This window comes from Cornus florida, unplaced genomic scaffold (genome assembly GCF_030987335.1).
Source record: "Cornus florida cultivar Cherokee Brave unplaced genomic scaffold, ASM3098733v1 CherokeeBrave_3.0.0_Hap2_Chr10, whole genome shotgun sequence".
NCBI classification, from domain to species: Eukaryota; Viridiplantae; Streptophyta; class Magnoliopsida; order Cornales; family Cornaceae; genus Cornus; species Cornus florida.
Window position 1 is genome coordinate 82,303,535 of NW_026775580.1, and position 72,089 is coordinate 82,375,623.

The 72,089-nt window shown below is 35.7% G+C and overlaps 6 protein-coding genes across 6 annotated transcripts; 4 read left to right on the forward strand and 2 right to left on the reverse strand.

Annotated features, from left to right (window-relative positions):
• Positions 1-15,548: 15,548 nt before the first annotated feature.
• On the forward strand, positions 15,549-26,736 carry LOC132279234 (ADP-ribosylation factor 1). Its single transcript, XM_059781163.1, has 9 exons — positions 15,549-15,750; positions 15,850-16,036; positions 16,142-16,180; positions 16,469-16,531; positions 18,557-18,575; positions 23,274-23,385; positions 23,965-24,012; positions 25,458-25,588; positions 26,242-26,736. The coding sequence occupies exons 2-9, from the start codon at positions 15,934-15,936 to the stop codon at positions 26,273-26,275; spliced, it is 549 nt and encodes a 182-aa protein (XP_059637146.1). The 5' UTR covers positions 15,549-15,750; positions 15,850-15,933; the 3' UTR covers positions 26,276-26,736.
• A 722-nt stretch (positions 26,737-27,458) lies between these two features.
• Positions 27,459-29,191, forward strand: LOC132278817 (putative fasciclin-like arabinogalactan protein 20). Its single transcript, XM_059780716.1, has one exon. The coding sequence runs from the start codon at positions 27,498-27,500 to the stop codon at positions 28,575-28,577; it is 1,080 nt and encodes a 359-aa protein (XP_059636699.1). The 5' UTR covers positions 27,459-27,497; the 3' UTR covers positions 28,578-29,191.
• Positions 29,192-30,556: 1,365 nt separating this feature from the next.
• Positions 30,557-31,508, reverse strand: LOC132278868 (pathogenesis-related protein PR-1-like). The gene has a single exon (XM_059780764.1). The coding sequence runs from the start codon at positions 31,344-31,346 to the stop codon at positions 30,846-30,848; it is 501 nt and encodes a 166-aa protein (XP_059636747.1). The 5' UTR covers positions 31,347-31,508; the 3' UTR covers positions 30,557-30,845.
• A 2,611-nt stretch (positions 31,509-34,119) lies between these two features.
• LOC132279295 (pathogenesis-related protein PR-1-like) lies at positions 34,120-34,638 on the reverse strand. Its single transcript, XM_059781224.1, has one exon. It carries the CDS (start codon positions 34,618-34,620, stop codon positions 34,120-34,122), a length of 501 nt encoding a protein of 166 aa, XP_059637207.1. The 5' UTR covers positions 34,621-34,638.
• Positions 34,639-46,636: 11,998 nt separating this feature from the next.
• On the forward strand, positions 46,637-48,754 carry LOC132275940 (flavonol 3-O-glucosyltransferase F3GT2-like). Its single transcript, XM_059777151.1, has 2 exons — positions 46,637-47,120; positions 47,556-48,754. The coding sequence occupies exons 1-2, from the start codon at positions 46,637-46,639 to the stop codon at positions 48,428-48,430; spliced, it is 1,359 nt and encodes a 452-aa protein (XP_059633134.1). The 3' UTR covers positions 48,431-48,754.
• Positions 48,755-52,415: 3,661 nt separating this feature from the next.
• LOC132279243 (anthocyanidin 3-O-galactosyltransferase F3GT1-like) lies at positions 52,416-58,012 on the forward strand. The gene is made up of 2 exons (XM_059781175.1): positions 52,416-53,038; positions 56,969-58,012. The coding sequence occupies exons 1-2, from the start codon at positions 52,555-52,557 to the stop codon at positions 57,847-57,849; spliced, it is 1,365 nt and encodes a 454-aa protein (XP_059637158.1). The 5' UTR covers positions 52,416-52,554; the 3' UTR covers positions 57,850-58,012.
• The last annotated feature ends 14,077 nt before the right edge of the window (positions 58,013-72,089 follow it).

Genomic DNA, 72,089 nt, shown 5'->3' on the forward strand with positions numbered 1-72,089 from the left:
GTGAAATGAGTCCATAGGAGGCTCAAAACACAAACGAAAGGGGTTTTCATGAAAACAATCATTCACGCAAATGTAAATGGTGATTTTAAGCTCGCGGGAATGGTCTACGACTCCCGAAAATGGCCGAGTCAAAATTCGACCCCCCGACGGCCAAAAAGGCGAAAATGAACTTAAAATGGAACTTTGAAAACCAAAATCAACAAATGACTTCAAATGACCGTTTGGCCCTTGGCCACATTTCGTACATGATTAATGAGATCCTACGGAAGAATCAAAATGGAATTCCCACACCCGATGCAAACATAGGGAGACAATAACTTAACATTTTTCAATATTTTCACAAAATCTCATGAAGTCAAAAATTTCATAGGATACAAAATATATGTTATTGGCCTCCGGCCCCATCTCATACATGTTAAATACATTGTAAAGGGTGTACTTACGTACATATTACATATATTGAATTAAAAATACACATTTTGACAATTAAGGCTACAAATGGCATTTCAAGCCAACTTTTACAAGAACTAAAGCCTTCAAGTCAACTACCATCCAAGCAATGATGAACATCACGCACCAAGTCTTCGTACCTGAAATAGCCCCCCGGTAACTTCAAAGTGAGTAAACAAGTTTACTCGTAGAGAATGAGCATGCATGACTCGATTTCTTTAGAAATTTTTACATTGACTTGAAACAATTCAAAAAGGTCATGCCACTTAACGTCTGTGTCAAATGTTAGACTCAGGAAGCATCCAAAGCTACTCATGTAATTGAAATAAATTACGGCATACAAGTATACATGTTCAAGTATACTAATCAATGTTAAAACATGTTATACAACGTACAAGCATACATTTCCAAGTATACTAAACCATATTAAGACAAGTCATGCAATGTCTAAGCATATTTACACAAGTATGCATTTTATATGAAAATCTGGTAAATCAAGTATACTGACATAAGTATACTAAGCTAATAGGATTGCACATATGACAAGTATACTAAATGCAATTTAAACTCGTGGAGCAAGTATACAAGTTCAAGTATACTGAATAGGATTCAAATATCCAAGTAAGCATTAATTCTCAAGTTACAAGTAATTTATGATTAACAACTTGAAATTAAATGCGAAATCAAATAGTGGAAAGACTAGGACATGCGGTCGCTAGACCAAGCAAGTATTTTCAGGTAATTACGACTCATAAGGTACTACCTAGTGCGCACTTATGATTTAGAAGACTCTTGTCTCCGTACTAGAGCCAAACCCTAGCCATCACATAATTTATGTCCTCACAAGCTTTCCAAAATCAACAAGTTCAAAATTTATACAAAATCAAATGCAAGTTACCACATTCCATGCACAAGTAAGGTTAAATTCACACAATTTATATCTTAGAATTCAAGTCTAAGTAGCATATGACAAGTCGTGTCCTCAATATGCAATTTATACACTAAGCAAGAATATTTTTATAACAATTAAACCACATTACCATCATAAGTCACAAGTACTAAATAAGCTTCAATTTAGTAACTAGTTTCCAAGGTAAACAATTGTAATATTCTAACAAGTTATATACCTACACAAGATATATGTAAACAAGCCATTCGAGTCAATGATATTCCATATCATGCTAAGTCCAATTACCATGTTAAGGAGCCATAAGTACTAATTCTACATCAAGTTAGTAGCATACTCACAAGGTAATTAAAATGTTACACTTTAAGAGATTTTCAACCTAATCATGGAAAGTTTCTAGATTTCAAATCTATTCCAAATAATCTCAAATTAATATATGTTAAGTAACATATCATGGTTTTTACATATATCAAATCAAAAGTGCAAGATGAACAAGATATCATCAAATAGAATTTAATTAATTTAAATTAATTAAATCTCTAGATTTCAAAAGTTATTCAAATAATCTCAAATTAATATATATCAAGCACTAAGTCATGGTCATACCATATATCAAGTCTAAAATGGAATACAAGCCAAACACAATTTACTAGAATTTAAATCAAATTAAATCCATTTAATCTCTAGATTTGAAAACTCATCTAAATCATTTCAAATTAATATATATCAAATATCAACTCATGGTCATGCCATTTACCAAGTCTAAAATGAGTTATATGCACGCTATGATAAATCTCTAATTTCTCAAATTAACAAAAGTCATGCATACAATTTATATTTCATACAAGAGTAAGAAAAACAACTTAGAAAATAAATTATAACACCCCCTACCTCACTAGCGAAGCGTCTCTCTAGAATCTAAGGCTAATCAACACAAAATGGTAAACCCTTTGAAGGTTATGAAGAGGAAGATGAGGGGAACAAAAAGTATTCCCAAGTTCAAGCTTGGAAATCAATGGAAGGCTCTCAAAAATCAAGGTCAAAGCTTAAGGCTTCAAGCTCCATCCATGGAGGCTAGGGTTTTTGGTGAGAAAGGAAATGAAATAATGAAATGAGTGTGAGTGGAGGAATTAGAAATCCTCCACTCACTATGTGATCTTACACCATGGTCAACACACACTAGTTTGGTCAATTGCTTAAAAACCCTTCTTTAAAACCAAAATCCTAAAGTGACCCAAAAGTAATTTGCAAGACTTAATCCCAAGCCTACACTTGTCAACCATTCAAGCCAACAAGTGCACCAATCTTAGGCCAATAAGTGGGTGAATCTCCACCCTCCAAATGTCACAAGATGATGCATTCAAGTCCCTCCACCTCAATGCCAACAAGTGGTTCCATGAGAGTGTGACACTTGTCACACTTTCAAAAAATTACAAAAAGGTCTTTTTTGAAAATATCTTCTAAATTAAATTGCAAAATGGTCCCTAAGACGAAAAATAATTACTTTACAGTAGTTACACAAAACCCCAAAAGTTTATAATATTACAAAAAGGTTATGCGTCTATACCCTTTACAAAAAAAGTAAGCACTTAGTATGCTTTTCTACAAAGGTGAAAATACACATAGTATGGAATTTAAATATCGTGGATGCATGCAAAACCGGAATCAAATTCGAATACGAAAAGTGAGGTTATGCTAACAAAGTGACAACCGAGAAAAAGACAAAAAGTGAATAGTGTCACAAAAGTGAAAATGTGAAAATAACTTGGTCTTCAAAGGAAGTCGTTAATCCAAGGAAAAGAGTCTCGGAAACCATCCCCTAGCACTCAAGATGACACTAAGTGACGAGAAATCGAATTCAGAAGGAAAAGATCAACGGAAAAAAAATATCCGTTAAAATCTAAGAAAATGAAAGGAAAGAAAATGACCGGGTCATTACATTAGAGATGGGATTAGATTAGTATTTATGAAATTAACTTAGTAATGTTATCAAGTTTATCTTGCTGCTATTGCTACTATGATTGAAGAACTTATTTGTTATTTTGTTCATTGCAACACTATGGTTGTTAAGTGCTGTGTTATGTGATCTTAAAAATGTTATTTAAGTATGATAAGTGTTGTGGCTATTGCACTATATCTCTATCAATTTGTTTTCTTCCTCCTATTCTTCTTACAAATGGCAAAAAGGTTGTTAAGTGGAACTGCACTTATTTGATGCCCAAATAATAATAATAATAATAAATAAATAAAATAAAAAATAAAAAATAAAAAAGAGAAAGGAACTTGTGCACTGCATTGCATTCATTCAACAACCAACTTTTGTCCAAGCCGACTTTTTTGTCCAAGCCAACTTTTTTGTCCATTCCATAAACAAAAGAAAAGGGAAGTAATTTGTAGCCATATACATCAAAGGAAATTAATAACATAACACCCAATAAAGAACAAAAGGAAAATAATTTTCATTATGCATCAAAATATTACAAGATTGAAGACCCTAAACAAAAGTTACAACACAATTGTAATACCCCTAATGTTAGAAATGATAGTCTTGGTATTTTAATTAATGATTTTAGATTTTATTGCATTTTTATTTAATTATGTGACTAATGTGTTTATTTGCTTAATTGACTAATTGTGTATTTGTTTTAAATTAGTTATTTATTTGTTTCCTTTAATTGTTTAATTGTGATGTAATTTAATTATTTGTTTAATTGGTGTTTTAAATGACTTGTATTTTATATGGCTTGTATGACTTAATTGGTTTATATTTTATGGGGTCGTATGTATAGTTTAGGTTTAGGGTTTTTCTTTTATGAAGATAGATGAGCCGACTTATAATTTAGTTGGAATTAGAAGTGGGTTTAATAAAGGCCTATTTATATAGAACAGTATACATCTGCTAGGGTTGAAAACCCTATTCACGTAATAGTTCTTCAGAGGAAACACAGAGGCACGTAATGGTTCTTGAGGGGAAAAACAGAGGGGAGCTTGAAAGGAAACTGTGAGAACCATCAGTTAGGATGTTAGCCATGGACTGAAGGTCGTACCAAGGAGGAAGGAGGGGATGGCTTGTGGGATTGAAATCGAGCAGTAGGAGGTTTACCGGTAGTCGGCAGTCGTCGGAGAATTTAGAGACGACGTTGAAAGGTTTCAAACTGAAACCTAAAGGCAAGTTTCATTCTATCTATTTCCTGTAAACTTGTGTTCTGTGCATTCTATATAGTCTCCAGGAATCTAATTTAAATTTTAAAACGGATGTTGATACATAATGAATCGAGCTGCAAACTGTTTTTACGTTTTGTGTAACTGTAATTGTTTTCTTGCATAAACCGTTTCGATTCTATTTTAATTTTTGTCAATTAATTTATAATGGAATTTGAGGAGTTTCTAGGATTGTTGGGACTTGGATTGAACCCTAAAATCTTTTAAAAAATTAGGACAGACAACTAGAACTTCGCCGGACACGAAGAAGAAGAGTAGAGGCGGAGAATCTGAGCTCTTAGGGAGAGAGCTGGCTCCCTAGGTGAGAGAGCCAGCTCTCCATGAGGGAGAGCCAGCTCTGGAAGTTTGAGAGCCGGCTCCCATGATGGGGGAGCCGGCTCCCTTGGTTGGTGCACACCTACGGGTGTTTTCTAAAGGTTTTTGGGTTCCAGGGGCTTGAAAATGATTTTTGGAAAGTGAAAGGGGGTTTTAAATGTTTAAAATTAACCTGTTAAACCCTTAAAATAGTTAGTATATGATAGTGTGCTAATCTTAAGAGACATTATGAAATATAAACATATGATTGGCATGCTGTCAAGGAAGGAGGAAGATTTAATTGGCTAGTTTGTTTTAGCAACTTAAACGGACTGGTAAAAAATTATTTATGGGATGTGATATAAATGATATATATAATTTAATGAAGGCCAGGAAGGTTGGTTTAGGATATGGTTATAGACATCATGAGCTTTAGATACTAAGTTACATGCTGTCAGGAGTTGAGGAAGTTTTACTCACTGGTTTTGGTTTAACCAATTTAAATGGATTAGTATAAAATACTATTGGGGTTTCATATAATGTGCAGTTTAGACTTCTGAGTGTCATTATATCATGCACAAGTTTTATAATTGAGGATTAAATGGACATCATGAGATTTAAATATTAATTTACATGTCGTCAAGGATTGAGGAGGATTTAATTAGTAGTCTTTATTTTAGTAATTTAAACGAACTTGTATGTAAGTATCGTTTGGGAATTTTAGTATAATGTGCTTAGTTTATAATTCTGATAATCATTATATCACGCTATGGATGTTAATTGATGAACTGTTATAATTTCTGTTTTGTCAATTGGGTGGTAACGGATGGTTTAAATTATTTATCATTACTTTAGCAATTTAAACGGAGGTTCTATGATTATAATCATATACTGGATGCATAATATGATCTTGTCTATATTTGATTTATATTATGTTTGTCTCTGGATGTATTTGATGTTCATTTGAGTGTGCATCAGTTATGGATCATATGCATTATATGCACCAGTATGGGACGATGGCATATTGGGGCTGGATTAGATCAAAACACTAAGTCCTACCTATTCATACATGCGGAATGGATTAACTAAAACAGTTAAATCCTACATGGATGCATGTCCTGTCAACTAAAACAGTTGAACGACATAACGGATGTTTGTTTTATTTTTTCTGTATTAGGGAGGATTTATATATATACTTATGGTACTGTGATATGAGCTTGAGTCTCAAGATCATGGTTAGGGTGCGTATATCGCAAATGATGGGTAACTGGATATTGCTGATATTTCCTGATAGGTCTAGGTGTACATAGTCACTGGAAAGTGTGATTTACATGTTACCTTCTATGCATGCTGAACTACACTATAGGCTAGTGAGCATCCTATAGTGTGTATCTATATCTATATGAACTATTTTAGTTATTGCCGAGCTGTCTAGGATGTATTTGCGTATCGGGTTTATGTATGGATTATAGTAAGATGGAATTTACATGTGGGCCTGACACATTCTTGTTTTTCAGGTATTCGTCAGTACCAGACTTAGAGCTTGATCGTGATGAAGCAGATACAGTCACTCACTCTTCCGATTACGTAGGACTTCCTTTCATATTTTAGTTTTGGATTTTGGTTTTGTAATTATTTTCATTTAGAATTATTAGGGGTCCACTGGATGGATTCCCGAGTTGTACGGATTGGAAAGATTGAATTATATTAATCTATTATTTGGAGGATTTTTATATTTAGAATTCTTTTCAGCATGTTATTTTATTTTTAATTCTTTTGTACTCTTGCTTGTTTACATATTAAGTGTTTGGTATCCCTCGGATCTGTGCTCGGACTTGATCACCCGTGGCTCTAGAATCGAGGGGTATCGTAACAATCGAGTTCCCAAAACAGACCCTTCAATACACAACCTTAACTTCCACAGCACCTCCTTTAACACACAAGCTGAACTCCCAAAACATAAAATTCACTTTAACAAAAGGGAAACAATTAGAATTATAACTGATAACCCAAAGAAATACAAGCTTGCAACAAACATTAACTTGGTAATTGAATTGATGTCAGTCATAGGTGCTAGATGAGGAACTGGATGTGTTGCTTCATCTTCATCTGCTGTAGTAGTTATTGTTGGATTATTCCACCATACAAAAGAATTACAGACTGCATCATTGCACTTAAAATAAAGCTTTCCAAGATTGTCTCTTGACTCGAAAATGAATACGCTTGCCCTTTGGTCACAAAAACATTTTCTGTTCCGAAAGGGACCCCTTCGGTGGGAAGTACGGGTCGATGATACATGACTCATTCTCTACAAATAATATCACATAAACATAAAATTCGTGCCTCAATACATACATATATATATATATATATATATATATATATATATATAGACAATCACAAACACACACACACACACACACATATACTGAACATTCATAGCCTAAGCAATTTTCCGAAGACGAAGGCCATGAACATTCACAGAAATAAAAAGATGAATACAACCCTAACCAAGAACTTAATCGATGTTTCCAAAGATGAGGCCAGAGATGAAGCTTGACTGATTTTAGGAAGACAGATTTAGTCAATCTAGGGCAAACAAATTTCTCGATTTTGAAGATGAAGGCCACAGATGAACATTCACAGAAATAAAAAGATGAATACAAACCCTTACCAAGAACTTAATCGATGTTTCCGAAGACGAAGGCCACAGATGAAGCTTGACTGATTTTGGGAAGAAATTTCTCGATTTTTATTAGAAGGCTGTGTTTGGTTATAATGGTATACACTGATATAGGCTGATATATAACCGTTTTGTTATAACGGTAACAAGTAAGGGCATTTTTGTCCTTTTATGAGAATAAGGGTATTCTGTTCTTTTATTTTACAAATCTGCATCACGTAATGGCACATGCCATTTTTAACGGTCAAAGCTGCCGGATAGAGTCATCTGCAACAAAATTGAATACTTCAGGGGGTTAGTTGCAACTTTGGTATTTCAGGGGGGTTAGTTGCAGATATGGCAATAGTTCAGGGGTTTTTTTTTTTGCATTTAACCCTAAAAATAATAATAAAAATACTTTAAGCGATATTGTTACCAAACAAATTTAAAAGTATTTCAGTATAAAAAGAGCTTTATACAATCTATCAACATACACGTAACTAAACACCACTAAACGCGGTTTTGTCATTTTATTAACAATCCCAAATGAACTCTTAATCAAATGAAGAAACATGCAAAAATAAATGAATAAATTACACTGGGTTTATTAGAGTTTATTGCGTTGGAAACGGGGGCATTAAAAATATAAACTTTGGATGAGATTTGGAATAGATTCCGCTAAGAATTTTTTGCGGGTCTCTAGACGAGCGTGTTTCTCTCTGCAAGGAAATGAACGTGGTATATTTACTTTCTTAAATCCGTTTCCGGGTGAATGAGAAATTAGCTCCAAAGTATGGTGTTTTGATAAGCCTAAATGGGTATGTAAAATGTGGGAAGTGTTTGTCCCATATAGAAAAAATATTGAAACCAATTGAAATTTAAATAAGCCAAATATGGGCTTGAGCTTGGGCCTAATTGTAAAGTCCAATTATTCTTTTTTACTAAATGGAATCTTGGATTGGGCCTTTAATTTTGGGCTGGGCTTATTTAAATGAGTGGTTGGTTTTTGAATTTAAATTAAAAGTTAGTTTTTTTCTCCAAATGGTTGTATCTATTTCCAAAGGGTTGCATCTATTTTCCAAAGAGTTGCATCTGTTTCTAAAGGGTTACAACATATTGGAATGGATGTGTCTATTGGTGAACATACACTATGTGAACCATTGCAACCTATTGGAATGGATGTATCTATTAGTGAACAGACACCAAGTGAATCATTGCAACCAATTGGAGTGGGTGTATCCAGTGTGAAAAAACACGTATAAATGGTTGTGTCCAATGATGAAGAGACACACCCAATCCGAAAAGGCACCTTATTTAAAAACTACTTTTTAGTTTTTTTTTTTTCCAAAGGGTTACACCCAATCCGAAAAGGCGCCTTACTTAAAAACTACTTTTTAGTTTTTTTCCAAAGGGTTGCACCCACCCGAAAAGGCACTTTGTTGCCTATAAATACCCCCCTTTAGATCATTTGCAAATCATTTCATTTTCATTTTTCTTTTATCTCCCTCTCTAGACTTGAACCCAACCCAAGTGGGTTCAAACCATAGGTCAAGTGGTCCGAGCCACTTTGACCCTAATCCAATTTTATCGAGCCATATTAAGATTGGTCCGAACCATTTGATTCAGATTGCATTCAATTCGGCATTTATATAGTATAGATGCATTTTTGAGTCAGAGAGAGTATAACACAGAGGAGGTTCGCCGTATCCACGAGTTTGTAGTACTGCTACTGGTGGATGTAGACCGTTGTATCCTGGGAGATAGACGCCACTGAGTTCGTTAGCACCATAACGGGGCGAATCTGTCTTAAGGACACAATATTCAATACTAGCCTCGGTCCAAGTTCTTTATTTATTATTTATTAATTTATTACTTTATTTGCATATTTAATTAATTATTTTTAGCATATTACAAATACCTTATTGCATATTAGTATAAAGTTAGTTATATCTTAAATATCACTTGAATCATATATTTTACCAACAATCTTAAGACAAATTCTATCCTTACGTTGATATTATTATATGTTTATATTTAAGATATAACCAAATAGAGATTATACTAATAATTGAGATATAATAAAATATTGTTATATACATTATTATATGATAATATGCTCAATATTGATGTGTTCAATATTATGTGAAATTGAAGCATGTAATATAAGTAGATTATTGAATTATTTATTATAATTCAATATTGGTTGAATTATTTTAATTTTGTAATATGATTTAGTATATTATATTATCTTAAATGTGTATCAACAAGTGGTCGGAAAATGGTACTTCGTTAGTTTTATCAATGATTATATAAGATAATGTTATGTATATTTGCTACAAGCAAATATAAAACCTTAGAAATGTTTTAAACATTACAAAAATGAGGTTAAGAATCAACTTAGCAAAAAGATCAAAACACTTGTGCTAATATTTGTTCAGAACATGATATCATTCTTGAAGACATGATAAATACTATATTGATAAATTCTGATTTAAATCAGAATTTGTGGGGGGAAGTTTGCTTTCCGCAAATTATATTCTCAATAAAATACCTTAAATTAATGTGCACAATCCCACATCGCTTAGGGAAAGGAAATGTGAAGTGTTTTTATGTGGTGACGTTATCTCCAATTGGTATGAGGGTCTTCTGGGATAAAAAAACCCAAGAATAAAATCATATGGGGTCGGGCCCAAAGCGCACAATATAATACCATGTGGTGGAGTGGATCGTTACATAAAACCTTTGATAGATTATGCTTAAAACAGTATTGCATATCATTTTGTTGTGCATAAATCATACAATGAAAATAAGGATGAGCTTAGACATAGCAAGAGGGCTAGAACATTTAAATCTTTTAGGACATGATTTTCTAGCATGTTTATTGGAGAATGAGTCACAAAGTTTTAAGGAAGCAAAGTTTTCTCCTAGATATTATTATTTCTTAGATTAATTATATTAAACTATATTGTTATATTAACACTATAATATTGAGCTATGAAGTTGAATTACTTAGTGTGCATTATAATTTATCTAATGTGTGATATTATTATATTTGTATGAGTTCATGACTGGTTTGTATATTTAATACAACAGACAAAAATTGACTAGTCTAGTTATGTCAATTCTCCTAATAGTTAAGGGAAAAAGATCTATACTAGTGTTTAAGACACGTATAGTTGTGAATAGGCTAAATAAGAAAAGATTTTCTGATAACTCTAAAGAGTTTAATGGAAAATGTTATGGATACACTATGCTAGTACACTGAGACAAGCTAAATCGAGCTAATTAGCTCAATGTACAATTTAGCTAAAAGTTAAAATGTTATTGAGTTGCAAACTAGTTAACTTAGTTATAAGCTAAAATGATTAATGAGGTGCACAGAACCTAAGAGGAAGATGAAAATCTGTTAGTTGGTTCTAACTCTCAACTTGGTAATAAAAAACACGAGGGTGATGAGTAGCTATTTTAGCCAACTATACATCATATCTGCTCATGTAGGAGGTAATAATACTACTTGTAAAGTAGTAGTTTTTGAAGACTATTCTTTAAAATAAATTACTCTACTACCAAGGTAGACTACTTAGATAAGTGTGTACTAAAGCTGTGAGCTACTAGAATTGATAGTTAAATAAACTTAACTTCAAGCTAGCAATGATAGCTGAGAAGTGAGTGCTCACTCTGTGGTGATTGTATCCAAAGCTTAAATAATATGAGAATCATTTGCTTAAATGATTGAGTTATGTGATATGTGACACATGAAAGGTTATGATGTGTTAATATGACTGACTTAACATGAACCTAAATATGAATAACTCAATTCATAAATACAAGAGATGTAGAAGTAAATATTAATTAGAGCCCATTGTAATTAATATCTCTAGCATTAATTCATAGTAACATCTCTGACATATTATAAGAATAAACTAGAGATAAAGTTAATACATATGCATTAGAAACTGGTATACATGTATGTTGAGAAACGAATATAGAACCTTGAAAAGGTAGATGAGGTAAAATATTTAATTTTTGGTATTTCAAGAGTTGGAAAACCATAAAAATATATCATATATAAAATTTCAGGATTATTCCAAAGTTATGGGGGGATACTGTCCATAGATGAAATTTGCTATGAGTTACCTCACTAGATAAGAAATACTTATAAATGTATGGTTCTTAATCATAAGAGATTTTGGATAGAACCAAAAATCATTTATAGTATTATAACAATAGTACATGTTGTTTCCTACCGGAAAAATATTATGGAACAACTAGAAGAGTTCTTATTCCAGCGGAAAAGCTGAGTTATTTGTTCCAGTTGAAAAGTCAAGTGTGCAAGCTTATAAGTCCTTGAAGGGATTAAAGCTACTATTGAGACAATGATGTGATGCATAAGTCATTGTATGCCTTAAAAAATAAATGATATACTAATTGATATATTTGATATGAAAGATTTAACATCTGATAACATAATATATTTCCAATAAAGTGAGATTGAGATAACACTAGTTATTAAAACAAAAGTCTAACTAACTTTTGTAGATGTAAATCTCAAATATAAATACTAGTCAAAGTATATCATTGGTTAAGATTGCAAGGCATCTTAATTGCACATTTTCAATCTAGGATAGAATCACTGAAAAACAACAAATTGGGTAGTTGAGAAACACCTTAAGTCCAATATTGTATAGATCAAGGTATCTAGCTAAATTGAAGGTGTAACAGTGATGGAATCTGGATGTGGGATATTAAAAAATTCAAATCCAAAAGTGATATGTCTTTAATATTAAAGGTGTAGTTATATGTTCTTAATATAACTCAAAGTTAGAAACTTTGAATAAATTAAATAGGCTAGTTAATAGACTTCACCTAGAGGACATTTCAAAGTAAGTCTACACCTGTGCCACTAAAGAAAATAATATTGCTAACAATAAGCAATTTAGGGCACAAAGTATACAATTGCTCTCACCTAGAGAAATCTTTGCAGAGTGTAATATTTCTAAACACAACCTTGTGGCCACTTATAAAATTGAGGGTTGTACTATAGAGCAATTGTACAGTTCATCGAGGGGAATGGGATTAAAAACCGAAAGCTAATGAGTCACCTTAATGGAAACCCAACCTAGTTGACTGGAGATCCTAAGATCTAGGTTCAAAGGGACAATAGAAATTCTGAGTGACTCACCGAAAGCACTGGGAAGATATAAATCTTCTACCCATTTCTATAATGAGACATTGCTACCTACAGCGATGATTAGGATAAGTTACGCTTTTAATGACTATTATACCTTGAAAATTCAAATGGGGTATGGTAGGATACTCTTAATAAGAAGTCACTTGTATGAGTGTGAAGTGGGGCTGCTTTATGAGAACTATAAAGGCTAAGTTTTCTAGAGCACTCATGAATACCAGGAGTTGTTCAGGGTCAAAATGAACACAACAATGAGAACCAACTTCGTGAGGAAGGGTACTGTGTGTTTGTTATTGTCTTGGTTTACACAAACGGCTGAACATTTCAAGACATTATGTTCATTGGTTAGTCAGTAAATCCGATAACAATACACTAGGGAAGGTTCAAAGCCAAAAGCTACCTATCCTGATGCAGTAAATTTCCGACTATACTCTCTCTAGTGTCTGCATGATCATCTGTTACATTTTACGCAAATTTTCATTCATGTGGGGGATTGTTGGAAACGGGGGCATTAAAAACATAAACTTTGGATGAGATTTGGAATAGATTCCATTAAGAATTTTTTGCGGATCTCTAGACGAGCTTGTTTCTCTCCGCGAGGAGATGAACGTGGTATATTTACTTTCTTAAATCTGTTTCCGGGTAAATGAGAAATTAACTCCAAAGTATGGTGTTTTGATAAGCCTAAATGGGTATGCAAACTGTGGGAAGTGTTTGTCCCACATGGAAAAAATGTTGAAACCAATTGAAATTTAAATAAGCCAAATTTGGGCTTGGGCTTGGGCTTGGGCCTAATTGTAAAGTCCAATTATTCTTTTTTACTAAATGGAATCTTGGATTGAGTCTTTAATTTTGGGCTGGGCTTATTTAAATGGGTGGTTGGTTTTTGAATTTAAATTAAAAGTTAGTTTTTTTTTTTCCAAATTGTTGTATCTATTTCCAAAGGGTTGCATCTATTTTCCAAAGAGTTGCATCTGTTTCTAAAGTGTTGCAACATATTGGAATTGATGTGTCTATTGGTGAACATACACCATGTGAACCATTGCAACCTATTGGAATGGATGTGTCTATTGGTGAACAGACAAGAAGTGAACCATTGCAACCAATTGGAGTCGGTGTGTCCAGTGTGAAAAGACACGTATAAATGGTTGTGTCCAATGATGAAGAGACGCACCCAATCTGAAAAGACACCTTATTTAAAAACTACTTTTTAGTTTTTTTTTTTCCAAAGGGTTACACCCAATTCGAAAAGGCATCTTACTTAAAAATTACTTTTTAGTTTTTTTCCAAAGGGTTCCACCCACCCGAAAAGGCACTTTGTTACCTATAAATACCCCTATTTGGATCATTTGCAAATCATTTCATTTTCATTTTTCTTCTCTCTCCCTCTCTAGACTTGAACCCAAACCAAGTGGGTTCAAACTATAGGTCAAGTGGTCCGAGCCACTTAGACCCTGATCCAATTTTATTGAGCCATATTAAGATTGGTCCGAACCATTTGATTTAGATTGCATCCAATTCGGTATTTATATAGTATAGATGCATTTTTGAGTCAGAAAAAGTATTACACGAAGGAGGTTCGCCGTATCCACGAGTTTGTAGTGCTGCTACTGGTGGATGTAGACCGTTGTATCCTAGGAGATAGACGCCACTGAGTCCGTTAGCAACATAGCGGGGCGAATCTGTCTTAAAGACATAGTATTCAATACTAGCCTCGGTCCAAATTCTTTATTTATTATTTATTAATTTATTACTTTATTTTACATATTTAATTAAATATATATTTGCATATTTAATTAATTATTTTTAGCATATTACAAATATCTTATTGCATATTAATATAGAGTTAGTTATATCTTAAATATCACTTGAAGTATATATTTTACCAACATATTGCACTTACCTATTATGTGTTTTGGATAAATGCAATTACCTCCCATCTAATTACATGTGTATAACAACTTATCTATCTAAAAATTAAAATTGGTCTAAGTTTCTTAGCTTCATATGACAAATATATAAAATATTTGTTTTCAATACTTATTGTGAAAAAAGATGAATTGAAGAATGATAGTTGTTTCACATAATAAATATTTGATAAAAGTATTTACCACAACAACATTCACCACATCAACTATAACTGAAGAGTAATTTATTACGTATATGTAATTGGACATGAGGTAATTGTAATTCTTTAAAACATAATACAGAAGCGTAATAAACCTAACTATAGGGCAGTTTATTAGAACCTACATATATTTATTATTTACTTCATATATAAATAAATGTATCAATTTTAATAATGTGTTGATTTCTAATTGACCGAGCTAATCCCCAGCTGTTATGGGACTCAGTTGTCCCACATAATGAGAAAGATATAAATAGGTGGGTATGCAACATTATCTAACAAATTGAGTTCTTGGATAAATAGGCAAGTGCCTACCCGTTACATTTGGTATCAGATTCAGACCTAATCCTTAATCTGGTGTCACGCCAAGCGCCGGGCCCGAATGACGTCCAAGTGACTCACCCGAGTAAGCAGGGTGACCCGATCACAACGAGGGCATTGCAAGTTCGGGTAAGGGAGAATGTTAAAAGGGGTCATTCGTCGTATATGAGATCTGAATGGAAAAATAATTGATTATAAATAAGTGGGTATGCAACACTACCCAACGTTCTTGTGGATATACAGTACCACCCGTTTCAACATTTAGATAAATGGACAAGCCTGCCCGTTATACAGGCCATCTAACAATTTCTCTGTATTTAGAAGAAGTTTATTATTTACTGTATTTTTATTTTATTTTTTAAAAACCTGGTATTAGAAACTCCACCAAAGACTGAACGTTATTGGTTTTCTGCTTTTGGGTCTACAATCTCCGCTTGGGATTCTGAGAAAGCCAAGAGGGTCGTGAGCTATTCATCGTTCTCAGTCGCGATTCGGAGCTTTTACTCACTTTTTGATATCTCGAATTGATCCCGGAGCAGTAGATCACAACTCTCATGCAGGCCCTCTTCTTTTCCTAGGTACGTTATTCCATTTTCAACACCTTCAGATCTCTCTCTCCTCTATCTCTCTATATTTAATGTATTATATGAAGTCATTGGTTGCGTTGCGTTTTGCAGAGAGGAATAGGGTTCTGCTCTACAGATCTGATCGGAATTCTATTGAAGAAAAATTGATATCTCTCTCTAAAAGTAAATACACAAATGGGTATTATGTTTACTAAATTGTTCTCTACACTATTTGGTAACAAAGAAGCTCGGATCCTTGTTCTCGGCCTCGACAATGCTGGAAAAACCACAATTCTCTGTATGTTTATTTGATTTGACCCTTTTTCTCTTTTTATTATTCCTTTTGTATTGTGGGTTTTACCAGTCTACGATAAATTCAATGTGTCAATTGGGTTTTGTCCAGATCGGCTCCAGATGGGTGAAGTTGTCTCCACCATTCCAAGTTGGTACTCTTTCTCAGTTCTTGTTCTTCTGTTATCAACTTCAATTTTTCGTTTGCTTGATTATATTCTAAAACTGACAGAAAAGGAAAAAAAATGAATTGTATGCTTTTAGTATTAGCCAGTTATTCTATGAAGTTCAGTTGAATGGAAGTTATTGTTTTCTGGAGTCCCAAATATAAGAACATCTTCTCACCACCCAAATGGAGCATAATTTCTTTTATTCTCATATTGATCTCACCCGATTTTCTGGAGGTTTAGACTTATCCTTTTGTATACTTCTGATGCAGCAATTGGGTTTAATGTGGAAACAGTGCAATACAACAACATAAAGTTTCAAGTTTGGGATCTGGGTATGCCAATTATTTACTCAAATCATCTTTTTATATATTTTTTTTGGCAGAAAATTGAAGTAAATCTTATCATGGATATTTCTTTAATGGTGGCAAACACTTTACGGAACATGAAGTTTTGGTTACTGTGTACCAGGTATTAACATTAACCGGAAATGTCAACTCAAATGCTGTTCTGCAACCACTATGTCGATAGATATTGGTCTGGAATTGATATATGCTAGTTCTTGGGATTTGGGATGGAAGAATAAGCAGATTTAGAGTATATGCTTGTGGCATTGGGTGTTTGGTTATTGGTAATTATCTGGGCTAGTAACTTATCAAAAAATAATAATTATCTGGACAAGTCAATGATGCTAACTCATTGGAATCTTATTAATTGAATAAATCATATTGAAGAATCAACACATGATGAATAGCATTACTGAAAGACCATAGTGTTGGAGATGCTACTCATCACTCATGTGCTATAGGAATGGCTTCTCCTAAGAAAATACCATAGGAATGGTTTCAAGGTTATGCATTTACTTTGGAGTTTTGATCTCAAATGTGCTGAGCATTGATTGCATGAAGAGATCACCCATTGATGCTATTATTGAAAAATGTAGTCTCTTCTGCTACAAAATTTACTACCCAATTTTTTTTCAGAATGTTTTTTAGGTTCAGATATTGGTTGTTGAAGGATGTTCACCATATAGGAATATGATTATGACTGGAATTTTGAGCAATTTTATATTGTTTTCCATGTAAGTGTCATGGACTCATGTCGTTAGTCGGGGAGTGATCTAGTGTATTGTCAGTGGGGGCAATTGCCCCCACTTATTTTGTTTTTTTAATATATTTTTTAGTATTAATACTATTGAATTTTCCTTTTTTGAATTATATACCTATGAAATTTTCATATTGTCCCCCTGAAATTACAAAAAAATCCCACTATTGCCTCCCCTACACAAATTCTTGGGTCCATCCCTGTTGTTAGCAAAGCTTCAACCATAACCTCAAAATGGCATACCCAGCTTACTGTTGTTTTCATTCAATTATATATAAAAATCTTTTTTGTTTTTGCTTTTTAACTGAAGGAATTAAAAATATAAAGTTAAACTCTAGCCATTCTTAATTAGATTTGTTTATGCTAAGTTTTATTATTGAGTTTAAAAAAAAAAAGTTTGATGAATTTCATCTGCTTTAGTTTGGGCGATGAGGGCAAACTTTTCTAGGTGGTTTTCTTTATTTCATTGAGAGCTGGTATTTTTGGTGCACTGCTTTAGAATATTACATGTGTTATTCAGGAACACGTCTTTAGCTGCAAGTCAGTTAAAAGCTTCCTAAGGAAGCTAGTAGTTTTTGTTGTACCCACTAGCAAAAAGAAAATTTTGATTTGAAATCCAGTCAATGCAGCTCATTTAGAACTTTAGAATTTGAAGCAAGCCAACAAGGAGACCCACCACATCAAATGTTCATCACTTAAGGTCTGCTTTTGTAAGATCTTATTTTGGTTTTGGTGGTAAATTGAAATTTGGGCTATATTTTTGGGGAGAATATTTTCATTTTATCGTTTCCTTATATATGGGTAAAGGTCTAGTCTAGAGAAGTACATTTGCGAGTTCTTTACCCGGGTCTATTAGCTTGTCCTTGACTTGATCTCATCACTGGTAATCAATTTCCTTCACCGTGTCCTGGTATATAATCAAACTTTATAGGGTTAATTTCAAATTGGTGGCAGATTTTGTTCTGACCTGTTGATTGGTGTAATATGGAGCAATAATCACTTGTAATTTATGGTTGTTCATATTGATGTTTTTTTATTGGTCACATATAAAAAAAAATAGTCATGTGTATTAATTGGTTTACCATTTATTATGGAGAACCTGTACTATTGATAATCACTTTTCTTGTTGCAGTGAGAAGTTTCAAATAGTAGTTTTCATTAAATTTATTTTTCAGTTAAGCTGGTAGTTCTATAAAGCAAAAATAAAAAGTCATGTCAATTTCTTGTTCTAATACGGTTGTTTATTGATGATACAGGTGGGCAGACTAGTATCAGGTGACCTCTCTATTAGACATTTCTTACCTCTTATTCCACTTATGTCGTAATGATATGGATTATGTTTTTCTTTTCTTGTAAGACAACATTGTCTTTACATGGTTTATGGCTTTATGATTTGCCATATGAATATCGTGCTGTTTGATTTTCACTGGTAGGATTGTAAATTTTAATTTTGTCAGTCATGGATTTATTTTTTGATAAGCAAATACCAGTCAAGGATTTATTTATTTATTTTTAATGTTTTGGTTTTGTACTTATGATGCATAGATTCACGGCTTTCGTCAGTTTGTGAATATAAGTTTGCAGTTTTCTTATTCATTGCATTTGGATGTCTCTTTTGCCGCTTTTCCGTAGCTTAGTTAATTATCTGTCACCTATTAGACTTGTCCATGATGAGCAATCCTACAATTATTTTGGCAGTTGATCTCAGTCGTGAGTTCTAATGTTGTTCCACTTCCAATTCTTCCTAAGATGCTGCTGCAATCTTTTTCTCAGCCTTGAGTTCTAATGGTGTTCCACTTCAATTCTTCCTAAGATGCTGCTGGAATCTTGTTAGAGACATGAAATCAATAAGCTACATGCTTGCAACATGACCTCTTTTAGGGCATATAATACATTCACACCTCATTAAAAAAATCCATGCATGCATGTGTACCTTATCGCTGACATCTCTTTGAGGATTTCTTGAACATCAAGATGGTATCAAAGTCAAAAGAAAGGGTGAAATTCTGACAATCTTGTTGCCTTGTCAGCATTGCTAGTGCCTTCTTCTTTACTTTTTTCTTTTTCCTTTTTGCTTTTTTTTTTTTTTTAAATTTTTAATTATTTCCTTTAATAATTTTTATAGCAATTACACACACAATCACGTTCCAGTTAGGCTTCAACTCCGCAACTCCCCTGGACTTCTTTGAATGGTATGCTGGGAAGCGCCAGAGAGCAAATCTTACTAATTTCTTGGAGTTAATTAAAAAAATTTAATTTAGTGTTCTTAAAATTGTTCTCTTATCATCATAAAGATTCTAATATCATTGAGATATATTCTAGATTTTCATTGCATGTCACACAATCTGCTTCACTTCAATGGTATGTGATCACAAGGGATTCAGCTTAATCATGTGTACAAAGTTTAAAAAAAAAGAATATTCAATAAATTGGTGTACGATCCTCCCTGTTACAGTACTATCTCATTTCTTTAACTTTATTCTAAGGGTATGGTAATGTATCCTTACTTTCTACTTTGATTTATATTGTGAGACTATTATCCCAGCAATTAGCTTCTGGAAAAAGTTCACTTTATGTCAATTGTTTCTTTTTCTGCTGTGACTCATGGAATGAATGGTTTTTATAAAATTATTTTCATGGTGATGTTGGAGCCTCATAGACTGGAGTAATTCTCCCCAGGTCTTTCTAAATAGTAATACTGATAGCCTTGCTTGTCAGTATTCACATAAACTCTATATGTTCCTTTAGAAGAATATGCCTTCGTCTGATCTGAATATGCAAAACTCTCAGCATCATTTTTTAAGCCTTTTAACTGTTGTTCTGAATAGGCAAACTCTACATGTTCCTTTAGAAGAAGATGCCTTCTTCTGATCTGAATCGGCAAAACTATTAGCATAATTTTTTATGCCTTTTAACTGTTATTCTGGTAGCCTAGGTGGTGCCTTCTGGCATCACCATAGGGGATGGCCAGTGTTCAAGTTCCAATGGGGATGGGGAGAGGGGGTGTGGACCCAGCCTATTGGCTGGGTAAATCATAGATGTTAATTTTTTCAAAAAATTCCTATGATGCGCTCCTATCTGAGTTTGTTAGAATTGGATGCTAGAATGTTTTAAAAGGTTGGTCATGGTAGTTTTGAGTCTAGAATCCTCAAACTTTATTATATAGAATCAATATCAAATGATATATTCAGAAATGAATTCAACATCTTAACTACCAACTATTTGGTTCAGCTGCATTGAATTCCTTTTTTTCATCTTGCACCTAGGCCATATCCTATATAAATTCCTTGAATGCCATGTTTTTCCTCCTGATAGAATAGGAATTTTTTAGCAAGAAGAGGGAACTATAAAAGTGATGAAGACTTTAAAATGTTTGCTCACCAAAACTCTACCCCCAAAAAATTGCCCATACAAGAAAGAAAGTGGAATGCTGGAACAAAGAAGAAGCCATATATCCAAATGTGTATGGTATTTCTAGATTTCTTGCTCTTCTCTTTGATGGAAAGATCCATTTTTAGTTAGTACTTCTAGGCGTAGCACTCCGAAGCTCCCTGATTTGTCTGTTGCTTCTTTGATATGTTGGGAAGAAGGATCACCTGCTGCTCCTTTGATCCATTTATGTCATTTATATATTTTTTACATTTAAGTTATGAAATCCTTGAGACGATGCTTCCATTAGATCATCCAAAGAGCTCCTTACATGGCTTTTGTAGTATCTGCCTTGAGATATGATATGGAAACAGCAAAAATTTAGCTACCTTTTTGGTCTCTCAAAATTTTCTTCTATACCAAATCAACTTCTTTAAATATGGAACCTCTTTCAAAGTTAAGTTTCACTTTATTAGAGGGTGGAAGTTTGAGAAACTTTATAGATCTGAAGTTGCACATATAAACACAGTTGTTTTTTTTTTTTGTGTGTTATTGGAATACTTCCCACTTGAAATGTTTACTCCTTAATGGTGGAGTTAGTTATCTTTGTTGCTCATGGAATACAATTGAAAATAATGCCTAAAATACCAAAATGTGAGAATAATGTAGCCAACTAGGAACTATTGAACACTGTAGAATGCCAAGAATTAGAATTAGTATAATAACACATGAGGTTTCCTTGGAGCTTAATATGTTACGTCTTTTGCTAAATTTTTTATTTAGGTCAAGGGCAACGTTAAACCCATAAAAGACTGGCAAAATATGATTGAACAAAGTAAAAATTTCAAAATGGCTAAGAATGAAATAAGTTTCTTTTGGTGATAAAATAGGTGAAGTACAAAGACAACTGGACCATAAACTTGCAAATAAACAATATTTAACTAAATTCTTAGTCTTTGTTTGGTAGGAGGGAAGGAAGAGTATTTTTTATTTTTATTTTTTTGGTGGTGGGGGGATGAAGCAAGTTTGTTCTATTATTTGGTATAAGAGAAGATGAAGGGGGAGAAAGGATGGATAAGGCATCCCTTCCAGCACCATTTTTCAACCGTCTAAAATTGAGTGGAAGGAAGGAGGGAAAGGAACTATTATATATATCTGAAGTGACATTTTTTTTTTTTTAAGGGGGGGGGGGCAGGAAGCAAGTTTGTTCTATTATTTGGTATAAGAGAAGATGAAAGGGAAGAAAGGATGGATAAGGCATCCCTTCCAGCACCATTTTTCAACCGTCTAAAATTGAGTGGAAGGAAGGAGTGAAAGGAACTATTATATAAATCTGAAGTGACATTATTGTCCTTCACCAAATCTTGTGCTTGTGTATTGGTGTAAAAATTCAAAACCTCCTGTTTCTTCCCTCTTACCAAACAATGGAAAGTGTCACCTCCTTCCCATCTCTTCAACTAAACCAAACAAAAAGAGGGAAGGATTCCTATGATGGCTCTTTCATCCCTTGTATCCTTTCTTCTATCCTCTTCTCATTATTTGTACCAAATGAATCATAAATATCTAAAACTTTGTGCAATAAAATCGAAGGAAAGATGAGAGAATTTTCATGATTTCTTTCATAATAATAATAATAAAGGTGAAGGAGAAACTGAATGTGTTCAAAAGTTGTAATGCATATAGGAAAATGTAGATTTGACCAATATGGGCTTTGAAGAATCTATTATTCATTTTCATCTCACCCAAAAATCAATTCCTTTTTTTTGAGAAGTTTATGGCCGTGAGTCAGCTTTTATTCTATTATGATCTCAAAGAAGTACCACAATGAATTCAAGTGATATACAATGCTCCTTTGATATTTATCAAGTATTTCAGAAATATTGAAGAATAAAATATGAAATATTAATTAAAGTAGATCATTTTTGAGATGTTAAATGCCAGTGGTGGACCTAGGACAAGCTGAGCGAGCCCGCTGAGTGAGCCCGATGATTTGGAAATTCTCTTTAGATTTTTTTTAATTGCTCTAAAGGGCTTCTTTGAAATTCAACAATATCCCCTTCCCCGAATAAAAACTAATAAACAAATACATTAAATTAGTTGCACTATGATTCTATCCTGCCATACTGCATTACATTGAACTCAACCTTCATTGTAAATTTCTGGTATTGTGTCCGGTTGTATGCCAATTAATTTATATATATATATATATATATAAAATCAAATTAAGGCATAACATTGTTGGCTTTTGGTGTTACTTTGGAAAAAATGATACTTGGGCTGATGGGCTCATACATACTTGTAAATAAGAAAAAACAGAGTTGTTAGCTCATTTGAAATTCTGAATTGGATGAGTGGAGATTCTGTTTGGGATCTGCGATATAGCAGGGAATATCAATTTCTAAATTTTTCCTGTGTTGTTTTTTAATTTTTCTTGCTTATCGAGAATTTTCAGGGTATATCATTTTATTCTTCTTTGAGTTGTTGATGTTTTCACTTTTGCAACTTTGATCTACTTGATTTGCGTAGTTTGTCTGGTTGGCTGCCAAATTAACAATTTTGCATCAATTTTACAAGTCCATGATTTGGTTCTTTTGTTTGCCTTAGGCCATATTGGAGATGTTATTTTCCAAATACTCAAGCCATAATCTATGTTGTTGATTCAAGTGACACTGATAGGCTGTCGATTGCCAAAGAGGAGTTTCATGCAATTTTGGAGGTATAATTGAATGCTGATTTATATTTGCATGTGATAATTTATTAAAATTGCTGGTATCTTTGTGTTTTTTTATTTGATTTTTTTGCTTCTTACCATGTGTAGTTGAAATTTGTTTTATAGATGTCACTTACAGTATGTATATTTATCATAGGTATTTTATTGTTAAAATACTTTAAATATGAGTTGTGAGCAACTAAATAATTTTTAGCGTAGATGATGTGAACAATTATTTTGGAAGTAGTAAAATTGTATGTCGAGATTAGAATGCAGTAATGCTGTACCTGGATACTTTTGGCTGCTTAAAATTTCTTCCTGTCATGGTTTTCGAAAATATGTTTGGTTCATTTTAACAGATTTTGTAGGCTGTCTGTTCTGTTTCTATTTTCGCTTCTCCTTTTCTATTAAAGAATGGAAATACTGGTAGATCTACTGCCCGCCCTGCTTGGATTTAACGCTTCTAATTATCTTGCCAATGCATGATTGAGATGTCATGCATTTTGTTAATACTTCTTATTTATTTATTTACGCATGAAATGATATTTCATAATGTGAACTCATATTTTTGTGCCTTTTTGTCAGGAGGAAGAGTTGAAAGGTGCTGTTGTCCTCATTTTTGCAAACAAACAGGTTTGTGTATAACCTGTTGATTATTCTCTGTGATATATTAGTTGGAGAAATTGATTACATCATATTGTGCGAATAACATTTAATGTGACCCTATGTCAGAGCAGCTTTTGCTGCTTCGAACACAATGTGCAACTTCTTGTTTTTTTTTTTAATTTTTTTTTTTATTTTTATTATCAAAAAAAAAAAAAAAATGCTTTGGATTCTTATAGACTACTAGTAAAAGATGCGTGCGGTGCATGTGGTGAACTCAAAAGTTAATTTGTAATCCTAATTTAATTTGTTTATTTTTGATTACAAATAATCAAAAACAAAATAATTTCTTGAGTAATTAAAATTTTAAATATTTCTGAAGTCAATTGTATTGTCCTTTTGCACATTCACTAGTACAAAATAAGATTTTAAGAGTATAGATCAAATTTAAGGAGTTACAATTTCTCAACCAGATGATATAAATATTAAAATTTATATTTTAAGCAATAACCAAGATAAAATATGACATACACAGGTCCACTCAAATAATAGGAGAGTGGACTTAGAAAAAAAAAAATTAATAACAAAAACTCCAAATTACACAAGGCAACTCTTTGAAAAGAAAAAAAAAACTCTTTTAAAATAAATAAATATAGGATAGAAAATTAAAACAGGATAGAAACTCAAAATTGGGGAAAAATATATAATAAAAACTCAAATTACACAAGGCAACTCTTTAAAAATAAAAATAAAAACTCTATATAGAAACAAATAATAAAAATTCTTTTGTAATTTATTTTAATTCTTTACTCTTTTTGTATTCGTACAATTCTAATTCTTTTTGGACTTTTAAAACGTATAAGAATTTCCTATTTCTAACCTATTTTTTAATAATAATAATAAAAACTTCAAATTACACAAGGCAACTCTTATTATAAAATTAATAAAAACCCTTTTAAAAAAAATTAAATATCTAAATATATATATTTTAAAATTAAATATATAAATATGTGAGAGAGTCTAAATAAGACTCTTTTCAAAAAATAAATATATCATTTAAATAAAAAATCTTTTTTAAAAATATATATGTAAATATGTGATAAGAGTATAAAACTCTAGTCTAATATTTCTTTCTTTAAAATAAATAAATAAAGGATAGAAACTCAAAAATGGATAGAAATTCAGAATTGGTAAAAACTCTTTGTACTTATGTGATAGAGTTTTGTATAAAACATTAAAACTCTCTTTTAAAAATTCTTTTTTTAAAAAATAAATAAATATAGGATGGAAACTCAAAATTGGATAGATGTCCGAATTATTTTTTTCCCTTTAATTTACCTTCTCATGTTGGGGTCATGTAAATGCTGCCATTTTGTTTTATCATTGCCTCGCAACTTCTGCAAACCAATGTTTCTATGAAACTAGTAATTTTTTTTTTCTTTCCTTTTTTGTTTATTGTCCTTTTTGTTCAACAGGATCTTCCGGGTGCACTCGATGATGCTGCAGTGACTGAGGCCTTAGAGTTGCACAAAATTAAAAACCGCCAGTGGGCTATTTTCAAAACTTCTGCCATAAAAGGAGAAGGCCTTTTTGAGGGCTTGGATTGGTAAGATCAGTTCTATAATGATGTATATGTCAGTGTTGAGCTGCTAGATATTATAGGTCATAATTTTAACACATCCATATCCTGGTTGCAGCATGCTAGTTTTATATGATATTAGACACGTGTCATCATAGCTAGTCAGCAGCAGCATCGCAGTTTAATTTGCTTTTTGGATATAAGTTGTCGTGTTAGGGCTTATGTCATTATGGAGCTTTTATACAAGCTGATTTAGAGAGGGAAGCGGAATAAGTAGCTATTAGATCTGCACAACATGTGTGCTAAACTAGCTTGACCAAACTGATATAAACTAGTGGTTTTTGATTGATTCAAAGTGTAACTGTTGTATTGTTGGCTTCTCTCTTATGAGAAGCCAGAAAAATAGAGGTTGTTCCCATCCATCCGGCATCACTGCAGTTTCTTCAATCCCCAAATCTGGAGTTGAAAAAGCCCCAATGGTAGTGGTTGGTTTAAGTGACGATTGTTATTTCTGTTCTGCTTGATTGTCGGTTTTTGGAAGTTCCTTGTGCAAGTGTTTAACTTATTTTTATAGGCTGAGGTGGCTAACTGGACGTTTTAAGTGACCATTGTTATCTCTCTTCCGTTTGATTTGTCGTTTCTGGAAAGAGCCTTATGCAAGTATTAACTTATATTTGCAGGTTGAGCAATACACTCAAATCTGGTGGTGGCTAACTTCCTTGGGATAAGAAACAGAAACTTGCAGCTGTTTAGGGAAGGCAGAACTAAGAAGGGTCTCACTGCTTGATATGATTTTTGATAGTTACATTGTGTCATGGATGCAGTTGTCGGTTTGGTGTCACTGACTATCGGAGTGAACTACCAACTTACGTGTTATATTTTCATCAAAGATATGAATGCTTTAGCCTCGTGATACTGTGCGCGCTTTTTTTTTGCTTTTGTACCCATTCATTCCCTCCTCAGGACACATTTTTTTCCTGCTGTTTTATCATTTGTTCTACTTGCTTGGTGTAGGAACTAAACTAACCACATTTTCTGTTCCATAGAATATTGGTAACTTTTTTTCTTTTGTTTAAAGTTTCGATCAAATTTTTATGGGTAAGATAAACTATTAATTTGATGTTGGCACTCGCTGGCCGTGTTATAAATTACTGACCTTGAATGTATTAGTTCAATTTGTGTCGTGGAGATCGAATGTGTGTGGCTGAACAAATTTACTTGCCTTGAATTTGCACAGGGAGCTTTAGTCTAGTGACACTAGCTCATCTTGTAAAGTAAATTAAATAAATAAATAAATAGCAAAGAAAAATGATACTTTGTTTGGAAAATCAAAATAATTGTTATCCACTTAGATATATATCCTCCCTTTTAGTGAATTATGAAGGAGCTAAAAAAAATTGTTTTGATATTTTCATTTCTTCTGCAACTAAGATAAGGCCAGAGTTGACAATGGACTGAGACCACCCCAAATTACAAAGGCATGTAAAATTAGTTCAAAAAAATAAATAAAGAAATTACATTCTATATATGTAGCTTGGGCGGAATGAACCCCAAATTTAGTCTAATCTGAGTAGCTCGTTCCTAACTTCATATTAGTAAATATTTTCAGATGAGTTCGGATTGACCTCTTAATATATCCACCTTGTTTGCAACCTATACAGTCACATAAAAGAAACAATATTCACGAATTTTTCATGACTAGAGTGTTTATTTAACAAGTTATGTTTATGATAAATTATTTTTGTAATTTTTAAGTGAAAGGTAGAAAATTTAAGTAATTTTACTCATTGCATAGAGATTGTTTTAGATTTCAAATAAAAAATGTTTATCCCCCCTTTTTCCCGCCAAAACCTTGCCACCACGCTCTACGTATTTCTAACTGTAGACAGAACTAACTCTCGCTCAAAAACCAGAAGCTTCAGAGAGAGAGAAAAAAATGGCGAAACTGAAGTTGCTCTTCATCTCTTTGATCATCATCATCATCTTCTTCTCTCGCTTCTCTCTCATCTCTTCCCTCCCTATTGACGAAGTCCTCAACGCCACCAGAATCGTCTCCCGCTCCGGCTTCGTCGCCATGGCTCTCACCGTCGAGCTCGTCGCGCAAACCCTAATTTCCAACACTTCATCCGTCACCATATTCTGTCCTCCGGACACTGCATTCGCTCAATCAGGCCAGCCTCCTCTCTCTCTCCTCCAATACCACTTCTCTCCTCACGCTTTCTCCCTCCAAGCCCTCCGTTCGCTACGCTACGGAACACCGATCCCCACTTTGCTCCCCAATCGCTCTTTGTTCGTCACCACATCAGCTTCCGATGAGCTGATTTCGTTGAACAACGTCAAGATCAATGGATCGGAGTTGTACGACGACGGATCATTGGTCATTTTCGGACTTGACAACTTCTTCAATCCGAATTTCAATGTTTCAGCACCAATTCAAAACCCTAGCCCCAATCTCACATGCGTAGTATCAACGAACAATCCGAGCACTCTGTCCGGTGTTCGTCGATTCAACGAAGCTTCTGGAACACTGAGATCCAACGGTTACTCTGTGATGGCTTCGTTTCTTGACCTGCAATTGCCGCCGTCTGATCGTAATGAGACAACGATGTTGACTGTGTTTGCTCCCAGAGACGATGCGATGAAGGGACACATCGGTAATTTCACCGTCTATCCATCCCTGTTCTTTCGCCATGTGCTTCCCTGCAGGGTTTCAAGAACTGGTTTGGAGAGTCTCGAAAATGGAACGATGTTGAGGACATTGTTGGATGGGTTCGTGGTGAACATTACTCGATCCGGTGATGAATTGATGCTGAATGGAGTTGCAGTGACAGTTCCGGACATGTATTACAGCGATTGGCTTGTCGTTCATGGCATTCGTGATGTTCTGGCTGCGCCGGAGAGGCCATACCATGGGGAGCCAGGTTCTTCATCTGAGCCCAAAAACTACAATTCGCATAATGTTTCCGCGTCGGATCGTCTCAAGCCTCCGATCAGTTACCTGTTTTCTGCTCTGTGATTGAAAATAAATGAGGCTATCTGTTCCCGTGACAGGTGAGATATAGATGGGCAGTTTCTCTAAAACTCTCTCTTTCTAATCACATGTCTAAAGCTTTCAATAATTCATTGATTGAACTTGTGCATAGTTGTCAATGACATTTACGTCTTAGTAGATATGGAGTCCTTCTATGATTGAAGTGTTGTTGATGATGATGATGACGACGATGTAGATTGGTTATCTTTTTGGTTACTTCTGATATGATACAGGGAGCTCTGATCAAATGTGATACATACTAAGCATGATTCTATTGATTATTATACAGGGCAATTTTCGATCAAAAATGAATTTTTAGGAATGCAACTTTAATTAGTAGGTTCAATTCAACAATCAAAACTAGTATAACCTTATTATTCAACCTTCCAACTATAGAATTACAGTGGTTATGTTGTACTTTGAATTTTTTTTTTTTTTGGTCAAGAATCTGCTAGCAAATTCGGATCAAGTAGAGTTTTAAAAACACTTTTAAGGGCAGTATTATGCTAAGTGCCATGATTTGCTGGCTTGTCTCTATATTACTGTAGTGCTGCAAAAGTTTTCTTGGTTCTTGGTAGTGCTCAAGTTGAAATATATTCAGTCTGATGGTTTTCATGTATGTGGTGTAGGTGGGATGCTGGGATGGGTAGACTAGAGATCAACATAAACTTTAGGCTTAACTTTGGAAATTATTTTGCCTGAATTAGCCGTGAGCCCCTGCTCTCATACCTATCAACTCGAGTTTTCACCTAGACGAAGTAATATAAATATATTATATAATTCTTTGTTGTCATTTCCTTGATATATCCGTCCAATTTTTCAAAATCTTGTTATATGGTGTCTTTGTTTTTTTTTCATGCCAGTGTTGATGCTACATGATTGCTTTTCTTGAGTGGAATGCTTTAGCTTTTTGACACTCAAACCTCATCATTAAATGCTACTTATTCCATTCCCTGGCCCCAATTTTCTTGAGAAAAACCCTTCGTACGACATTGAAAAGAATAGGACTTGATTGACTTTCAGATTCTTTTGAATGGATTTGGCCAAATGAAACCTTTGGCAAACAATTTACTGTGTTAGAACTGTATACCTCTTTTCTCCCATCAAGAATAGTGATTAAGAATGCTGAAAATCTGAATAGGAGGCTTTTATCAAATAAACAAATAAATAAATCTGGATAGGAGGGTTGCATCCCATGTCCAACATCTCTCGGAGTATTTGCTGGTACCATCTAACATTTGTGCCCCATCCACTCGCTTTTCAAAGAAAATTCAGAAGATGGGGATGTATATTGCCTGGGTATGATAAGAAACATCTGAATAGGAGGCTTAAATCCCATATCTAACATTTCTTACCAAACATCTGTGCTATGTTTATTGCTTGGGGATGATATAGACATCTCTAGAATTAGCACTCATGCTAGTGATCAATCAGTGTCCAATTATATTGAGTTAGCAAAAATCAAGTTTGACATGTTTTGTGTGTTTAATCTGTATGTGATTTGCTTGGAGGACAGAGTGCTACAGTATGGTTAGACTGTATTCATTGCTGTTGTCTTGCAAATCGAAGGAAATTAGCTTGCACATATAGGCTGTGGTCATTGCTTACTTTTGATATAGTATAGTGAAATCCCATAATCTCTTTTTTCTACTGTTTGTTTGTAATGAAAGTTGGGGATGCTTTGGGAATGGAGTATTTCTTTTTCGTTTTAGATATATGAGTATAGAATGACTGCAGATATAGAGAGAGAAAACAAGAGAGGATGAAATCATCTCTGGAGATTAGTGGAGTGTCGATTATCATCTTTAGAAGTGAATTACACATGAGTTTGAGCTTTGATCTTTTGAAACAGTAGGAAGAAAATATAGTAGTTGGCAAGAGTCATCTCGAAAACTGCATTCTAAAGAATCTAAACACGCACCTGCATTCTTATCTTTGAGAACGTTAAAATGTACATTATATCATCAACAGAAAAGTTGGTTTTATTGAAAGATATTAGGGATGTGAACATTCTTATAATCACATGCCTTGTTTCGATAGCATCGTGGAAAAAAAACTGCCTATTTTTTTTCCCTATATGGTGAGCTTAAATCCAAATTGTGTTGGAAATGATTTGCAATTACAGAAAAACGAAAGAAAACTCAAATCACCAAAAGGCCACATCTCTGGCCACCATATGGTATGATTTTGATATATATATATATATATATGTGTGGTTGAACTCTCTTACAGAAAATTTCACGAAATATGATTTCAATAAGGTCTCTCACCAATGTAGTTCCCAGGAGGGTCATAGTTGCAAGTCATGAAAACACCTCTGCCACCAAAACAATTCACCCTGGCACACCCAACTCTCCCTGTTGCCCTCCACACAATTTGGGTGTAATGCCCACATTCCTGCCCATCGGCACACGAGTTGGACCAGTAATTGTACCACTTCCGCTCTGAAACCCATGCAGCGGCAGCCTGAGCCGGAGTCCAGTCACTGCCGCTCCCCCAAAAAATGTTCTCTCCATAAGGTCCATTTGAGTGCTTCAAAGCACAGTCCCAACGCCTCTGGTTAGCATACCATTGAGCATAGCGTTCTAGACGTGCATCCCATGCCAATGGCTGCATACGTAGGGCAGACCGTGCTGCATTCTGAGGAGCCAAAAATTGGTTGATTACATTTAGGTAGCTTCTCTGTTTGGTGATGGCATGGGTGCCTGCGATGAGGAGGAGAAAAACGGTGATGACACCGTAGCACGGACTCATTCGAGGGAGACCCTTGTATTTGGTTGATGAATTTTTTAGGGAGCAATTGTACAAGAAAAATCATACATATTTATAAGATATAACCTAAGAGTAGTTGGATTGGGGGGCTTAAAGTGTCAACTATGGGGTGGCACCCATGTTCGATAATGATTACCACATTTGTTTTTGTAGGGGATAAAGGTTGAATTCTAAGCTAGCATATTTTTATTCTTATAATAATAGTCTGTTCTGTAGGATGGATATATATATATATATATATATATATATACACACCTAAAGATTTCATTCTTTAATGCACTAATACACATTCAGTGTGGTATTCATTTTGTCACACAAGAAGTTGTTTTATTTGATGGAAACAAGAGAGGTAGAGTACTTGATGAATATTTATTTTCCCCATTGCTATGATGTTTATATGTCACAATAAGCACATATAATAAGTTACGATGTTACAAAATAAGAAGTGAAAAAAGAAGAAGAGTTGTGATAGATGATCATGTTTTGATCTTCCTTTTCGAGTGGAGGAGTTGGAAAATTGAAGGCATATTGATGACTTAGGTTCCTTTTCCATTTTGATCTGATGGGGGCATAAAGACTAACTTGGAAGCGCATTGAATGGTTCCTTTTGTGTGTTTGGTAGATCAGATGATGCTATTTATTTTCAAAGTCAAGTGAGAATTTGTGTTGTTCGTAAATGCCACCACCGAAATCCACGGTGGCCTTCAATGCCGCCTAAATCAGCGGAATCTACCTATTCTCTCTCTCTCTCTCAATATATATATATATATGTCCTTCATTCTTTTAAATAAGAATCATTCACTCTACTTCAAGTTTTCAGCATTTTTATATTTATCCAATGAATTCCTTTTTGGCATTTTATTTTAGATTTACTTAGATATGCTATTTGTGCCAAGTTGTTTTTGTTGACTCAGGCACAAGCAGCTCCAACTCACTCTGTGTTGTGTCAGATATATGTAACCAGGTGGATCAACCCACATGTTTAAAATTCATCTCTTCAATCATATGTATAGTATATATCCGAGGTGGATCAACCCACATGTTTAAAATTCATCTCTTCAATCATATGTATAGTATATATCCGAGTGTGTGAATACTTACAACACCGGCTTAGACTTTTAGCACCACTCTAGTCACTCCCGTGGGGAATCAAGGCGTCGCTTCTACTCGTGCAAGGTCTTGATCAGCCTAACTCCCGTGCACCCCCTCGCCAACACACTCGTCGCTTGTGCACTCACTAGTGTTGTAGTGGCCCTCGTCCTCTACTCACTTGGCACAATTGGTTGGCAAAGAAATAATGCTTTTATTATTACAAAGAAGACTTACACGCTCACACTCTTGGTGGCTCCTTACTCCACACTAGCAGTTTCTACTCTTGGTATTTCTACCTTACAAATGAAACTTACTCCCTCATCCCTAACGGACGGCTAAGATGCACTCCAATCTACGATGGAGATTGTTCTTCTAGAACTTTCTCCCATCTTCTCCACACTTTAATTACAATGTACTTAATTCTACACATAACTACATTATTCTAGAACCTTCCATACTACTATGAAGAATTTTAGAAACTCTTATCGTTGCTATGCAGCGTCCTACTCAGTGAGCGGATTTAGGATTTTTGAATGGGGTGGACTAATTTTGGACTTGGTTAATATTATTATTTTTTTAATTTTATTTTTTATTTTTTGGGCTAGGGTAAAAGTAGAATAGTAATTTTTTTTTTTTTTGGGGGTGGGCTTCACCCAACCCTCCCTCTGCAGCGCTTGTCACCTGCGTGGCTTAACATCCCATGGCAGAGCATGACATTAGTTTAAGTAGTTTCTTTTCCTTCATCGTGAAAGTCAAGGTCTGAATTTTTAGTGCCACTACATATATGTGTTTTTCTTCTTTTTTTTTTTTTCTCTCTCACTTAAATTTGAAGTAATGAAAGTCTGAATAATGATTATGATGTGCAACTATAGTAACGTTATCACTGATCATCATCACTCTCATTTTTTAGAATGATGTAACATATTGCTGGACGGATGAATCGAATAGTTTTGGACAAATAGATACAAACATTGAAATCATTTGAAATTCTAATTTATATTCTGCATAGCTCAGTGAGTCACAAATATCCAAATAAATAATTTTTATTAATTATGTAAAAAAAAAATAATTCAATTTTTAAGATCGTCCAACCTCCTCCCATTTAATTATCTTCCCATGTGTGGTAATGGATGCCCTCCTAATTTAATGGTTTATGTTACAAAGAGTTCTTTTAAGTACAAATATTGAAAAAACGCTGATGATGCGTTTTTATTTATATAATAATAACGCAGTATGTCTGACTGGCTTATTAATATTTCTCTTGCAAGGAGAGCCACGTAATTGAGTTCAATTTTTATTTTTGATGAAGGCTCGTTTGTTAATATACAATTCGGGCATGTAGTAGTCTATGTGCTGTACATGGTCGAAATTTGGCTTGTCTTTTCTGAAACGTGAGCTTTATATATAAATTATGATAAAATATTGATTTTATTCTAAGATGCAATTAGTTAATATATATATATATATATATATATATATATATATATATATATATATTCTAAGATGCAAAAAGTCCATATATACATACACTAAGACACATTAGTCCCCATATATTATAAGTTCATATACATCCAATGTATTTGTAGTAAGCTTCACATAAATGATAAAACTGTCATAAAACATTATTTCAATAAGGTTTCTCTTTCTTTTTGGGGGTAAGGTTTTAATAAGGCCACTGACCATTGTAATTCCCAGGAGGGTCATAGTTGCATGTCATGAAAACACCTCGGCCACCAAAACAAGCCACCTTAGCACACCCAACTCTTCTTGTTGTCTTCCACACAACTTGGGTGTAATGCCCGCATATCTGCCCCTGGGCACACGAGTTGGACGAGTAGTTGTACCACTTCTGCTCTGAAACCCAAAATTCGACAACCTCAGCCGGTGTCCACTCGCTGCCACCCCCCCAGAAAATGTTCTCTCCATAAGGCCCATTCGAGTGCTGCAATGCGCAGTCCCAACGCCTCTGGTTAGCATACTGTTTAGCGTATCGCGCTAGACGTGCATCCCATGTCAGTGGCTGCACACCTACAGTAGACCGGGCTGCGTTATGAGTAGCTAAAAATTGTTTGATGATTGTTTGTTTGGTGATCACAGCTTCCGTGCCTGAGATGAGGAGGAGGAGAAAAGTGGTCATGGTCATGGCAATGTAGGACGGACTCATTTGAGGAGTATCAAGTATTTGCATGGTGGGAGGAGATGGAATTTTGAAGAAGCCATGGTTCAAGGAAGATCATATACTTATAATTAAGTCAACAGTGGAGTGGCAACCCATATCTGTTAATAAATGCCATATTTGTTTTTCGCAAGTGATAAATGCTCTCTATGTCTAAAGCTTTAGGTTCCTTTGATTGCCATAATTTTGATATTGTAATAATCTTTTGTTGCGAATTCCTTCGTAGTTAGTTGTTCCCCGTTGTTTTTGGGAGTCTGACTTCTAACCTTCGCACCTCTAACTTTTAATATAACATTTTTGTCCTGAAAAAAAAGACAATCCTTTGTTATCTGGAATATATTCATGAGGATGCGGCAAGTGGCATGGGCCGGATATGGATCGCGGAAACGAGATCGGGTCGAATGATTGAAGAAGGATCCATGTCAAAGCACCCTGGAGTGGGCCGAACGTGGGGGGTCCACCGAGGAAGGTCAAGCCCATTACAAGACCCAGCCCAGAAGGAAGAGAACTTTGGGCTATAAGCCCAATGTAATTGGTTAACTGCAAAAGAGGGTCATGGCCTATAAATAGACCATGAAGGGTGGAAAGTAGAAAGGAAGCTAGGGAGAAGAGAGAGAGAGAGAGAGAGTAAGAGTGAGAGAGATGAAACGGAATATTGTATCTTCAATTGGCGCCGTCTATGGGAATCGAGGACGAAGATCAATTTGAGGTCGATCAGTACCATATTAGTTCAATCGAGTTTGTGAATATGCAGTGTAACTTCTGGAAGTTGAATCCAGATCAGTGAGATTGTAGTTTGCTCCGAGAGAATTCTTGATTATTGTGGATTTTGAGGCATTTGCTTTGGAAGGACGCGATTGCGATTTGCTCAGTTGCAGTCAGATTCGACGAGTTTGAAGCTAGAAAAGTTCAGATCTAGCAAACAGCGATCACGATTCGGTAAAGTTAAGCCCAGATCTAGCGGAGTTTGCATCGGTAACGCTTAGATCTGTTTCGAAGTTCGTAATTCATGCCTTTGCTTCGATCCGGAATCATGATAGGGGGTGACAACTCTAATATGGTTGAGAACATCCAGCAAGTGAAACTCGATGAGTTGATGAACATGATCGAAGCTCTCCGGAGAGAAAATGCAGATCTAAGGAATGAAATACAGCGTCAAGAAGCTCCAGTAATTCCACGACCACTTCCGGTAGGCGAAGAAGGTGCACGTACCGATGCAGCACATCACTGTGAAGAGGTTGAAAACAATCTAGTTGATCCTCACCGCGAGGAAATCCGGCGAGACGGTCTGTCGCCAAATCTTCGTTGTATGGATGATCGTGAATGATCGATTTACATAGATCCACGGCGTGAGCAGATCAGGCGAAACGAAGCGATGACTTTTGATCCACATCAAGAAACGCTCAGCCGAGGTGAAGCAACAGAGTTGATTCGTCAGAAAGCTATGCCTCTATGGCGTAAGGACTTTGTTGAGGATAGATCATTCGATCCGACCTACCGGCCTTCCATGATGACGTTCGACTATCACAGCTCAGAGAGGAGATCAGTAGACCAGAGAGTAGCCGCGGGATTCCAGAGGGAGAATGAAGCACTCCGTTCAGCAGCTCGAACGGTGGATTCACCGTTCACCGATGAGATTCTGAATGCTCCGAGTCCGAGGAAATTTTCCATGCCCGTTTTCATTATATTCGACGGAACGACTGATCCGATCGATCATGTGTATCACATCCAGCTGAAAATGGCTCTAAACACTGAGAATGATTCTTTGATGTGCAAGTGCTTTCCTACGAGTCTAGTCGGACCAGCTCTGAATTGGTTCAAGAACCTGCCGAGGGATTCGGTGGATAGTTTCCGAAGCCTGTGCGATCGGTTCATAAGCCAATACTATGGAAACAAGCGTCCAGCGAAAGATATTTCGAGCTTATTCACAATGAAGCAACACGCTGAAGAGCGTCTCCAGGCTTTCCTAACCAGGTTTAACCTTACCAAGAGCATGGTTATTGAATGCCATCCTTCAACGACAGTTCAAGCATTCATTCTAGCTATGAATCGTGGCACCCCGTTCCACACAAGTTTGGTGGTCCACACACCGAGGACTATGGATGAACTCAACAAAAGAGCCGATGGATTTGTACGCTTGGAAGAAGAAGAAGCGGCAAACGCTTGGAAGACATCCGTTATATCCACGGAAGAAAAGACCAAAGCAAAGATCAGGCAAAAACAGGTCCAATCGCAACGCTCCTCGTGGAAATCTGAGAAGAGGCCCAGAGAGGAAGAGCTGATTACTTCATTGAAAGTTACCCTAGCAAGACTGTACCAAGAAAATAAAGATAAGTTCCGACCTCCTTTACCAATCAGGCAACCTCTCGAACAGAGGGATCAGTCTAAACACTGTGCATTTCATTCTGATTTTGGCCACCAGACTAACGAATGCAGGAACCTAAGGAGACAGGTAGAGATGCTGATAGCCAGAGGGGAGTTCGCAAGTTATATTCAAGGACCAGCGGTGGAGCAGAACCGGCCAATGGAGCATGTGAAGAAGAATCAGAAGTCGAATTCTCACAACACGCAACCAGTTCGAGTAATTAATGCAATTCACGGTCGGCCAGAACCTGCTGAGGAATCAGATGAATTGCTTTGAACACGCCTTCGTCAGGCACGGATGAAGAGAATGATATGCAGTGTAAGCACTCTGCACCAGCAGAGCGCATCAACGCAGATAAAGTTTGACGCGACAGACTTGTTGCGTGTTCAGATCCCTCATGAGGACCCGCTGGTCGTAAGTTTGACAGTGGCCAAATGCTTGGTGCGCAAAGTTCTAATTGACCCTGGAAGTAGTGCGAACATCATGCCAAGAGATACATTCGATCGGTTCGAGATCAAACAGGATCAGCTAAAATCCACCGGGAATCCACTAGTAGGGTTTGATGGAAAGCGAGTGGAGCCCGTCGGCACAGTGGAGGTAGCGGTATATGCTGCCGAGAGGGTTTTGATGGAAACCTTTGTAGTTGTTGAAATTTATCCCTCTTACAATCTTCTGATGGGCAGAGGGTGGATCCACAGGGTTCGAGGTGTTCCTTCCACTCTGCATCAGGTAATGAGATGCCTGGCACCAGACGGAACCAAAGTGATTGACATTCATGGAGACCAAGTTGCAGCTAAAGAATGTTACTCTGTAACGCTGAAACATGCCAGAAAGGGAAAAGCTCCCATTCGTTCAGTAAGTCCGAGATAGCAATTACAGGAGCCTCCCTCCAGGCAGAACGGAGAGGAGGAACCAAAGGGCTTGACTGAAGAACCCTTGCTTGATGTGCAGATCGATCAGTTCCGACCGGAACGGACAACCAGAGTAGGGGACGACTCATTGAGGAGGAAAAGCAGGAATTAGTTGATTTTTTGTCTCAAAACGCAGATGTGTTCGCATGGAGTCACCTGGACATGCCCGGGATCGATCCTTCGGTATCCTGTCATTCCTTGAACGTTAATCCCAATGCAAAACCTGTAAAACAGAAGCAGCGACGGTTTGCCCCCTAGCGCAACTGAATTATTGCCGAGAAAGTTGATAGGCTGCTTGATGCGGGGTTCGTAAGAGAAGTGCACTACCCCGACTGGTTATCGAATGTGGTCGTTGTGCAAAAGAAAAATGGGAAATGGCGCGTATGCATTGATTTTATCAATTTAAACAAAGCTTGTCCGAAGGATAGCTTCCCGCTGCCAAAGATTGATCAGATGGTGGATGCAACAACTGGATATGAACGCTTGACCTTTTTAGATGCTTATTCGGGTTATAATCAGATCCCCATGTCCCCCGCTGATGAAGAAAAAACTTCTTTCGTTACTGAACGCGGGACGTATTGCTACAAAGTTATGCCGTTCGGACTAAAGAACGCCGGGGCAACTTACCAAAGACTTATTAGTAAGATTTTTAAGGAACAAATAGGGAAGACAGTGGAGGCTTACATTGATGATATGGTGGTCAAAAGTAAGAAGAAAGCCGATCATGTGCAGCATCTTCGAGGCGTGTTTGATGTTTTGCGGCGGTATGGGATGAAGCTCAATCTGACCAAGTGCTCGTTCGGTGTAAGTTCAGGCCAATTCCTAAGGCACGTGGTTAATCTCAGAGGTATCGAGGCAAGCCCTGCCCAAGCAGATGCTCTGACTAAGAATGCCGAGCCAACGATAATCAAAGAGGTGCAAACACTTACGGGACGGATTGCTGCACTGAGCCGTTTCATTTCCAAATTGTCAGATCGATGCAAACCATTTTTTGACACAATCCGAAGCCACGGCAGGCAGGTTTGGGGAGATGAACAACGCCTAGCGTTAACTGCTCTGAAAAAATATATGCAGAACCTTCCGGTACTATCAGCTCCAGAGTCGGGCGAGAAGCTGTTTCTGTATCTCGGAGTATCCAGCATCGCAACAAGTGGCGTTCTGATCCGCTACGCAGAAGGGAAGCAATATCCATTGTTCTATGTTAGCAAAACAATGACTGAGGCCGAAAGGCGTTATTCAAAGGCAGAGCGGGTGATACTCTCGCTAGTGCATGCGAAAAGAAAGCTCAGGCATTATTTTGAATCCCATCCTATTATTGTTCTAACCACTTTCCTTATCAGAATAATCCTGCACAAACCAGATCTCTCCGGAAGAATGATGAAGTGGGCCATAGAGTTAAGCTCATTTGATATCACATACGAACCTAGAACAGCAGTCAAAGGGCAGGCGGTGGCAGATTTTCTACTAGAATGTGATTCAGAAGACGTGGAGGAGGATCTTTGTAAGTGCTTATGGAAACTCTTCGTTGATGGATCCTCAAATCAGATGGGTGCAGGCATTGGGATCAAACTGCAGACACCAGAAGGTACAGCCTTAAGCCAAGCGCTTCGGCTTGAATTCGCAGCCACGAACAATGAGGCCGAATATGAAGCGTTGCTGGCAGGAATAAAGCTTGCCAAAGAACTTAAGGTCAGGAATTTGAATGTTTTCAGCGACTCACAGTTAGTCGTTCGGCAGGTGAGGGGTGAATATGAAACCAAGGACGAAACGATGGAAGCATATCGTTCTGCTGTTATGAAGGAGGCACAGAACTTTGAAAAAATTGAATTCATTCAAATTCCGAGGGAGCGTAACGGAGATGCCGACAGGCTAGCATGTAGCACCTCGGGTTCTGGAGAAACATTGGCAAGGGTGGTTCCAGTGGGAATTTTAAACCAGCCATCCATTTTCGAAGAACCTTCAGGCTCAGATCCTTGGTAAGTGAATGTTATTCCATATGAGCCAAGCTGGATTGATCCGATCATAACTTACATCCGAGATGGTACTCTGCCTGAACAAAGAAATGAGGCTAGGAAAATCAAAGCGAATGCTGCAAAGTACGCCATAGTGCATAACCAGTTATACAGAAGATCATTTTTCGGACCGTACTTAAAGTGCGTTACCCCCACAGAGGCTCGGCAAATATTGCGAGCTATTCATGAAGGTGTGTGTGGAAACCACTCAGGGGGGAGATCATTAGCACATAAAACAATGGCTCAAGGGTACTTCTGGCCAAACATATCGCGAGATTCGGAAGAATTGTCTAGAAGGTGCGATAAGTGCCAAAGGTTCGGACCACTGATTCACCAACCGCCTGAAGACTTGCATGTAATGGCCACACCATGGCCTTTCGCGCAATGGGGGATGGATGTAGTTGGTCCTCTACCAAATGCCAGAGCTCAGAACAAGTATGTGTTGCTGGCTACAGACTACTTTACTAAGTGGGTGGAAGCAGAGCCGTACCCGAGCGTTACTCAAACTCATGTGAGACGATTCATTTGGAGTAATATTATTTGCCGGTTCGGTGTTCCGAGGTCAATCGTCATGGATAATGGTACCAACCTTGACAGTAAGCAGGTAAGAGAGCTGTTGGAGGAGTATGGAATTAATCAAAAGCTGGCAGCAGTAAGTCACCCACAGGCCAATGGACAAGCGGAAATTATAAACAGAACAATCTTTACTTGTATCAAGAAGAAACTAGAAGAAAGGAAAGGAAGGTGGTTAGATAAACTGCCGAACGTCCTATGGGCCTACAGAACGACCCCAAGAAGACCGACCGGAGAAAGTCCATTCACCATGGCGTATGGAACCGAGGCAGTTATACCGGTCGAGCACTTAGTTCCGACTGTTCAAAGCTTGGCCTGGAGCTGTGAGCATAATGACAATATGCTAAGGTTTAACCTCGATTTGCTAGAAGAAAAAAGAGACGCAGCAGCGGTGAGGCTCGCCTCTTACCAGCAGACACTTGCGAACAGCCATAACAGGAGAGTAAAGTACAGAGACTTTAGGCCAGGTGACCTGGTTCTGAAAAAGAAGGTGGGGATAGTCAAAGAGATGATGCCACCATGGGAAGGCCCATACAGAATTGCAGAGGCCATAGGAAAAGGCGCATATACCTTAGAAACCATGGCCGGAAGGCTGGTTAACAAGCCTTGGAATGCTACTTCTCTAAAGAGGTATTATCAATAAAAAGTTGAGATTCAGTACTGAATTCTGTTTATTTTAAATTGAAAACAGTTGAATGTATGAGTTTTTGAGATTTATAAAGATTGCACTCCTCTTTAAAATCCTAAGCAAAGTAAGTGGCAATTTGCACTATGAGCCGAACGCCAAACACTTGCTAAGAAAAATAAAAGGCCAAGTGGCAAGAGGCATTCCAGCCGAGCGCCAGGTACCTAAGCAAAGTAAGTGGCAGCTGGCACTATGAGCCGAACGCCAAACACTTGCTAAGAAAAATAAAAGGCCAAGTAGCAAGAGGCATTCCAGCCGAGCGCCAGGCACTTAAGCAAAGTAAGTGGCAGCTGGCACTATGAGCCGAACGCCAAACACTTGCTAAGAAAAATAAAAGGCCAAGTGGCAAGAGGCATTCCAGCCGAGCGCCAGGCACTTAAGCAAAGTAAGTGGCAGCTGGCACTATGAGCCGAACGCCAAACACTTGCTAAGAAAAATAAAAGGCCAAGTGGCAAGGGGCATTCCAGCCGAGCGCCAGGCACCTAAGTAAAGTAAGTGGCAGCTGGCACTATGAGCCGAACACCAAACACTTGCTAAAAGAAAATTAGAGGGCCAAGTGGCAAGTGGCATTCTAGCCAAATGCCAGGCACCTGAGCAAAGTAAGTTACAGTCGGCACAATGAGCCGAACATTAAACACTTGCAAAAAAAAAAAAAAAAAAAAAAAAAAGGTCCTAACTAAGAGGCGTTTGCCTCGTCGGCCTCTTGATGATGTTGGGCCACCTCTTCATTGTTGGTGGTGTCGCAATCCTCACGAGGTGGAGAGTTAAGATGAATGACAGAATCGTTCTGTTGAATCCTACCCTCTGTAGCGGTGGAAGAATCATTCTGCTGAGGGTTTTCTTCAGCAGTAACGGCAGATGGAGTCAAAGCGGACACAGGGAGAATGTCCAAAGTCAGAGCGGCAGGAGGAGTAGGAGTGATCCGAGAAGACGCAATCTCCTGACATTCATCAAATATCCCCTCGGCAGCGGTTGAGTCCGGATCGATATAAACACCAGGAGGGTCAATATCCAGATCCTTATCAACATCATCAGGGGTAGAGCCAGTTTGACCCTCATCCGGGATGCGATTGGCGTAACCCTCTTGGAACCCCTGGGCATATCTGAGGGCCCCGACTCTAGAGAATCGAGCGTGCAGAGCTAGCATACCACCATTTACCCTGCTGATGGTATCAAGTAGAGCGTTGCGCTCGTCCAGGGACCTCTTCTCAAAGGCCATCCGAGCGGACTGCTCGTCATTCAGAAAGTGAAGCAGTTCTTCCTTCTCGGCCCGAAGGGATTCCCGTTCGGTCTGCCAGATACTCTTTTCAAGCTGGAGAGCATTCCTCTCATCCTGAAGAGAGTCGGTTTCCCTCTTTAGCAAATCCCTCTCTTTTTCAGTTTTACTGAGTTGAACCATCAACCCGGTCTTCTGAGCAGCTAAGTTGTCGTTCTCCTTGTTCGCTACGCTAAGGCTGTCAGAGAGAGCGCGGACCTAGGCATTCACCTGCTCAACTTGTTTTTGCATAGCCATCATCCCGTACAAGGTTTGTAGAGATATACAGGACAACTGGTTAAGCCGAGCAGATGGTTAGAAGAAGATAAGTGGCAAGAGTATGTAAAGATTTATCGACTAAGGGGTAGAAGTTACCTCCATAGCGGACAAGGGGAATCGGCTGAACACTTCCCTCTGAGATAGACCTTTGGCTACCTCGATGTCCTTGGGAGTCCACATACTCCTGTAGTAGGCCATCGCGGTCTGACCATCTTTGAACATGGTCTCGGTCGGCTTCACAGACGATCCGTCTGTTCGGATGAAGCGAGGGCTCCATGGCGCCGTTCCTGAAGCGGAGGCTTGCCCAAAAGGGGTGGGGGGCCTAGCTTGAGGAGGTCTCGCCAGGGAAATCACATTCGGCTCAGAGGGCTTAACCCTCTGAGACAAGGGAACGTCATCCATGCTCAGAGCACTGTCAGGTTGATGCCTTTTTCCTCTGGCCTTTTCCCGTGCGGAAGCAGCAGTAGAGCCAGGAGGATTGTTGGCAGAGAGGGCAACGTTCGGGCTGGCAGTCGCCGTGTTAGCTACCAAGTCAGCAGCCGTCGCGGATGGATCGGTGGAAGGAGTGGTGTCAGAAAGAGTAGCGGAGGAAGATGCTGAAGCCGGTGAGGAGATTGACGCAGGAGTGATAGCAGGCCTGGGGGCAGATTTCTTCCTACCGAAGGAAGGGATCTGGAGTTGGCTCATTGTCTTGCCGAGGACTGAGATGTCGAGGAGATTATCTGAGGTGAGAAGGTCCGAGCAAGAGGGAACGTTGGTCAGAACGTACCGTTTCAAGTAGTTATCCCTATCCCTGCACACACTGTAGCTCAAGTCATCACAAGGAATACCTAAGGAATGGCACAAGAAAGAACAAAAACGAGGAATGCAGATCTCGCAAGGACAGTCACTCTTATGGTTTTTATATTTCTTGTAAAAAGAGACAGAGCACTCTCCGAAAGCGCTTGGGATAGGGAAACCCTCCGCAGCTGGAGAGAACCAGGCTCCCCTAACCCCAGTGATGTTTTTCCTCCAGCCTTTCTCAGATTTGATCTTATCCGTGCAGATAGACCTCTTCTCAATGGGGAAAAAGTGGTAGAATGGTTCGTCAGTTCTGATCTTGCTGACCTTGTAATAGAGGAGGAGATCTACGAGGTCCAGATCCAGACCTCTGTCACGAATCAGGAGTAGCATAACGGATAAAATCCTAAGGAAATTGGGGTTTACTTGTAAAGGGGAAAGATTTAGCTTGTTAAAAACATAGCAAAAGAAAGGATGTAGAGGCAATCTAAGGAGATTGAGATGGAGGAGTGAAAACAAGGCCTCGCCGGGAAGAAGGACAGTACCGGTTCTAATATTCACTTCCCGGGGGCAGTTTCTAATTTCTACATCATAAGGAAGTTGAAGTTTCATGCGAAGAACGTCTAGATCTACTGTCATGGTGTGAGTGGATGAGGATTTTGGGGAGAGGAAAGAAGTCTTCCAAAAGAAAAATGCAAATGAAACTAACCTTAGAGAGTGAAAACGGCAGAGAAGTATTGCAAAGCCACCGGAAGGAAGATCTTTCGCAAGAGATCGCCGGAGAAGATTCAAGCAGCAAAAGGTGAGATGGAGACGGTAAAGAGGATCGATGGAGAGTTGACGGGGCTTATAAAGACGAGATAAGCCTGAGAGCCGAGGAGTCAGGAAAGCGATGGGTTGTCTTTTTGAATCTCGAAGCGCCGACCCCTAGAACTAACCGTCTATTCTCCCACACGATCTCCTCGAGCGGTCAGGTCATCATCAGCAGCCTCTAATAATTACCCCCTAATCAATAAGGGGTAATTATGGGGGCAGTTGAGGATGCGGCAAGTGGCATGGGCCGGATATGGATCGCGGAAACGAGATCGGGTCGAATGATTGAAGAAGGATCCATGTCAAAGCACCCTGGAGTGGGCCGAACGTGGGGGGTCCACCGAGGAAGGTCAAGCCCATTACAAGACCCAGCCCAGAAGGAAGAGAACTTTGGGCTGTAAGCCCAATGTAATTGGTTAACTGCAAAAGAGGGTCATGGCCTATAAATAGACCATGACGGGTGGAAAGTAGAAAGGAAGCTAGGGAGAAGAGAGAGAGAGAGAGAGTAAGAGTGAGAGAGATGAAACGGAATATTGTATCTTCAATTCATATAATATATGTTATGCTTTTGTTTGATATGAAGGAAGGAAGAGTGATGGAGGGAAGATAGGAATGAAGAAATAAATTTTATTCGTTTGGTAGAGAAGAGTGAAGGAGAGAAGAGAAAAGAGCATGAATGACTCATTATTTCTCCATCACAGATTTTCGTTCCCCGAATACGGACGGAAGAAGAGAAGAAAAAAAAACCAAGACTATTGTATAAGTTTTTGAAGTACAAACTAATAATAAACACTTTCTCTTCTCTCTCCTAACAAACAAAACAAGGTATTACCTTATTCTCTTTTCTTTCATCCAACCAAATAAAAAGAGAGAATGACACAATCTTTCCTCTCGTGATCTTTCCTTCATCTATTCTTCTTTTCCTTCCATCCAATTTCTTCCTCCCTACCAAACAAAGCATAATATATTTCATTCTTTAAAGCTAATGTCCTGCATTTTCATGGATTCTCCAACTGCTAGGTGTATCGCAGGTGTTGGGATACGAATTATTTTCCTTGATTAACAATAATTGTAGTTTTGCCAATAATTGCTGAGTTCTTTAATTTTCTTTCGTCCCCACATGGAAATAGGTCATTTAAGTGTTCAATTAGTATAGGAAAGATTTGAATGGTATTTAATTTACAAAAATATTGATTCTGTCATCAGGAAATCGGGATTCATTCTCTCTTCTCACTTTAAGAAGTGTCCATAGATACTATGGAAGACCCATTCTAAATCCATCCATGAAGATTTTCAAAAAATAATCAGAAAAGGGGGCAAGGAAATGCCCGTTCTTGTACACTATGACCACTGGATTGTAACATTGGACCAACAGTCTCTTTTTGAAATTTAGTTCTTGCTGGGCTTCCCCCATTATGGGCCTGGGCCAAGGCTTGACCTTTCGCAAGATTTCATTTTTGGGCTTCTGCAGTTCTCATTTACATCTATCACTTAAATTCAAGTGTTGCTCTGGAATAGCTTTAATTCAAATCAAAATTCATGTTATAGAAAAAATAAATGTTATTTATGTAGAGGCTCTTGCCATTGCAGGTCCAGGGAAGGGTAGATTATGTACTATTCCTATTGTTAAATTGTTTAAGCATTTGAAGCTATAGTCAACGGGTACCTAGTCCAATGATATAACGTCCTCATTTTTAAAGAGGAGGGGAGAGGGATTCAAATTTAAGTGTGGGTAAAAAGTGTGTGTTTCTTGCCATAAAAAAATATTTATCGAGAAAGTATATTATACCTTAAGGGTTCTTACGCATGGTATCCTCTCCTAATAGAATAGATATTGAAAGTATACCAAGTTATTGGTATATCTAACCAATAACGATATATCATTTACAAAAAAAATTTGTCCACTTATTTATAATCTACTTGTAAAATTAATGATAATGAGATAATATATTATAGTATTTGAAGGGATGGTAATGCTTACGTGACCCAATATCTAAAAATAGTGACTTTTGTTTTTTTTTTATAAAAAATGATAGTGCCACTGGACAATAATACCACGTGTCATTCTCCTATTTCACTATCTCTTCTCCTGTTTTAATTCCCACCAAAAGATAATGTAACCAACATTACCGCTTCTCTTGCAAACAACGCTAACTCTTCTCTTCCCTAAGCCAACAAAAAGAGTGTGTATACAATCTCCTCCTCTCTCTCTCTCTCTCCCCCACCAATATGAACCATTCCACACACATTATGATTAGCATCTCCCTCACACACTCCAACTTGATACAAATGCAGACCTAATCTTCCTTCCATCTTTCCCACCACCCAAACATGCCACTCACGGGAGAGGGTCACATCGCCGTCTTCGCCTTCCCCTTTGGCTCTCACGCTGCATCTCTCCTCACACTAGTGCACCGTTTGGCTGCCGAGGCACCCAACTTGAGATTTTCCTTCCTTAACACTGCAATGTCAAATGACAAAATCTTTTCCACAACACAAGTCAATGGTTGTAACATTAAACCATGCAACGTGGATGACGGACTCCCGGAGGGGTATGTCTTTTCTGGTAATCCGCTAGAGGCCGTGGACCATTTCCTAAAAGCAATGCCCGATAACTTTAAGAGAGGCGTGGAGGCGGTGGTGGCCGACACCGGTAAGAAGATCACTTGCTTGTTGACCGATGCATTTTTGTGGTTTGCCGGTGTGATGGCGGAGCAAATGGGGGTTCCTTGGGTGGCACTTTGGACTGCTGGTCCTTGTTCTATTGCTGTTCATGTTTATGTTGATCTCATCCGGACCACAATTGGACCAACTGGTAACCATTTCAAAATTATACATTAAGAGGACTATATTGCAATGATCTTTGGGGCTTTTACTTCATTTTTCGAATTATTCTTGTTTCAAAAAACATGTGGTGACCCATTAATTTGAGCCTGATCGAATTTCCAAATCTTAATTCTTTTTTTGACAGAGTGCACAAGTTTTCTCAAATATGTATATATAGAAGGCTTAGTCTTACGTATGTTCATACTTCATAGTCTTACCCTTTTTTCTTTTTTTATCTTTAACCCTACCTACAGACCATAATAAATCAAACAAATTTACTGCAATTGTCATAATCTTTTGTTTTGTACCATTGTAATAAAATTGTTTCGCACCATTGCTATAAAATTGTTTCTAGGAATTAATATCTAACATATTTTTCTCCGGCTTCTTGTTGACTACTTTATTGCCATAAAAACAGTCACAGAGGAAAATGCAGATAGAACCCTCGGATTCATCCCAGGATTGTCAGCAATACAAGCCAAGGATTTACCCCTTGAAGGAGTCTGTGGGGATTTAGAGCAACCACCTATGTCACGTCTCCTATATAACATGGGGATAAAAGTACCACACGCAACAGTTCTTGCACTAAACTCATTTGAAGAAATAGACCCTACCGTCACAAATGATCTCAAGTCCAAGCTACAAATGGTGCTCAATGTCGGACCATTTGCCCTAACATCACCACCACCATTGCCGAATTCCGACACGAATGGCTGCATTTCTTGGTTGGACAAACACGAGGCTGCATCAGTGGCATACCTTAGCTTTGGTACTATGGCGACACCACCCCCGAATGAGCTAATTGCATTAGGGGAGGCACTAAAAGCTAAAGGGGTTCCATTTTTATGGTCACTTAAGGACACTTCAAAGCAACATTTCCCGGAAGGTTTTCTCGAAAGCATTGGCACGCTAGGAAAGATTGTTCCATGGGCTCCTCAGCTGCTGGTCTTGGAACATCCTTCGGTTGGTGTGTTTGTGACACATTGCGGTTGGAACTCAGTGTCAGAGAGCATCTCAGGTGGCGTTCCGATGATCTGCAGATCGTTCTTCGGAGACCAAAAGTTGAATAGCAGGCTGGTGGAGGACGTTTGGAGGATTGGTGTGTGTGTTGAAGGTGGTGTCTTTGCTAAAAGTGGCACAATTAATGGTTTAGATGTAGTTTTGTCCAGTGAAAAAGGGAAGAAAATGAGAGAAAATATTGCAGTGCTAAAAGAGAGTGCTAAAATTGCTGTTGGACCAAATGGGAGCTCAACTGAAAATTTCAAAACTTTGTTAGACATAGTTAATAAGAAACCATAGTGATTAATTAATTTCCACTCTTGTAATACTAATTAGTAACTACTCCGTAAAAGATATCTCGTGCTACATTTTGGTTTTTTGGTATATCATGCATTGATTTTATAAACACATGCTTTTCATTTCAACCCACTTAATACTAAAAGCTCTAAAATGAAATTTAGATCTATAATAATAGATTGTTTAACTTTTCAGGAAAAAAAAAAAAAAAAAAACCACTATTTTGTCTTACCATAAACAAAAGCCAATTGTGACGCTCCACAATTACTGGTTGACGCAGGTGTCATTTTTTTAGTAACAGATAACATTATTTATTATAAAATTAGAAAGTTGGAAGTACACGAGTAGCGATATTTCGATCGACATAATTTCTTGACTGTATACATTAAATTAAAAATTAAAAAAAGTAAAAGATTGTACCTTTTTATATAAGATACATTAACCAGTTAAAAACATTTGGTTTCTAAAGGTATCTCTAATGAACTCTTCAAATTTGTCATATCAGCATTTTTCAATAGTCACGTCAGTATTTTATATAACCACGTCAGTTTTTTAGAATCTCCAAATTTTAGCTATCGGATGTACTCCAATGCTACATTTTCGTTTTTCAAAAATATTAATATTTTAATATGTTTTAAATTTTTAATAATTTTTTTTTTTAACTTTTTTCTAACGGCTATATCATAAAAAAAAAATTAAACAATAGAATATTTATTATTAAAAATAATACGATACGACATAAACATCCGAATTTGCTAATGAAATCATTCTGACTTTTAGATTGTCTTTTATCCTTATTTAGCTTCTGCTTCGCTGCTTTTCGTTTTTCTGGTCGCTGACATTCTTCAACATCCGTCGGATCATTGTGCGCCGATCCTTCAACCGAACTTGGTGTCGTTGCTGCATTACTTGATGGAGTGGATGGGTTTGAGTGACCATTAGGCTCACTATCATCAATGTGGATTCCACTCATCTTCTTCGGCTTTTTTTTTTTTTTTGGATGTCAATTCTTTTTGACAATGTAAATGCCATTTATTGTTACTCTTCAAAATATTCCAACAACTGTCAAACTTAAATTTGATATTATTTTGACGAGCAAACAACTCTTTGGCTGCTATTATCTAAAAAAATAAAAATCAATAATTATTAGAAGACAAATCTTTAAAATATTTACCAATTAAATTTAATATAATAAATAACTTACCTTGTACTGATTGTCTTGCTCACTGGGGTAATTCCTTTTGATCTGGGCCATTCATTCAGAAAATTTGGTAATCATTTGTTGCATGATGGACCAACGATTCAAACAGGCGATATGATTTCTTTTAGGTGTATCAGCACCACTAACGTGTTGCTCAAAACTCTCTTTAATTCGGATCCATAACGTTGCCTTATGTTGGACTAAACCGATGATCGCATCAGTGCTAATGGTCATCTACGTATAATATAAAGCCTCATCTTCAACCGTGGACCAATTAGGAGGCCGAATAGCCTTTTGCTTTCTGTGAGGTTGGGAGTTATTGGATTGTGACACTTCAATAGGAATGTTAAAAACTCGAGAAGGTTGATGAGACGGAAATTGAGATTCTTCTTCAACAAATAAGAAGGGATCAAAGTTATCATTTGATTGGTTGAATTAGGAGTTGTAGTTGTAATATGGTGGTGGAGGATCCATGGAATTAAACTTGAATAAAAAATATAACTAAAAGATTGAGAAAATGACTTAGTGGTTGTAGTTCTAGGTTGAAAACTAGAGAAGATGAGTTGGATATGAGGTGAATAATAGTAGGGTTGATGTATTTATAGAGGAAAAATGAAAAGTTTTTATTTATTTTTTTAAATATATATATATATATATAATGAATTTTTTCAAAAAAAAAAAATTCAAAAAATAGGTTTTTGTGCTAATATAGCTGTTAAGGCACTGTTTGGGTTAGCCAAACAGTGTTTAAAACGACTATATGTCAGTAGAAATATTTTAAAAAGTAAATTTAAAAAAAAAAAAAACACTTTTATCTTAATTTTTTAAACTTTTTTTTTTTTTAACCCAAAAATTTGGTTCAATTATTTTGGAAAAAAAAAAAAGAGAGACCAAAATTAGCTAAAAAACTGATTTTTTTTTAATTTTTTTTTTCAAGTACACATACCCTTAATAACAGTGTTTTGGGCTAAAAATAAGTTTTGGGCCAGAATAAAAAAATAAATGCGACGCGACTTACCAACAGGGTCGTGGAATACCGTGACCTATTCCACCATCCAATGAATGGAGTCCAATTTTTAACTACCTTATTAGAGCAGGCCAATTTCTAAACTTGGCCCAAAATCGCGGTATTCCACTCCATTGGACGTGCTCTAAGTAGTTGAATTGGTTCATAAATAATTAAGATGTATGGTTGCTATTTGGTTTGAAATTTGAATGCAGTAACTGGTATCTGTTTGACATAAAACGTGGAACAAATAGGGCCACAAATGTGTCAGCGACGGTAAGGAAATTATATACTCTCATTCAGACTGCGTGATATGCTCAGATACCTCGAGTAATACTATTAGCAACTGACTAGTCAAATCCTAGATCAGTTGGAATAGTGACACAAATTTAATGTTATGTCCAATCAAATAAATTCATTTTTTTCTTCTCAAAGATCAAAAAAAATTATAATAATTCTATGTTCTAAATAATCGTCCATTGTTTTTTAAATAATATATTTTATATTTTTTTATATATATGGTTAAAATTTAAAATTTTAAACTTAAATATAAAAACAAATTAATAATTTTTTAAAGAGACAAAATATGTCCCACATGACTTTTTAAAAATTCATATTCTCAAAAAACGACATCTAAATTGAGATTGGAGGAATATATATATATATATATATATATATATATATGGTAAATTCTCAAAGATCAATATTTGTCCCATGTAATTAAGTTGTAAAAGAAGAAGCTTTTAAAAATCAAAGAAAAAAAATAAAAAGGAAGAAAACAACAAATAATTACTATAATTTTTTATTTAGGCCAAACTAATTCTCAAAACCAGTTTAACATTACATAATAAAGTAATGAGTAATTGAGTTTCTTACCAATTGAAAAAATAAAAAAATAAGTGACCAAATAATATTAGGACACATTGATTGGTTGTGCGGGGTAATTATTCTAAAATTATCCGTATTCTATAAGAAAATCTTGCATGAATTTTTATATGGATGTGATTTGTGGATTTCTCTTTTTATTATATTTTTGATTAAGTAGTCACACATATATAACAAAATTTACAATTTTTTCATTATTGGGCTTGAATTCCCACTTCTATTTTATACCATTTGCTAATGTCTCATTGATATATATTTTTTTGTGTGGGTGTATGTGTGTTTTTTTTGTTTTTTTTTTTCTTTTGACAATGAAATTAAGAAGAATAAGAAATAAAGAGAAAAAGGCATCAACAAATGCACTTTTTGTTATGTGATATGATATAAGTAACATGTTATGAGTCTTTCTCGTCAAACGGGGCTTTAGACATCTCCACCGGAGGAGTGAAGAGAGAATGAGCCACTTAAATTAGGGTCCGTTTAGTATGAGTTGTATTTTATAGTATTTTGTTTTAATTTAAAATAAAATAAGTATTTTATAATGTAGTATTTTAAAATAAAAATAAAATAAATTTAACGACTAAAATTTATGGTGGGGAATTTCGAAACAAAAGAATAGATTATAGAAGAACAACAAAGCCAAAAATGCTCATGGTTTGACAGAAGGGAATGAATGTGATCATCAGATCCCGCTCATGGTTGTCGTACGTTGGTGACTATTACTACTCACATCTTTCAACAAATGTATTTGGTTGTTGGATTCAGAGGTTGGCACAATGCCAACGCACCAGTCTATATGGATAGTAAAGTCCAACTACACATGTTACATTATTTGGCCTATATTCCAACACAGTACATGAGCATTAATATAAAAATCACAAACATTTTTCTCTCTATAAATACTTCTAAAAAATTGGACCTCGTCTTCAGTGTCCACTTGGTGGTTTCTCTCTTTTACCTTTTTTCATACTCATAACCAAAATATAAAAATCACAAACATTTCCAAGCACTACAAAACTTAATTCACATAACCAAACCATGTCCATGTCACCCAAGAACCAACATGTGGCCGTTCTCGCCTTCCCATTCGCAACACACGCCGGTCTCCTCCTCGGCCTTGTCCGGAGGTTAGCCGATGCTGGCCCGAACGTGACCTTCTCCTTCTTCAGCACAACCAAATCCAACCAACCATTGTTTTCGATGCCAACAGTACCCGATAACATCATACCCTATGATGTGTCCGATGGAGTGCCCGAGGGTTATGTGTTTTCCGGGAAGCCACAGGAGGACATTGAGTTGTTCCTCAAGGTGGCGCCCCAGAATTTTAGGAGAGGCGTGGAGGCGGCTGAGGCAGACACCGGGAGGCGGATCAGCTGCTTGTTGGCGGATGGTTTTCTGTGGTTCGCGGCGGAGATGGCAGAGGACATGGGGGTCTCGTGGGTGCCACTTTGGACGTCTGGGGCTTGTTCTCTGTCCGTGCATGTTTACACTGATCTTATCAGGCAAACGGTTGGAACTACTGGTAAGACTTACTAACACCAATTCTAGTTCAATATATATATATATGTGAATTGTTTTCATTTTCTCAATATGTTGTCTTTAATTTATTCATATTTTCTAAACAAATCACATGAGGGGAAATTTTATTCATCCGTTTGATGGAGTATGCTTTGAAGTCATACACCCAATGGAACTGTGTATGTATGTATGTATATATATGCACTACTACCTCAGTGTTCGCTAATAATTTACAAAATATCAGTCGGCTTTAAACTATTCGCTAGTGAAAATACTGATTCAACAGCTGAAAAGATCATCGCATTTGAATTATTGTTAGAAGTAAGCCTCTCAAGTCTCATTTTCAAACCATTCAAACATTTGGATGCGACTTTCCAACTAAGATATTTTTAGTTGATTATGTGAAAATATCAACCAATTACAAATATCAATAAAATCAAATCTCTAGTTATTATTTATTTATTTATTTTATGACAAAGACAAAAAAACAAAACTACATAAAGACAAAAAAATAAATATTCCGGCTAAGTGTAATTCATGAGCTTACTGAGACTGGTACGAAAGTCGCTATAATCCACTATAGAATTGCAGGGTGGAGAATATTTACCGAGTGAAATCGTATTTATTTTTCACAAAAACATATTAAATTTCGGTGATATGAAATTCGAGTTTTGAAATTAAAATTAATAAAATTAAAAAAAAGTTATTTCAATTTTATGAATTATATATATATATATTTTAATTTTAGGCGTTCGAACTAACTTCATATATTTTTTATTTACTTAGAAAGAAAATGAAGAGTTATATATATAGGCTTTACATCTACCGATTGGAAAAACGATGCATGATTCTTTGACAATCTCCTCATCTAAGTCTGTACTCTGAGAGGCTTCTTTCATTAATGAGTTTGACAGCTTTACCCACACCACACAGACTTCAAGATAGTAACATGTGACTTTACAACCGAAACAAATTTGACAGATTGTATTGCGGGTACGTCTCTCCCATTTCTTTAATGACATGGGCCTCACCACCCAATCTGATGCGACAGTCGATGGCATTATCATCATTTAATTGATTGATTATTTTTTATTATTATTTTTTTTATTATAAAAATAATTAATTGGTTTATGTGTTCATTAATAAGAATCTAAATTTTTAGGATTAATTACAACGGCACCCCTTAAAATTTGACATATTAATAATTATATACAACTTAATTTTTTTTTAGACAAAGACACCCCTTGTGATAATTTTGACCCAAATAAACCCTTAAAATGTTAGAAAAGACGAAATTGCCCTTTAATATTTAATTCATTTTATGATAAAATAACCAAACTCATTAAAAGTCAAATTTGTCCTTATATATATACATTATATACATTATTGTCCTTATATATAGATATGTATATGTATATGTATATGTATATGTATATGTATATGGAAGAGCAGCGGGGAAGATAGAGCACTAGCCGCCACCACCACCCTCTTCGATGCCGCTACACCCAATTCCCTAACCTCCGCCCTCCACTTAATTGAAGACAACCCAAGAAAAAACCCACCCCTTCGATTTCACCCACCACCAATCACCACTGCCTAGGACCCTTCTATCCTTCCTTCCAACGACCACAAAGGCTTTCACATCTCCGATCAAAATCAATCGAATCACCACTCACCACCACTGACACTGCTGTTGTCGTCAATTTCGCCGCCGTGGATTGTCAATGGAGATGATCCATCTTGGCCACTGGCAAGGTAGACGAGGGCATGTAAATCCACTTGTCCAACGGATTTCTTGATACAATAAAATGTTTTCAACAACAAGTGGAAGCTTTGACTCACACCATCTCTCGTCAACCACGGTGCCGTCACCGCCACCATCTCTCTGCACCCACTGCCACAACCACAACCACCACCACCGTCCACAACTAGGGCTACAAAACCACCCCCAAAATTTTCTTCTTCCCTTTCTTGCGCGCGCGCACACACACACACACACATTGTCCCTTTCTTGCGCGCACACACACATAGATACATATATACATAAACAAATTGCGTTTCTTCCTTCTCTTGCACACACACATACATGGATACATATACACAGACACACACACATAAACACACCCACCCGAAATTGCACAGAAATTAGGTATTTGTAATTTCTCTATCAAAACGAAGACAAATAATTGAAATCGCCACCACTGCAACCACATATCTAAGTGCAAACGAGTCGCCACAGCTGAGAACGATGACGACGACTCAACCTTCCTCGACCTCTCCATCATCAAAGCTATTGACAGATCCCAAAATGGCATTGTAGGGCTGTGATATCTCTCTCTTTCCATTTTGTATTCTGTGATATTTGGTAGCTCTATTTTGAGCACCATGGTGGTGGGTCTGGTGGCGACTATGGTATGGCTGTGAAATGGGTGGTGGTGGGTGTGAACTGGTCGTGGTGGCTGTTGGTTAGGTTACTAGGGTATTTTGGTCAATTAAAAAGAATTGTATTAGATAAATTGGTAATGGAATGTGTTAAAGGATAATAATGTCAACTCACCATGTGTAATGACTATTGGGGTGTTTTTGTTAACTTTATTAAACTTAAGGGGGTGTCTTTGTCCAAAAAATGACTAACTTGTATATGACTGTCATTATAGCAAACCTCAGGGGGTGTCATTGTAATTAATCGAAATTTCTATAATACATATCTTGATATAAAAAAAAATTTGAATTGATTCAAGTTAATAAGAACAAAAAAAGACGTTTTTGAGACAAAACGTTGATTAAACCGCCTATATTAAAACTTAAAAGAGTTACAATTTTTCACAAAGAAATAACGGGGATACAAGTGAGAATTGACATCGAAATTATTTTTACTTTTTTATAATTGATGTTTTTGTTATTTTTAAAATTTTGATACGAAGGTGGTTATCACAGTCAATTAGCATGGCATTAAGGACTAGTTTAATTTTTTTTGTTTTCCCTTTAGAATGAATCATCAAATTATTTGTCTTTTCAAAAAGTTAGAACCTTCGAGATGTACTTTTTTATTATTTTTTTAATTTTAGGGTGGAGGTTTGAAATTTTACATATATTCCCATTAATTATTTGACAATATCTCTACCATTTAAGACTCTTGACGAATTCACCATTACTTAATATATATACATATACATAATTTTTGTATTATTTTTAATAAAATAATATTATCATGAGAGTCTTTTCATGATGAACTCTTCTTATTCAATCAACAAATTAACTAGCTCATTAAATGTTCCATAACTTTTTACAAATTTCAATGAATGTCTCAATTCAGTAGTTAAATAAGTAGGACTTTTATCTCTTGTTATGAAAGGGCTCTCATAATAGCATTACACTTTTCTCAATACGTGTTTAGTTTTGTAGTTATTTTTTACAAGTAGTAATAACATGGCCGACATGTTTTTTTCGCCATATATAATCAAATCTAAAAAGGATTCCATTTCAGAATTCAACAATTAAAAACCCCTTTTAATATTTTGATTAATTCAACAAAAGTTCAGACAAATTTTGTACTCTATAAATTTAGTCAAATTTGCTGAAATTTGAAAATTACTAGAATTTGATCTGTGCACTTCGTGATTTTTAATTTCGGCCCAGTCTATGTTATAAGTTGGAGAATGGGCTTCTTCAAATTGTACATATAGTATAAACCTAAATAAAAATGCTGAGAGGACATGATGTATGGCTATGACTCTATGTATATCAAATGTAACACAACACACTTGCTAAATTTAATTTGATGAATTTCTACCATCAAACCTGAAAAGTACGTATGTTTTAATTTTCCCAAATTCAAATATTTGGTCTTGAGAAAACAATTACTTTGAATTCATTACTTTATTTTCTATCATCTAATCAACTAGTACTTGATTTCATATCAATGCACATACAGATGTTGCAGATCGTGAGAACGAAATACTAAGCTTCATTCCAGGATTTTCTGCACTACGCCTTGGTGACTTACCTAGTGGAGTCCTCTTCGGAAACTTAGAATCACCCTTCTCAACCTTGCTACATAAAATGGGACAATGTCTGACACGAGCCACCGCCATTCCCATTAACTCCTTCGGAGAATTAGACCCTACCCTCATCAAAGACCTCAAGTCCAAGTTCCCAAAAGTCCTCAACGTCGGACCCTTCAACCTAACATCCCCGCCACCAAGGTCGATCACGGATGAGCATGGCTGCCTAGCTTGGTTGGACAAGCAGAAGGCCAACTCCGTGGCCTACATTGGCTTTGGAACTGTGGCATCACCTTCACCTAAGGAGATAGTGGCATTGGCTGAGGCACTTGAAGCAAGTGGTACACCCTTTATTTGGTCTATTAGAGACAACATGACAAGCCATTTGCCAAAGGGGTTTTTGGGGAGGAATAGTGAGATTAGTAAAGTAGTGCCATGGGCACCGCAGGTACAAGTCCTGGCTCATGCTTCTACCGGGGTTTTTATAACGCATTGTGGATGGAATTCGGTTTTGGAGAGCATTGCAGCCAGTGTGCCTATGATCGGGAGGCCATTCTTCGGTGATCAGCAGCTGAATACATGGATGGTTGAAAATGTTTGGCGAATTGGATTGAGGGTGGAAGGTGGGATTTTCACGAAAAGTGGCACAATGCGTGCTCTAGAAGTCATTTTTTCGCATGAAGAAGGGAAGAAATTGAAGGAGCGAATTGGAGTGTACAGAGAGCTTGCTCTTAAGGCTGTTGGATCGAGTGGGACCTCAACTGAAAATTTCAAATCATTGGTAGAGGTGGTCACAGGTCACAACATTTGAGGTTTATTTGGGAATGCCATCTTGTAAAACGGGAATTTTCTAATGTTATGATTTGGAGTCAGTTTCAATTTGATTGCTAAAGTCAAATATGATTTGTACTCGTACAATTGTACTTTGTTTTTTAACCTGGCAAACAACTAACTAGACTTGAGATGATTCCACACACGTTCCAATCAACCAAACGATTTATATTCTCACGCATACAAGCAAATATTGATTCCATAACAATTATGGTATCGGTCGATACACAACGTTTCGGTTTGTAATCCTTTTTAAATGGTCCGATACCGTTACATACTTTCGTGAATCGTTTGATTCGACCAATTTATATTGATATTAGTCTGATTTCATTACACCGTGACTGTTTGTTGACACCATTAATGATATAGTAATATGGACCAAGAACATAAAGCCTGGTCAGTGATGATGTGCTAGGAATTTGGGTCGAGAAGGATATCTGGGTCATGGAAGGTGATTGGATTGAAGGTGGTTTGGAATAGCATTTTAGTTGGAATAAAATCCATTAATGCTGTACATGAACATGGCAGTTCTCATACAAAATAACGCTATATGCAAGGATGCTACATGGATAAAATGTTTTTGAACTTTACGTTAAATAAGATTTATGTGTTTATTTATTTTTGAATTAGTATCTATCTAGAAATGTTTAGTTTGAATTTATTTTTAGTTGGGTTATTGATACGATTAGAATTTATTTGGAATTAGTATTTAGTTAGGATTAGTTTAATTTGAATAATTATGTGGTTGTATTAGAATATAACTAGGATACTTGTATTTAGGAATTTGTTTCTAATAATTTCTATAAATAATCAGAGGTCCAGCACCCTCAGAATCCTTTAATTTATTTGTTTGCTTTCTCAAGTACTTTCCCCAAATAGCATCATTGCTATCTTTATTTCACTCTTTCTATTTCAGTCTCATTCTATTTCTCTCCCCATATCTCTTTCTCCCTATCTTTCTCTCTGTCACTTTTTATATTTATTTCTTCCCCATACGTTACTTCTCTCCCCATATCTCTTTCTCCCTATCTTTCTCTCTGTCACTTTTTATATCTATTTCTTCCCCATACGTTACTATAAATTGTTTACTGGAAAGTCCTTTTAACTAAGGCATTTTTGAAACCAAAAGAGGAATTTATTTATTCCCTTTTTCCTCGCATCGTCTGAGAGTCAACTTTCTCAAAGGGACTAAAGTTGACAATTCACAATCGAACCACCCAAGTGGTTCTGGCACGCCCGTTTCACATCAATTTAAGATTGGATCTTAGGAGCCGATTTTAGGGTCAACACCGTTATCGCAATCGATACTGCGACTATGAACCATGATAAAAACATGATTTCCAAAAAGTTTCGCAACGGCATAGGTGAAATGAGGTCTGTTCTGAAGCAATGTCAAACCAGCATATACCAAAGTTCAACGATTGAGCCGGAATCATTGAACTAGGAGGCCTAAGCAGCCCTTACCTAAGCTTGCAGACCCCAAGAAAGCACCCATTCACTCCACCATTAACAAAAGGACTTTCAGGTGAAACACTGAAAAACCAAATTGGAAATTTCCAGACGATGATTGGGCTGGGGCATTCCAAAAATAAAAAATGGACACATGATTCCATACCCAGCCCACATCTAACACAAATTGGATCAACATCCAAGCCTCTCTTAACAAGATTTTCATTCAAATCGATTCTTACATGGAGAAAAGTTAGTGGTCAGAATATCCAATTAAATATTTTTTAGGATAATGAAGAATCAGATCAAATGACTGGATATTTTAAAATATTACCATGTTTAGGAGTATGAATTTAAAATTAAGTAAAATTTAATTCAAAATTTTAACTAAATTTTTTGCAATCTCAAATTCAAAATGGTGCTTCCAAATGCAATAACATAAATAAATTGAGTTTGATAACCACGAAATTTAATTTTTCAAATCACCACCAAAAGGCTGTACCTGTAGTTACTAGTTAATGCTACTTTTTCGCATTTTACACAATACTTAATTTTAACGGAATTATGTTGAATCATATAAGAAATATTTTGGACCTTTTTTTTTTTGTTTTTTTTGTTTTTTGGGTGTATTTTAAGTTCGATTCTCCTCCCTTGAGGTCAGGCTTTAGTATGAGAAGAGTGTCCTCCAAACCTCCGGTAAAAGTATGAAAAATAATACAAATATATATATATATATATATATATATATATATATATATATATATTTTTTTTTTCTTCTCTTATTAGTTTTATCTATATCAAAACACTAATTTAATGCTTCCAAACCCAATATATAAATTATTATTAAAAAATACATATATTATAACATAAACAATTAAATTACAATAACGGTACATTTTTGATTTTTCAAATCACTGTCAAAAGGCTTTAGTTAAATTATATTTCAAATGATATTTGCTTCTCTAAAAATAAAAGTAATGATATTTCCCTCTCTAATTTATTTTTATATATTTTCTTCTCTAATTATATTTTTTTGGGTAAATTAATACCAACACCCCTTCAAATTAATTAAATCTGTAGAGGAACATTTTAGTTTTAACTTTCAATTACACTTTTTAGACTCTGACAGATACAAATTGACTCATTTACCCCTAATTTTTTTAATATAATTTAATATAAAATATATATAAATTTAAATGATAAAAATACTAACATATAAATCACCCTCTCTCTCTTTCTCTCTCCCTCTTTCTCTATCTATTTTACACAAATCCAAAGAACCAGGCTCAATGGAATTCAGAGGATTAATGGAATTCATAGTTTGAAATTCTTAGTTTCACCGGTTTGGTATTCTAGAGAGAGGAACTTGAATTTCCAGATTCTCATACTCATTTTTTTTTTTTCTTTGGAAAATTTATAAATTCTTTTTTGGGAAATTAAGAAAAAGTTTTATATATATATATATATATATATATGTTCTTGTATATATAGATATATAAACTGCTTGTTTAAGCAGAGCGCAGTGAGCTTAGAGGAAAATTTTTAGAGACTTCACAAAAAATAAAAATTAAGATTATATCACAAATGGTAAATATGATGTCTTATTTTTCTACCAAAGTCACTCTTTTTTCTTTTTTAGGCTAGTTAGTCTCTTAATATTTTCTTTTCAAAAGTATAAAGATTCATATTCTTCCTCTATCATAGTCATAGAGGTCAAAATTGAAGCCCATTAAAATAGTTCTCCACTACAATGCATCAGATAATTGTTCATGACTAATTTACGTATCATTCTCTCCATTGTTAATTAGAAATAATTTCAATATATATATACATATATACACACACACACTGTGTTCAAGTAAAAATAAAAATTTAGAATTAAGCTGTGTGGTTGCCGCCGGCAACTTCCAAAAGGAAATCTAAGAATGATTCAAGAAAAAGGAAATTACCCTTCCTTTTTGGGGATGTCGGTGATAAAGTCCTTAAGTCTACTTTGAAGCTAGAATCAGTTCAAGACAAGTTATTTCAGAATCCATCTGATGTTTTGCTTGATGAAGAACAATAGGCCAAAGAAGATTATGATGCTGCTCTTGCAAACCAAGAAATCCTTTTAGCTCAGAAATCAAGACTTACTTGGTTGAGGGATAATGATAGGTGTACTTCTTATTTTCACCAAAAGCTGAAACAACATAGAAATTTCAATGCTATACTCAAAATGGAGAATGAGGAAGGAGTGGTTTCAACTAACCAAAAGGTTATTAGTGACTGGTTTGTGGAGTATTACACAATTTTTTTCTCAAAGAAGTCTTCTGATGTGGTGTGTGATATAACTCCTCGGCATACTTTGAATTGCACTGATCAGGCTATGCTAGAAGGGCCTGTTACTTATGAAGAAGTAAAGGAGGTGGTGATGAGTTTCAATCCAGACAAGGCACCAGGACCTGATGGTTTCCCTGCTAGGTTTTATCAAACTTTTTGGACTATGATTGATAAAGATGTGTTTGCAGCTATTCAACACTTTTTTGTGTCTAAAATTATGCCTTTGGGGGTTAGTTGCTCTTTCATTACTTTGATTCCAAAGGTGGGAGATGCTGTAAAGTTAGGGGATTTCAGGCCTATAGCCCTTTGTAACTTGGTGTATAAGATTGTTACGAAATTAATGGCAAATAGGCTAGCTATGACATTACCAAGTTTAGTGGGAAAGGAGCAGAGTGCTTTTGTACAGGGCAGGAAAATCTAATAGGCAGTAATACTGGCTCATGAATTAGTGAGAGATTTCAACAAGCCCAGGAATGCAGCCATGGCTTTGAAGATTGACATAAGGAAATCTTATGATTCTGTCTCTTGGGATCGTTTGTTGACAGCTTTAAAGAAATATGGGTTTGGGGATACTTGGATCAGTTGGATTGAAGTTATTTTTAAGTCATCTAGATACTCTATTTTGATTAATGGTTACCTTGATCACTGAATTATTCTCAACTTTGGTTGCTGATGCTGTTCATAACAAATCTCTGGTGGTGTTAAAATCTATGTTAAAGTTTCAAAAGCCTATTAGCTATATCTTTTTTGCAGATGATTTGATTCTAGCTTGTGAGGCTTTAGTTCAAAATGCTATTGCTCTTGAGGGTATTTTTAGAAGATTTGAAGCTGTTACTGGTCTGCAAATCAATCAGGGAAAGAGTAGAGTCTTGTTTTCTAGGGCTGTGAGAAGGAAACATCTGCTGCTGTAGGTTTTGAAGTGTGCTGAAGATATTTTTCCCATCAAATACTTGGGGCTTCCTTTGTGTCCAACTGGTTTAAAAAGATCATAATGTAAGGATCTGTAGGATAAGATTGCAAGTAAGATTTTCTGCTGGAACACAAAACTTCTCTCTGTCAGGTAAATTGGAACTTATTCGAGCTGTGATTACTCTTATTTTTCAGTATTGGTGCAATATTTATGATATTCCAGTGGTGGTTATCAACCAAATTCAGAAGTAATGCAGGGATTTCCTTTGGGGAAGCAAAGATAATGTGAAAAAGATGCATCTTCTTAATTGGGATTGTGTTACTAAACCAAAAACAGAAGGTGGTTTGGGAATTAGAAAGTTGTCTGATATTCAAGTGTCAGCTCGCTGTGTATTAGCTTGGGATTACTTGAATAGCAAAGATAAGTTGTGGATCTCTTGGTTTAAGTTCAGGTATGCTTAAAATACATCCTTTTGGAATGCTACTGCTTCGCAGACTAGCTCCCCTATCTGGAAATCAATGATTGCTGTTAGGGAAGTGATGCAACAGAAAGTCTGTTTTGAGATTGGTGATGGCCAGCACATAAAACTTTTCAGGGATCCGTGGTGTAAAGGGCAGATGTTCAGCTCATTATTTGGCCATAGAGTGGTCAGAAGTATGCATCTCCAAAGGGATGCTCCGGTCAGTTCGCTGATATTCAATGGAGCTTGGAGTTTGCATAATTTGCAAAGTGATAACTTAGTAGCAGTACAGGTATTTCTGCAGACAGTGGAAATTAAAGGTGGAGAGGATAAATTGCTGTGGGATGGTGGGAATTTCAATTTCAAGAACGCTTGGAATTGTGTTAGACATACTGATATTGTGGTACCATGGTTTAAATTGTGTTGGGGGAAGGCTCAGCCAAGATGGTCTACAATAGCTGTGTTAATGTTATTTGATAGACTTCCTACCATGTGTAATTTGCAGAGAAGAAGAGTCTGTTTGGTTTCTAGATGCACACTTTGTTAGAAGAGTTTGGACACTACAGATCATGTGTTTGTTACCTGCCCTTTCTCTCAAGGTTTCTGGAAATGGTTAGGTGGGATTCTTGGTTGGGATCTCATTAAATTTCAAGATGTGTTAACAGCTTGGGACCTTTTCAATTGGATGGATAACTTATATAACAAGTCAAAACAGTTGCAAAGTCTTTTTGCTGCAGGTCTGTGGTACATTTGGCGGGAAAGGAACAATAGACTTCATTGTTCCATTAGCCTTCGCTTGGAGGTGGTGGCAAGGGCTGCCTTCCTGGAAGTGTGTGATGTTCAGAGAATTAAATTTATTGATGTTATTGTGTAATCTCTGTTTTGGTATAGTGCTGTTGTATTGGAAATGGGCTTATTTATTAAAGCACACACTCCTACTTTTTCTTATTCTTTTTGTTCTCTGAGGGTATGCCCTTTGTGCTCCTGTATTCCGGTTTTATTTTTTGAGCTCAGTACAACTCCAATTATGAAAAAAAAAAAGAAAAAGGAAATTAGCTCACAAAAAAAAATCTGAATGAGGGTTCTCTCTAGCTCGAAAAAAAGAAGCTAATTATGACACGTCTTATTAGTGATAAAATCATGAAAATCACTTCGTGATGTCTTATCATTTTCTAAAAATTTATAGGATAATATTTGGGTCCTCTCCTTGGAGGATAAAGTTCATCATCCCAATTGATGTGGTCTAATATAATTTAGACACATGTTTAAAATTTTAAATTTTTTAAAAATAATCACTACCTATATTTTTACAGGTTAAACCGAATCCCAAAAGTAAGTTTTATTTATTTATTTATTTTATTTTATTTTTTATTTTTTACCTTTCCAAAAGAATCACGATGTTTTTATACCCAAATTGAAAAATTATTAAATTTATTTAATGAATGTACTATATCAATTGTTGAATAGGGAAGGAATATTAACTTAAAATATTATATGAAAATTTGATGTTAACCTATATTTGAATAGAGCTTTTCTCGTATATATATTTCTTAGTCAGAGTGAGCTTTTCTCGTAGATCTATTTTTGGTCAGAGTTAGATCTATCTTTTGCATACCATCCAAGTTCCCAACCCTTTCAATTGATAGGGCTAAGGGTTGTTGTTGCTGTTGTTGTTCCTTTTTTTTTTTTTTTTTTTTTTCATTGATGGAAAATATGAAAAAGAAATATTAAAAGTTTGTGAATACTGCAAATTCTGATTGGTGCAATTTTATGTCACTTATAAGCTTATGTTAGTTTATATATTATTTTACATATCGAATAAAAGTTGAACGTTTGATTGATATAGATAGACTAGGATTTCATCTTGAGGTTGGGTAAAGAGATTTGTGGGGTGGGTGGGGGAGAGAAAGGGGGAAGCGAAAAAAATTTGGGTGTGGGTTTCAGGGATTCAAAAAATTTTAAACAAGGAAAGAAAAAAAAAAAATGGATTTGGGATTAATCAGTAAGAAATTGGATAATAACCATTATAAATTTTTTAAAATTTTTGGACATGTGTCTTAATTGTATTGAACTACTTCAGCTGGGAGAATGAAGTTCATTCTCCCATAAGATGACCCACAATGCTAAGCTACTCACCTCTTATGTGTTCCAATAAAAAAATAACATATCAGTTTTAATAACAAAATCAGTAAAACTATAAAAAAAAAAAAAAGAAAAAAAGTCGGATCGACCCGTTTTAATTGAATAAAAACCCTTTCTCTTTTTTCTCTCTCATCATTCCCAAATCCACGCTCTCCTCCCTCCACTGTTTTTCTTCTTCATGAATTCTGGAATAATTTATTCTCCACACCTTATAAGGAAATACGGAATGAATTTTCAACTCTGGAATTGATTATTGACTTTCTTCTTGAATTGTTTTCTTCCTCAACAACCAATTGTGAACTAGACCAAAGGCACAGAAAAGCCACCGGCATTAATAGCAGACCTACCAGCTCTGATATTGAAAATATACCGTTTTTAGTCTCATGGGCAAGGCCGAAGAAAGGGAATTGATCGAAAGTTCAGAAAAAACAGTATTTTCAATTAAAAAATAGTAAGATTTGATGCTTGGCCTTAGCTGCCATTAGCTACATAAGGCCCCTTCAAGCCTGCTTGACAGAGACCTGTGGTCAGTCAATTTCTCATTGGCAATAGTTTTTCTCTATCCAATAAGTATCCCCCACAGTACAAAATTTCTCCACATCCCTACACCATTGTCAGCAGTGTAGGTTGGGGATGAAAGAGAGAGAGAAAAGAGAAAGAGTTTTTGCCCAATTAAAACGGGTCGATCCGACTTTCTTTTCCTTTGTTGATTTTGTTATTAAAACTGACGTGTTAATTTTTTATTGAAACACATAAGAGGTCAGTAGGGTAAAGTTACTCACGGTGAGTAACTAAACATTATCCCCCAAGTATTGTCCAAATTTATATATGTTTGTTAATGAATCCAAAGTTACTGAACATAATCAAACTTGTTTCCATTTTGGATTTACTTGTCAAAATTGAAAGTTAGAGGAGTCAATATAAGAAGGAAAGGAGTAGTGAAGCAAGGATTTGGGCAATAATTGAGAGAGAGAGAGAGAGAGTTCTTAAAAAGGAATTAAAGAGTGTCCAAAAATCGCAACTCATACATTATTCGCTTCATATTTAATTTTCACAAACTGGATTTGCATAACTTTTGAATGTATTGGAATGTTTCTATAAGAAATTAATTTTTACAAAATCTAGAACAAAATATTCATTTGAATTTTTGAATATCAACAATAATTGAAGATTGAAGAACTTAGGATTTTTATTTTATTGTTTTGTTCGCGTTTTCTTCCTTGAGAGTTTTGTTTTGTTGAATATTTCTTTCAGAGTTATTGTTTTGTTAAATTTTTAATTGTCACTTTCTTTAAGAGTTATTTTTTCATATATATATGCTTATGAAAGATGAAGATGTAGATTAATTGTTAAGCCAATTATAGATGATGGAGATTAGCCCGAAAAAATGAGAAATTGTTGGAGATAACTAGACATTCTCAAGCACACTGATGTCGAACAAAATACAGATTTTGAGACGTATATTCACTTTTCTTAAAATGTTGTTTGCCCCCACTCAAATTGAGTTTACTAACGGATTCTGTAGCAAAACACTTTCAGGATACAACAAAGCCAGAATCTGCCGTTAGCAATACTGAAGAATTTCATTAAACACTCTGTTGAAACTGTTGTAAGAATGACTGAATATAGAGTAGGATAGAATATAATAAGGATTATATTTTTTGTATGTCAAATTTGAATTAGCCACCCCTATTTATAAAGTACGTAGGGGTGTGTACAACAGACATGACTCTTGGTGCAGAGGTTGTGACTTTTAGTTCCAAAAGTCATGTCTCTTCGTAGAAATCCAATAGGCATGACTGCTGGTAAAAACCCAAGAGACGTGACTGGTAGATTCACTTAACTACCTTTCTCTCACTCCTTATATTCATCCGTATATATATATATATATATATATATATATGTTACAATATATTCAATAATCCCCCACTATATTGTAATATATAACTACTAGTCAAAATTACAGTAATATTACCACGTATACAAGAAGGTATCTCTTGATTTAAATCTTCAATTAGTGTAAGTACTTCAAAGTTTTAACGAAGAACAATGGTGGCCACGGCTTAAACCAAGTCTCCTTAATGTTAAAATCGAAAATACTACACATACGATCATATCCAGTTTCTATGAGATGTTCATAATTTCTTTAGCACTATTATGGCCATGTGCTCATCCTGATTTCATGAACATTTACAAGAGTAAACCCTAATAACCCTTGCTAAAAACGGCACCACTTTTTATATTAATATAGGAGAAGTTTCAATATGTGTCCGTGCTACTATAGACACTTCAAAAATTTGAACTTCTTTAAGAGTACATAATTCATCATCAAAACGTAGTAGTTTGCACTGAACATCTTGGAAGAGGCAGTTTATACACACACACACACACACACACATATATATATATATATTTTCAGTACTTATACAACCACATATTAGTAACTTGTTATTACCCATTAAACTTTGGACTAGTGGTATTTTAGTACAAAGTCGGTTACCATTATTGGTGATATTTAAAAAAGGGTTTCAGCCCTATTCCACTAGACGTAATTTTTACCAAATTTCTCGAGAGTCCCTTAGTAAGAGGATCTGCTAAGTTATTACTTGACTTAACATATATTATGTTAATAACTCCATCAGTTATTAATTATCTAACATACTCATGTCTCAAACTGATATGTCTAGACTTTCCATTATATATTTTACTATATGCTCTAAACATAGTTGCCTCACTATCGTAGTGCAAAGATATAGATGGCATCGGTTGTGGCCACAACTTTTTATCTAATAACAAATTTCTCAACCATTCTGCTTCCTTGCCGGCTGTTGCTAATGCAATAAACTCAGATTCCATTGTTGAATGTGTTATGCATGTTTGTTTCTTAGATGCCCAAGAAATGGCTCCTCCACCAATTGTAAATATCCATCCAAACGTGGACTTATTATCACTCGCACTAGTAATCTAACTAGCATCTGAGTATTCTTTTAGTACTGCTGGAAAATCATAATAAAACAGTCCTTGGTCCATTGTTCCCTTAAGATATCCAAGGATTCTAATAATTGCTTTCCAATGAACTGTACTAGGATTGCTCGTGTACCTAAAAAGTTTGTACATAACAAATGCTATATCTGGCCTTGTAAAATGTATAGCATACATCATACTACCTATAACATTAGCATACTCAAGCTGTGCAATTGCTCTATCAAAATTTTCAAGCATTTTAATACTTGAATCATAAGGGGTATTAGCTTCTTTAATTCTCAAATAATTATATTTAAGAAGTATCTTTTCAATATAATGAGATTGACACAATGCATACCCCTTTTCATGTTTCTTTACTTTAATTCCTAAGATAATATCTACTTCATTAAGATCTTTCATTTTAAAATATGAAGTTAGATACTTCTTAGTTTCAGAAATACCTCTCATATTTGTTCCAAAATATTAGGTAGTTATTAACATAAAGACAAATAATAACACCATAATCATTTGTGAATTTAGAATAAATGCATTTATCAGCATTATTATGCTTAAAATCAAATGATAGTATCACATAATCAAATTGCCATTGCTTTGGTGCTTATTTTAAACCATATAATGACTTTACTAATTTGCAAACTTTCCTTTTATTTACAGGTAGGACAAAACCTTCTGGTTGTTCCATATATATTTCCTCCTCAAGATCATCATTTAAAAATGCAGTTTTTACAAATAGAAGCCAAAGCCATAAGAACTCTAATAGATGCAATTCTAGCCACGGGTGCGTAAGTATCAAAATAATCAATACCTTTCTTCTGTTTAATACCCTTGGTTGCTAATCTGGCTTTAAAGGTTTGAATAGATCCATCAGTATTATACTTTCTCTTAAATACCCATTCACAACTCACCGGTTTTGATCCTTGTGGTAATTCAACCAAAATCCAAGTTTGGTTTGACAACAATGAATCTATTTCATCATTTATAGCCTCTTTCCAAAAAGCTGCATCTCTTGAAGCCATTGCTTCAAAAAATGTTTTAGAATCATCTTCTATATTCAATAAAATAGGTATTTTATTAAGAACTTTATTTCTATCTCCTTCTATTAGAAATATTATGACTTGAGATGAAATAAAATTAGGATCTAAAGCCTTTTCTTTTCTAATTCTTTTACTTTTCCTACGTACAGTCATTTCATCATTTTTTTTTTTTTTTTTTTTTTTTGTTTTTGTTTTGTCTCTAAGAGATGTATTAGATTTCAAATTATTAGATTTCTTTGAATAGGTTCAAACAAAAAATCATGAAAACATTTATTTTCTATAAATTCAACATCTCTAGATTTAATAATGACATTAGAATTTAATTCTAATAGTCTATAGGATTTAAAATTTTCAGCATAACCAACAAAAACACTTTTTATTCCTCTTGGGCCTAATTTAGTTATCTTTGGATCAGGAATTCTATAAAAGGCTAAACACCCTCACACTCTAAGATATTCTAAGTTTGGTTTTCTTCCTTTCCAAATCTCATAAGGTGAAATATGTGTTTTTCTAGATGGAATTCTATTATGTACATGACAAGCAGTAAGTAAAGTTTCACCCCATAAATTTATAGGTAATTTAGCATTCAACAATATAGAATTAACCATATCAACAAGTGTCCTATTTTTTCTTTTAGCCAAACCATTCTGTTGTGGAGTGTAAGTTGCACTTTTCTGATGTATTATTCCATGTTCTTCACAATAAGCAGAAAAATCATTAGAAAAATATTCACACTACCCCTATCATTATGAAGATTTTTTTTTTTTGGTAAATATGAAGAATTTTTATTTTCTTTTCCTTTCAATTTTCAATCTCAGCCTTATAACGTTTAAACATGTCAAAAGCTTGATCTTTACTAGCCATTGGATATAGATAAGTAAATCTAGAACAATCGTCAATAAAAGTTATAAAATATATTTTTCCTTCTTTAGTTAATTTTTCATTTAATTCACAAATGTCAGAATGAATTATTTCTAATAGTTGTGAATTTCGATTGGCTTTAGGAAAGTGTTTCTTAGTCATTTTTGATTGCAATGCAAATTTCACTACAAGAAATAAAACCATACTTTGACATATACTTTAAAGATCTAAAATTTAAATGTACTAAACGTGCATGCCAAATAGAAGAAGAACGAACAATATAAGCAGAATGACTTATTTTATTAATACTTAGTTTAATCATTCCATCACAAGCATAACCCTCCCAACAAAAATTCCGTTTTTAGACAGAATTAACTTATCAGCCTCTAACACAGCTGTAATGCTACTCTTACATAATAAATTTGCAGATACAAGATTTTTTTCTAATTTCTGGGACATGAAGAACATTTTGCAATGTCAACTTCTTTCCTGAAGTAAAATGAATTTCAACATTTCTTTTTCCCAAAACTTTGGCAGAGTTGTGATTTCCCATCAGAACTTCTTGATCATTTACAGATTCATAAGTTTTGTAATGTGATTTATCATTACAAACATGGATAGTAGCCCCAGAATCAAGTCACCAATCTAAAGACTTAGTTGTTGTTGCCATGTTTAACTCAGTTATTATGCCAATTTGCATTGCAGACACAATAGCAACAAGATCTGAAATCTTCTCTTCCATTACATTAGCATTGTTAACATTCTCTTTCTTTTCGTACTTTTTGTACCTGTAATCATGAATAAAATGTCCTTTCTTTCCATAATGGAAACATGGTCCAGAAGGAATTTTACTCTTATAAGGATGATTCCTTTTGAAAGTCCCTTTATTTTTTAACTTGAGGCTTTTTTGATATTTATTTGATTTGCCTCCATCCACATAGTTCACTTTGAAAGAATCTACAACATAATATTTCCTATCACAAATTCGAGTTTCTTCTTCAATTCAGAAATGCTTTTGTATTTCTTCCAAAGTAAATTCTTCTGTCTTATGCAGAAGTTTCTTTCTATAATCATTCCAACTATAAGGCAACATTGAAATGATAACCCCCACTTGGAAGGATTCTGGAAGTACAATTTTCACTTCCCGAAGCTTTGTGACTAGAACTTGTAATTCATGAACTTGATCTAAAACTGAAAGATTATCAACCATTGAAAATTCAAAGTACTTAAATATTAAAAATTTATCCGTACCTAGTTTCTTAATTTTGTACTTGAATTCTAATGCATTCCAAATTTCTCGAAGAAACTTCATAGGAGTATAAAGATCGTAGAGTTGGTCTGAAAGTGTGTTCAGAATGTGACCTCTGCAAACCAATTCATCTTCATCTCGTTTCTTCCTATCTTCAATCATTTTCTCTGTATCTTTATCTGTTGGCTCTGGGAATGGTTGGAGATTTGGATCCAGAACATATGAGATTTTAAGAATAGTGAGTAGGAACATTAATTTATCCTTCCAATGGGTAAAGTTAGATCTATCAAATCGATCTAACTTCACAAAGTCTTGATTCATAACCTTGAACGTAATACTGTCTGATATAGTCTCCATCCAAATAACACTTTAAGATTGTTGAAACAATTGATCCAGAAATTATTAGAGATAACCAGACCTTCTCAAGCACACTGATGTTAAACAAAATATAGACTTTGAGGTGTGTATTCACTTTCCTTAAAGTGTTATTTTCCCCCACTCAAATTGAGTTTACTAACGTGTTCTGTACCAAAACACTTTCAGGATACAACAAAGTTGGAATTTGCCGTTAGCAATACGGAAGAATTCCCTTAAACACTCTGTTGAAACTGTTGTAAGAATGACTGAATATAGAGTAGGAGAGAATATAGTAAGGATTATATTTTTTGTATATCAAATCTGAATTAGCCACCCTTATTTATAAAGTACGTAAGGGTGTATACAACAGACATGGCTCTTGGTGCAGAGGTTGTGACTTTTAGTTCCAAAAGTCATGTCTCATCGTAGAAATCCAATAGGCATGTCTCTTCGT

Coding starts and splice junctions, on each gene's coding strand:
- LOC132279234 (XM_059781163.1), top strand. CDS start 15,934: ATGGGTATTATGTTTACTAAATTGTTCTCTACACTATTTGGTAACAAA. Junction 16,181..16,468: donor AGTTGTCTCCACCATTCCAA/GTTGGTACTCTT, acceptor CTTCTGATGCAG/CAATTGGGTTTAATGTGGAA. Junction 24,013..25,457: donor TCATTTTTGCAAACAAACAG/GTTTGTGTATAA, acceptor TTTGTTCAACAG/GATCTTCCGGGTGCACTCGA.
- LOC132278817 (XM_059780716.1), top strand. CDS start 27,498: ATGGCGAAACTGAAGTTGCTCTTCATCTCTTTGATCATCATCATCATC.
- LOC132278868 (XM_059780764.1), bottom strand. CDS start 31,346: ATGAGTCCGTGCTACGGTGTCATCACCGTTTTTCTCCTCCTCATCGCA.
- LOC132279295 (XM_059781224.1), bottom strand. CDS start 34,620: ATGAGTCCGTCCTACATTGCCATGACCATGACCACTTTTCTCCTCCTC.
- LOC132275940 (XM_059777151.1), top strand. CDS start 46,637: ATGCCACTCACGGGAGAGGGTCACATCGCCGTCTTCGCCTTCCCCTTT. Junction 47,121..47,555: donor GACCACAATTGGACCAACTG/GTAACCATTTCA, acceptor AAACAGTCACAG/AGGAAAATGCAGATAGAACC.
- LOC132279243 (XM_059781175.1), top strand. CDS start 52,555: ATGTCCATGTCACCCAAGAACCAACATGTGGCCGTTCTCGCCTTCCCA. Junction 53,039..56,968: donor GCAAACGGTTGGAACTACTG/GTAAGACTTACT, acceptor ATGCACATACAG/ATGTTGCAGATCGTGAGAAC.